The 67,929-nt window shown below is 44.6% G+C and overlaps 2 protein-coding genes across 3 annotated transcripts; one reads left to right on the forward strand and one right to left on the reverse strand.

Annotated features, from left to right (window-relative positions):
- Positions 1-471: 471 nt before the first annotated feature.
- LOC147105505 (electron transfer flavoprotein regulatory factor 1-like) lies at positions 472-5,392 on the forward strand. Its single transcript, XM_086009923.1, has 2 exons — positions 472-561; positions 3,858-5,392. Exons 1-2 carry the CDS (start codon positions 517-519, stop codon positions 4,071-4,073), a joined length of 261 nt encoding a protein of 86 aa, XP_085866049.1. The 5' UTR covers positions 472-516; the 3' UTR covers positions 4,074-5,392.
- Positions 5,393-10,409: 5,017 nt separating this feature from the next.
- On the reverse strand, positions 10,410-58,608 carry LOC147105506 (uncharacterized). Of its 2 annotated transcripts, XM_086009924.1 has the most exons (11): positions 58,511-58,591; positions 55,225-55,505; positions 55,016-55,109; positions 33,546-34,185; positions 28,449-28,573; positions 24,476-24,535; positions 21,782-21,974; positions 17,489-17,580; positions 17,165-17,286; positions 14,763-14,862; positions 10,410-12,266 (listed from the first exon to the last, which is right to left on the reverse strand). In XM_086009924.1, exons 2-11 carry the CDS (start codon positions 55,377-55,379, stop codon positions 12,213-12,215), a joined length of 1,635 nt encoding a protein of 544 aa, XP_085866050.1. In that variant the 5' UTR covers positions 55,380-55,505; positions 58,511-58,591; the 3' UTR covers positions 10,410-12,212. The 2 variants fall into 2 exon arrangements, with proteins under 2 accessions (XP_085866050.1, XP_085866051.1); XM_086009925.1 differs by lacking the exons at positions 55,016-55,109; positions 55,225-55,505 and having other exon boundaries at positions 58,511-58,608.
- Between the last annotated feature and the right edge of the window lie 9,321 nt (positions 58,609-67,929).

A 67,929-nucleotide genomic window follows, 5' to 3' on the forward strand; every position in this document is an offset into this window, starting at 1 on the left:
CCAAGACTCCCCAACCAGCGGAAATAGTTTCTATCCTGTCTGTTCCCTTTAATATCTTGCAAACTTCGATTAAATCACCGCTTAACCGTCTAAATTCCAGGGGATACAACCTAGTTTGTGTAATTTCTCCTTGTAATTTAACCCTTGGAGCTGAGTTGAATGGCCTTCTGTTGATGGTGATGTTGGTTGAGGGATAAATGTTGGCCAGAACTCCCCTGATCTTGAAATAGTCCCATGGGATCTTTGCCATCCGCCTGAGCAGGCAGATGGGGCCTAACATCTCATCCGAATGATGGCATCTCCGACAGTGTCGCACTCCCTCACTACTTGCACTGAAGTGTCAGGCCAGATTCTATGCTCAAGTTCTGGAGTGGGGCTCGAACCCACGATCTTCTGACTCGGGAGGTAAGAGTGCTACCACTGAGCCAAGGCTGCCTTTTAGTGTACCTGAATCTGAGCCCTTTTGTTTTGTTACAGTAACAGTGAAAGACTGGATGGAAAAGCTTTTGTTGGAACATGGCAAATCCTTTAAGAAGCGAAGTAATAAAACTGTATAAAAATGTAAGTTTCTGGCCATCGGCTGTAACATTGTTTAGCGACAAATTTACGGTCATGATTCAGCGGGTGGATAAATTGCTTGGTGTGGGACTGAGTCATGTAGGTCAGGAAGTTTCCAGGTCAGCCCCTTGTATGTGTTAACCACTATCAACCAGGGCTGCAATGGGTACACAGCAATCAACCTCTACTTCCTTAGGTTAGGGTGGGGAGGAATAAAGAATCAACGGAATTTCCCATTCCGGATTGGTATCTGATGATCACTGCTGGATACTGCTCCTGGGGACAACTGTTGAGAGCGTAATTAGACCCTACTATGCTTTCCCCAACTCTCTCCCAAGCTCGAACTACTTGCTGCCGTTAGGCCTGCACGCAAAGGATGCGCACAAGTAGCAGATCGCTGCCGCTAACTGTGAACTGACCCATCGAGCAATGTGAAGAAAATTGTGGGGGAGGGGGGCGGGAGTTTGTGACACAAAATTAGACTGAATATGACCTTTATGTGACTGCTGTGATCTAATTTTAATGATTCTGATTTTTTTTTAATGTAATGCTGTGCTACAGTCAGTGCATGAGAGGGAGAACATGCCTGCTTTGAGCCTCGGTCCCAATTGGGCAGTTATTAATCTCAAGTCTTCCAACCATTATTATAAGAGATTTTGAGGGTAAAACGCACGTCTTTTGCTACAAATTGTTCAGTCAGGGCTGGACATCAAATTACTAATGTTGGCAATTTTTATTGTAGCATGTAAAATTCTTTTAAAGTGTTGTTATGGACTGTTAACATAGAAACATAGAAGATAGGAGCAGGAGTAGGCCATTCGGCCCCTCGAGCCTGCTCCACCATTCAATGAGATCATGGCTGATCATCCAAACTCAGTGCCCTGTCCCTGCTTTCTCCCCATATCCCTTGATCCCTTTAGCCTTAAGAAATATATCTAACTCCTTCTTGAATATATTTAATGAATTGGCCTCAACTGCCTTCTGTGGTAGAGAATTCCACAGGTTCACCACTCACTGGGTGAAGAAATTCCTCCTCATCTCTGTCCTAAATGGCTTACCCCTTATCCTTAGACTGTGACCCCTGGTTGTGGACTCCCCCACCATCGGGAACAGCCTTCCTGCATCTAGTCTGTCTAGTTCTGTTAGAATTTTATAAGTTTCAATGAGATCCCCTCTCATTCTTCTAAACTCCAGCGAGTATAAGCCCAATCGACCCAATCTCTCCTCATACGTCATTCCTGCCATCGCATGTGTCAGTCTGGTGAATCTTCGCTGCACTCCCTCCATGGCAAGAACATCCTTCCTCAGATAAGGCGACCAAAACTGCACACAATACTCAAGGTGTGGTCTCACCAAGGCCCTGTACAACTGCAGCAAGACATCCTTGTTCCTGTACTCGAATCCTCTCGCTACGAAGGCCAACATACCATTTGCCTTCTTAACCGCCTGGTGCACCTGCATGCTTACCTTCAGCGACTGGTGCACAAGGACACCCAGGTCTCTGCACTTCCCCTTCTCCCAATCTATTGCCGTTCAGATAATAATCTGCCTTCCTGTTTTTGCTTCCAAAGTGGATAACCTCACATTTATCCATGTTATACTGCATCTGCCATGTTTCTGCCCAATCACCCAACCTGTCTAAATCATACTGGATTGTTGTAGGGGGATAAGAAACCTCATGACAAAGCCACTCTTAGTCATATTGTATTACCTTCCGCCCCCACCCCCCAATTAGACTACTTGGTAACTACTTATTTAGGCAGCTTGAGTTACCATTACCTAAAATTTATAGAAAGAATAGGGTCCTCAAATAGCTCAAAATTATATTGAGCACAGAATATTCTGAAGAAAAATACCTTTGTATAGCACTTTTAACATGATAAAAGCACCCCATTCACCTATGAGAGAATGGACCGAGCAGTAGTCGGAGAATTGGGAGAGCTGGCTGAAAGCATAGCCAAAAAATAGTTATTCAGGAGGCTGGGTAGGGAAGTAGAAGGAGGAAGTTCTAGAGGGTGGGACCAAGGCAACTGAAAGCTCTGCTATCAATTGAGGAATGCTTGGCGTATGTACAGGAGGCCAGAGTTGACGGCAATAGTGTGGAAGCTGGGATGTAGGGCTGGATGGGGTTGCAATGGGTGGGAGGGTGGGGCAGTGTCTTGGAGGCTCTTGCAAACGATGACAAGCGTTTTGAATTTGGTGTGTTGGAGAGAGGGAGCCGGTGGAGGATGGTGAGGACAGGTACAGTGGGCGAGCAGGACTTAGTACGAGTGACGATGCAAGCAGCAGAATGTTGGACAAGTTAGTACTTGTGCAGGGGGAGTGTTTGGGAGGCCAGAGGAAGGTGTGCGAGAAGACAAGTCTGGAGGAAACAGAGGTGTGGATAAAGGTTCAGCGGCAGTAAGGACGAAGGCAGGTAATGTTGCAAAGCTGGGAGTATGTAGTATTAGTGGTGGAAAGGATATGGGTTTTAAAGCCCTACTCCAGATCTAACAACACTAAGCCTGCGTGCCATCTGGTTCAAGCTGAGTGAGCAGTCGGGGAGGGGATGGAGTTATACACGAACATACCAACAATGACAGACAGGAAAAGACCTTCTGGTCCATCCAGCCTATCCCACACAACTGCGATACCTTATGTATAATATATACACTCTCCACCCCACCTGATCTGGGAGAGGTGAAAAACCAGGTTAAAATTCCAGGCCAATTGGGGGGGGTGGTGAGGAATCTGGGAAATTCCTCTTCAACTTCTTAGGCTATCGAAACTACTCCAGGAGATCACTCTGGCCCTGAATTTTATGCTGTGCCTATCTTTGGAAGATATGATCTCCGCCTCCGTCAGAAACAGGTCCAGCTCTCGCTTGAAGGAATTCTGTGTCCATCGCAAGAGCCGGCAGCCTGTTTTACAGGTCCACTATTCTCTGGAAAAGAGCCAGCTCCTGACATCTAACCTAGATCTGGCCTTATAAAACTTGAGATTGTGACCCCCTGGTCCTCACTAACCTCCTTAATTGGAACAAGCTGTCAACTCGAACACAATCTATTCCCTTCATCATCTTATAAATCTCAATCAGATCACCTCTAAGTCTTGGAAGCAAAAGTCTTTGGAAGTTGAATTAGCTGGTTTCAGTTCTCCCAGTATTCAACTGGAGTAAGAAGCTGAAAAACATCTGATTTAACTGGAGGGAAGAGCATGTAATCAAGATTGCTTAATATTAGGTTTATTTTTTTAAATACATTAAAAATGGGAAAAAATGCATTACCCTTGGCTTAAAAGATCAATGTTTTGTCTTAAAGTTGCTGTTCCTTGGCAAAGAATACCCAAAGGGAGCAGACTACTTCAGAGATCGTCTTAAGAGGGCTTTCTTGAAAAACAAAGATGTTACGGACCCTAAGCAAATCAAGGAACTAATAGCTCGGGGACAGTTTGTGATGAAGGAACTGGAGGCTTTGTATTATCTTAGGAAATACAGAGCTATGAAACAACGTTATTATGAGGAGAAAAATGAATGAATGACCTTGGTGGGAACGACTTTAAAACACCTCTTAATTTTAGACATGTAGAATCTTTGCACACCTATGTGATTCTATGGTCCACAGGCTGTATTGCCTGCACCTACCTGTGCTTCTCAAATATATAATCTTATTTAAATCTGCTAATTAAGAATGGTACTTTTAAGAGCCCAATGGTGCAATGCTTCAAAATTCAAATACAGGAAACTTTGTGCTATCCGGCACCCATGGGACCGAGCTACTGCCGTTTTTTTAAAAGCTCCGGATAGACCAGCGTCAATGTTATCAGATAGGAGCTTTTCATCGCAGTATCTGACCACAAACACTGTTGCTCAGCAACAGCTTGTAAACACTCGGCCCGTGGCTTGGAAGCGTCTCTCAAGTTGTTGCTAAGATACAAAGATGCTTTCTAGAGCCTGCCGTGTCTGACCACAAACACTGTTGCTCAGCAACAGCTTGTAAACACTCGGCCCAGTAGCTTGGAAGCGTCTCTGAAGCTGTTGCTAAGTGACAAAGACGCTTTCCAGAGCCTGCCTGTGAAAAGAATGCTAGGAGAAAAAAAAAACCTAACCAAAATGGCTGCTGATTTCTGCCGTTAGATCAAAGTTGCCGGACATTCAACTTCCGGATAGCTCAAAGTTTCCTGTAACATCCTTGGAATACAAGAATTAATGCCTGCTCGGTAGCCAACCAGATCTTGCCATGTCAACAAGCTTTCACCTGTAGTGAATGGGCCGATCTGCATGGAACTTGCTGAATCATTCATTGTAGCCAATCGATGCACCTTTCAAAATCCAAACCATGTTCTAAGAATGTTGGGCTTTGATTCAGATTATTGCTGACTGATTATGCGGCCTGATCTTAATCAATCTATTGATCTCATTTTATAGAGGTAAACCAGTTTAAAAGTGCCTGTCCGTTTATTAACACACAATGTTGCTGTACTGCTGCTGAAACAAGTGCAACTTAGAGAGAGCTGCTGCAGTTTTAAGACCGTCGGAATACATACAGTGCTTGTCAATAGAACACTGGCGCAAAGAAGTTTGCAGGCGTAATCCAGGATGGATGTTTACTGCCTTGATACCTGGACTAGTGTTAGCATAACAAACTTGATACCGTCACATGTCAAATTGCTGCACCAAATTGGTGAAATTTCTAATTTAATTGAACATTTTAATAATCTTAGAAAGAATTTCAAAACTTTTATTCAAACTTTAGAGTAAATTATAATTTGGTTCAGAACATGCAGCCAGTATCAATTTTATGTTAAAAACCGTTTCCTTTGATTAAACATTACTGTTTAGTAATTTTTCCTTTTATGTATTTGCATATCTTTTACTGTGAAAGAAGATGCCTCCACTTTGTAAGTGCTAAGGAGCACATGTACAAATTGTCAAGACTGGCTTGGAAGGCCAGTCACCCTCCCACCAGATGGCAATGCTCCATGCCTGCAGGATATGGCAGCTGGGCTAAAGTATCTGCAGTGTCTCGGAACAGATGTGGGAGGAGACTGTATACCTTAGAGAACCTGGCAAGACAGTGCAACAGTACCATTTAGATGGCCCAATATTGCATACCACAAATATTTTGTCAAGCTGTCGCTCAATGACAAACCCTCGCACTCCACTGCATCTCATGGATTCTAAGAGTTTGCCCACAACTGACACATTTGCTGGCCTATAATTACCTGGTTTATCCTCCTCCTGAATACAGGTGTTGCATTGCTTACTCTCCAATCCCACAAGCACAATTTGCATTTTTGAGGATTGAAGAATTGTGGACAGAGCCTCTGCTACGTCCTCCGCACCTTCTTTCAGCAGCTAAGTGTACCGCCATCAGGGCCAGGTGACTTATCCAAACCAAGTTCTGTTATTTTCTTTCATGAAGCATTTCCTTTTCTAGTTATCTCTTACCGATCATTCCACATCCTTTAGTACACCTCACCACATTTAATATTGCCACCATACCTTCATCCTCCACAACTGGATTCCCCCTTCATCCAAGTGGCCTGACTCTATAATTATTCTTTTACTCTTTTGTTTATACTTCCTACTGCTAGCCATTTTTCATATCCTATATTAGCCTTTCTGATCTTTTTCACCTCTCCCTAGATTCCTCATGGTTTTCTTTAGCATTGTTTTGCCATATGCCTCCCTTTTAAGCTTCAATTTTGCCTTAATCTTATTTAACCACAGAGATCTATTATTGTCGCCCTGTAGGGATCTACCCATCTTGCACACTGCCCATCCCCTAGTTTGAGATTTCCCATTGCTGATCCATTGTCCCGTTTGCTAACTTTTCTGCTGAGTTGATTGTATCAGATCCCATCTTACTTCATTTAGTTTTGCATTCAACAACTTGCATTTATAGGGTGCCTTTAATATAGAAAAACATCAAAGTGCTTCACAGGCGTAATAAAAAACTCCACAGACCCCGAGCCATGGAGGGAGAGATTGGAGGGATGATCAAATACTTGGGCAAAGCGGTGGGTTTAAGGAGGGTCTTAAAGGCAGAGGTGGAGAGGCACAAAGGGAAGGAATTCCAGAGCATGGGACCTTGGGGGCTGAAGGCCTGGCTGCCAGTGGTGGGCAAAGGGAAGGTGGGGTTGCACAGGTAGCCAGAGTCCAAGGAACTTGGATGTGGTGAAGGAGTTTGCATTCATCCATGATCTGCTACGCTATACCAGTAGTAACCGTTGCTACCACTAAGGCCACACATATTAGGAAGGTTCAATAGATAGAGGCCAGACAAAAAGCAGTCACACTTGATCATTTAATTCAAATATAATCTGACCATCCAGTGTAGGGGCTGGTCTAATTTAGAGCTAAGTGGATTGGAAAACCACAGACCCCAAATGCAGCAGTGTCCGTGCAATATAAAGTGGAGATGACTTAGAAATTCTCAAGCTCCTGGAATGCATTCGAAAGTTCGCCAATCATAACTTAGCTTGGTATAGGAGCACACTGATAAGGAAATATGAGTCAATGCAAACTACTTCCATTCCCACACAGCTTTTTTTAAATCTTGGTGGAGGTAAAGCCCAATGGTGACACTGGGAGTTGTAGATACGGAATTGCAACAGCACCATTTTGGGGCTGTGGTCCCTTAGTGATGCTGTAGCATCCTGAATGACTGATTAGGGTTTGGACTGGTCATCCATTTGGGATGGGGACATAAATAGCATCCTAAGCATCGGAACACTGGGATTAGTAAACCAATAAACCTCGTCAGGTATATCAAAGGGTACCAGGCAAATCATTCTGTTCATCTTAACTCCTTGTCAAAGAACTGTCTGGAAGTTCACCATCTCCCATCTAAGGAAGTACTGGATGCTCAAATTTGGTTGGTGGAACCATCTTGTACCATGTCCAGATTATATTAACATTTACACTACTAACCACCAATTAGAATACATAGAAACCACTGAGTGAATGAGTTAGTCTCTTCTCGCTACAGTCAGGCCATGAAATAATCTTGGTCAACACACTTCGGATACCAAAGCAAAATACTGCAGATGCTGAAAATCTGAAATAAAAACAGAATATGCTGGAAATACTCAGGTCAGGCAGCATCTGTGGAGAAAGTCAACATTTCAGGTCAATAATCATTCATCAGAACTGGAAAATGTTAGAGATGCAATAGGTTTTAAGCATGGCCACCGGGGGCGATGGGGAGGAAAGAACAAAAGGGAAGACAGGAGAGATTAACATAGGAGTAGGCCATTCGGCCCCTCGAGCCTGCTCCGCCATTCAATGAGATCATGGCTGATCATCCAAATTCAGTACCCTGTCCCTGCCTTCTCCCCATATCCCTTGATCCCTTTAGCCTTAAGAAATATATCCAACTCCTTCTTGAATATATTTAATGAATTGGCCTCCACCGCCCTCTGTGGCAGAGAATTCCACAGGTTCACCACTCTCTGGGTGAAGAAATTCCTCATCTGTCCTAAATGGCTTACTAAATGACAAAAAGGGATGATGGTGCAAGGCAAAAGGAAATGGTAATGGGACACAAAACAAAAGATGGGTCTAGGAGGTGTAAAGGGCAATTACAGAATCACTACCAACAGCTGCAGGCTGAAAAAAAATGGGAGTGGTGGTCATAATCTGAAATTGTTGAATTCAATGCAGAGTCTGGAAGGCTGTAAAATGCCTCATCAAGCTTCAGTTGAGCGTCATAGAACAGTGTAGGAGGCCAAGGACAGAGAAGGCATCAAGAGTCAAGTGGAGAATTAAAATGACAGATGACCAGAAGCTCAAGGTTATGTTTGCAGACTGAATGGAGCAATGCGATCAATGAGTTTAGTCTCCCCACTGTAGAGGGGACCGCAGTGTGAGCAGCAAATACAGTATACTAAATTGAAAGTACAAGTCAATTGCTGTTTCACCTGGAAGGAGGCGCACCCTGGACAGTGGAAAAAGGTGAAAGGTCAGGTGTTGCATCTCCTGCACTTCCATGGGAAGGGGAGGTGTGGGAGAGCGATTGAAGAGTGGACCAGGATGTCAGAGGGAACTGTCCCTTTGGAATGCTGAGGGGGGGAGAAACTGTGTGTTTGGTGGTACAATCACGGTGGAGGTGGTGGAAGATAATCTGTTGTACGTGGAGTGGAAGATGAGGAAAGGAGAAAAGAGACTGTTCAATATTAGGATGCTATTGCATGAGTACATAGAATCAAAGAATAGTACAGCACAGAACTAGGCCATTTGACCCAGAGAGTTGTGCCAGCGAGATGTCTGAAAGAGACCTCAATGTCACAATTCCACTAACTTGCAGAAAGAACAGATGCTGTCCTGTTACAGGGACTCTGGTGATGGGCAGAGCTGGATCAAGTACCTGAGGCAACAAAGTGCACTGCTCACAATTTTCTGTGGGATGGACCCTTCAGTCACAGAATATTGAAGATTAACTGTTCAAGTTGGTTAAGTTCATTGTTCTTAGAAGATATTTTGTATAATGCTCAGATGCCATCAGTTCTGTACCTTGGCCTGCATCTGGGTAACATCTTACTGCCTACTACAGCCAATCCTTGTTCAGTGCTGCTGCTCAATTGTTAAGAGTTCATTACTGTTACAACGTAATACCTCCAAGTGATCCAGGTTATTGCTCGAAGATTTTTTTTAATTTTTTTTAACCTGAGTGCTAACCATAGATTTCAGATTAGTGCACACCAAGGCACTGAAACACAGCGTTAAAATATGAAAGCAAAGCTCGAGGTTTAAAAAGGTGTCTTTTTTGGTCCCTGGATAGAAAGCGATCGCTGCGGCTCATTTTCTATAATAACGGCACTCAATTCTGTCAGTTAATATCGACTCATTACAAAGGCAACTCAAGTGCATAACTAACTTCAATGTAATTGATAGTTAACCAATAGGAGAGTCTATGGCAGGGACAGAACAAGAAATCAGGAGGAAAGGTTAGCAAAATGCTAAAGGAATTGAACAGGAAAAGTAGTGAAAACTGTAAATAAGAGACACCCAAGGGACTTTCAGGTTTTTTTTTGGCTAAGTGTCCTTATTTTCAAAATGATCAGTTTGTACAATAAACAGGATGAGCCAATTATCCCAGGATTGGCTGTATTGCCTGCAGAGTTCGCATGCTCGCTCACCTGGGATTGTGCCCAATTCTGGAGCCCTGCCAGCAGGATGGGGATTTCAGTTCATTGGGCTTCCCAGTTCACTGCCGTCCCAGGTCCTTTTCCATTGAGCGAGGGATGCCGTGATCCGCTACATTGGCAAACTGGACAAGGCGAGGTGGTTACTGTAGGGACGGAGCGCCTGGGAGATCCCAGCCAAATTGGGGGGTGGGGGGTTTGAATTAAATGTCATGTAGACCTCTATCTGGGACCCAATTCCCTCCCGGGGGGGGGGGGGGGGGGGGGAGAAAAGAAGGGAGGAGGGGGGGGGAAAAAGAGAGGGGCAGAGAAGAGGAAAGAAAAAAGGAGATGGCAGGGGGCTGTTAGCAGCTAATCAGTCCCCGACTTACTGGTGGAGAGATGGGATGTTGCCCAGCTTTTGTTGAATGTGGATCTCTTTACCCAGCATCCATAGCTGTAGAGATCCCTGGGATAAAGCAGGCATTCAATCCTAGAGCTATAGTTTCTCTTCTGCCATGGATGCTGGATAAAGAACTCCCCATTACACAAAGCATTCCTTTCACCCGCAGCCACCTCGTGTCCCATGTTGTAAACTCTTGTGGTGCATTGAAGGCGGCGAGTACCTGCTTGTACAGGTTTCACTGTATAGTACAATATTAGGACTAAAAATATACTTGTGTGAATTTCAGCAGGTTTTCAACCAAGTGTCTCTACCCATTAGCATTAAAATAAGGCAGAAAAAGTTAGATATATTGACACTTTAATAGTAAATTAACACACCATGTTCAGTACATTATATTCAAAACAAAGTTGACATGTACACATTACAGATTCAAAAACAATGATATTACCAAGCACGTACATCTCAACAAGCAATTCAATAATGCTCAGCAAGAATGACCGATCCCTGGTACATTAAAAAGTGACAAAAAAAGTACAAGAAAAAAGTGTAGTCGAGCCATTGCCAACTCCCCCCCCTCAGTCCAAAGCAAGTTATTTGCACACCCAAGCCATTTCAAGCCTGCATCTGGGACAGCCACAATTATCCATTCAAGGACAGCATGCTGAGTTTACAAAGCACTAGACCCCCTCCTCTGACCCAGTTCAATACTGCATTGAACACAGATGTTGGTTTTAACTGGCTCATGATATTGCTGTTTATACTAGGATAGATTAAGCTGGTAAAAAAATAGCAAAACACTATCCTATGAATTGTGTCCTCAACTTTGACAATAGGAACTTGCTGAAAAATTGCAACTGAAGGTAGTGTACACCCCTTTTTCATATTTTGGTTTAAATGTCAAGGTCTCCATGCAGTGGTAAACTGTGGGAATTGGCAGCAATTACATCCATTTGTCTTATGAAAAGGAATGGCTTCACAAACTGCAAAGAACACAAATCCAACATCTATAGAATACCAAAGCAGCCATCCAATCTGCTCTGATCGATTGAAGGTGAATAAGTTACATGCACAACAGACTTAGAGGATTTTGCAAACTTTGGTAGAGTCCTTAACTGGTAATCAGGAGTAAAACTCTTATTTCCTTTTCAAATTGCAAGGAGATATTCAAATAAGTAAAAAGAATAAAGCACTTTTGGTTTTCTGAGGAAGTGACCACTAAAAAAAAAGTGGTATTTTTTTTCTTCACTGGAGTTTCCCAGATCAGGTAATGCACTCCTGTGCATTCACCAATGTCACTCAAACTAGTCACCAACAGGTGTACAAAAGCAGCCCAGGGCAACTTAGACACTCACTATTTCCACCCCCCCCCCCCTCCGAGGGTGTGCTTGGTTTTGATTGGATACATTTACACCCATCAGTGAGTAACCTCTAGAAAACTTTCTACCCTTGCCTGCCTTGGGAGCTGAAACACATTGTATGACAGTCAAGATTTACATTACTTTTCAGAAAAACTATGGTACAGAAATTTTCACTGCAACTTTTAGGATCTTTTTGTTAACAGGAGACAATGATAGATTGAGGCTTTGTCAAACAGTCCTGCAACCCTAATCTTCCACTGTTGAAGAAATCAGCCAGTTCACAAGTGCAGCATATATTGACCTTTCTGGACAATCACTTTGCTTCTGTTGGATTGATGCATCTAACTCAACTCACCTATAACAAGCTATATTAAAAACAATCTCATGAGGCAGATACAATAATTCTGAAAAATGAGTTGTAAAACCCATCCAGGACAAGTGAAAATTTGTAATTTAATGAACAGTATAAAATATAATGACAAGTATCAACTTTTACATAGCAAGTAAAAATATTGAATGTTTAAAAAAATTCCAAGATAATGATAAAGTTTTATTTTGGCCTTTGCTTTTGAAGTGTTCAAACATTAGTTTCTAAAAGACATTAAACTGAGAATTGTCACTTATTATACAACACAGAAATAAAATAAAAGTCATGTAAACATTGTGTGTATTTCCATCCATGGTGAAGTTGCTGAACTCCTCTTAGAAATAGTATTTGATTCAAGATCAACACTAAAATAATTTATTGCACTAACTCGTGGCTCTTTTGGTAGGTCTTGTGGCGGTCAAGCAGATTCCAAATTTACATCAACCCTGCAGATTGGGCAACTTGAATTTCTCTGCAGGATAGAAGTTGTAATTAACCATCTCATCACTGAATTTCCTCATCTATACAATTCACTGTTCCACCAAATATTGGTGCCAATAAGCTGCAGAAAACACACACTTTAAGGCACTTTTAATGCTGATGTTTCTTGCACGGTTTTCTGAACTCATACCCGAAATTATTCATCCAACACAGGAATAGATCTGTACTAATGTCACCGATGCAATGCACATTCATCCCTGGAACCCATTTTCAACAGGAATGGAAACAATGGCTGTGGGTGCTGCTGCTATAGAGCAGGGACAGTAGTGCACTGAGTTACGGATCAGGACCCACGTGCACGCACACATCGTGTTTTAAGTACAGGAAACTTTGGTTTATCCGGAGGTTGTATGTCTGGAAACTTCGATCCAACGGCAGAAATCAGCAGCTGTTTTGGTTAGGTTTTTTTTCCTTCACCTAGTTTTTTTTTAATTGAACAGCCAGGCTCTGGAAAGCATCTCTGTAGCTTAGCAACAGCTTCAGAGACGCTTCCAAGGTACAGGCAGAGTGTTTACAAGCTGTTGCTAAGCAACAGTGTTTGTTGTCAGATACAGAGATGAAAACCGCCGTATCCTTCAACATTAGCGCCGGTCTATCCGGAAGTTTTGATAGAACGGCAGCAGCTTGGTCCCGTCGGTGCCGGATATCGCGAAGTTTCCTGTAAGTTCAAAATAAACTCCCGATTTTCTCAAATTACCCAGGCGGTGTTCAATTTTACCCCACCGATGTTTTTTTAAAGACTATAAATGAAACCTGAAATCCAAGGTTTTTAAATCGGCAGTAACTGACCAGTAATCCTGATCTGCAACTACCAATGTAATACTAATCAAAATGCTCTTTGTAGATACGGTATCCTATAGACTTAACACATTTATGTTATAGTACAAATGTTTATTCTTCTAGTCACTATTTTGCACTAGATAGCCCAGTCTCTACCCAGCCATCAGCACCATCCTGTAGTGACATAGGAGCAGGAGGAGACCATTCAGCCCTGAGCCTGCTCAGTCATTCAATGAGATCATGGCTGATCTGCAGCCTAACCCCATATACCCACCTTTGGCCCATATTACTGAATACTTTGGTTAACAAAAAGCAATCAATCTCCAATTTAAAATTAACAAATTGATCTGGCATCAATTGCCAGTTGTGGCAGAGAGTTCCAAACTTCTACCACCGTGTGTGTAGAAGCGTTTCCTAATTTCACTCGAGGGATCTGGCTCTAAATTTTAGACTCTGCCCCCTAGTCCTAGAATCCCCAACCAGTAGAAATAGTTTCTCTATCTACCCTACCTATTCCCCTTAATATTTTGAAAACTTCAACCAGATCACCCTTTAACCTTCTAAATTCTAGGGAACACAACCCTAGTTTGTGTAATCTCTCCTCGTAACTTAACCTTTGAATTCCAGGCATCATTCTGGTAAATCTGCGCTGCACTCTCTCCAAGGCCAATATACCCTCCCAAGGTGTGGTGCCCAGAACTGCACTCAGTGCTCCAGGTGCAGTCTAACCAGGGTTTTGTACAGCTGCAGCATAACTTCTACCCCCTTGTACTCTAGTCCTCTAGATATAAAGGCCAGCATCCCACTAGCCTTTGATTATTTTCTGTACTGGTTCGTGACATTTTAATGATCTATGTATCTGGACAACCCCAATCCCCCAAAGTCTCTTTGGACTTCCACTGCTTTTAGCCTTTCACCATTTTAGAAAATACCCTGTTCTATCCTTTAGGTCCAAAGTGGATGACCTCATTTGCCTACATTGAAATCCATTTGCCACAGTTTTGACCACTCACTTAATCTGCTGATATCCCTTTGTAATTTTACACTTACATCTACACTGCCTACAATGCCACCTGTGTGTCAATTGCAAATTTGTATATATGCGTTTCTATGCCATCATCGAAGTCGTTAATACTGTGAATAGTTGAGGCCCCAACACAGATCCCCGTGGAACACCACTGGTCACATCCTGCCAATTACACATACCTGCCCATTATCCCTACTGCGCGTCTCCTGCTGCTCAGCAAATTTCCTAACCAGGTCAATAACTTTCCCTCAATCTGTGGGCTTCTACCTTAGTTAACAGTCGCTTATGTGGGATGTCATCAAATGCTTTCTGGAAGTCCATATAAACAACATCCATAGAGAGACATTCCCCTATCCACTACTTTAGTCACCTCTTCAAAAAAAAATTCAATTGGTTTGTCAGGTATGACCAACCTTTCACAAATCCCTGCTGGCTCTTGCTGATCAACTAAAAATTTGCAAGGTGTTCAGTCACCCTATCCTTAATTATAGACTCTAGCAAGTTCCTGACAACAGATGTTAGGCTAACTGGTCTATAATTCCCTGGTTTCCCCTCTCCATTTTTAAATAGTGCAATTTTCTAATCTAAAGTAACAGTTCCTAATCAAAAATAAATACTTTAGCAAAACATGTAAAACACATTTCCTTTGCCAATGAATACCTTTAACCAGCAGTCAATACACTGACTGTGATAGTCATGAAGACATGGCAAGATTCTCAACTTTTCTCCTGGCAAGTAATCGGTGACGCAGATATGACACCTGATGAGATTAGAATAGAGCAGTTTGAGTGCAAGACAACATGCATTAGTAAAACAATTGTTAATTTAAGAAAAATTGCACTTACAGGAAACTGTGTGCTATCCGGCACCGAGCTGTTGCCGTTCCCTCAGAACTGCCGGACAAACCAGCGCTAATGTTCAAACATATGGAGATTTTGAGCTCCGTATCTAGCAACAAACCCTGTTGCTTAGCAACAGCTTCTAAACAGTCAGCTGTACCTTGCAAGTGGCTCTGTAGCTTAACAACAGAGAGACCTTGCAGAGCTTGACTGTTGAGAAAAAAACAAAAAGGAAAAAAACCTAACGAAACAGCTCCTGATTTTTGCCGGTGGCTCGAGCATTCCGGACAGTTAATCTCCGGATAATCCAAAGTTTCCTGTATATCCTTTCACATCAGAACACATACAACTAATTACTCTGAAGTATAATTATTTATGCAGGGCAGCCATCTACCCAACAGAATATCCCACAAACAAATTAGGTGAACAACCAATGAAATTGTTGGATGTTGGAGGAACAATTGACACCACAAAAAGGAAACCCCTTAAAATAACGCTATGTAAATTTAAGTTTATTTGATGACTTAGGATTTGGAAGTGTTCACTGATTTAATGCAGGGAAATGCAGCTGCCAATTTGCACAGAGCAAGATCCCACAAAGAGATAAATGATCTGAGTGTTTAAACAATGTTGATTGAAGGATAAATGTTGGCCAGAACACAGAACTCCCCTGCGTCTCTTCAAATAGTGCCATGGGATCTTTTACATACACTTGAAAGGGCAGATGGGGTCTGTTTGAAAATTGCATCCAAAAGATGGCATCTGACAGTACAGAACTCAGTACCAAGTGTCAGCCTAGATTATGTGCTCAAGTCTCTAGAGTGGGGCTTGAAACCATGACCTTCTGTGACTAGTACTATCAACTGCACCATTGGGATCTTTAACATCCACCCGAGACACTGGAACAGGCAAATAAGCCCCAAGTTTAACATCTCGTTTGAAGGACAGCATCTTCCTCAGAAGGCATGTGCCCAGGCTGGGAAAAGTGACAGATCAAAGTGACAGCAGTGGGAGATACTTGGATGAGTATGGTACAGGTTAAATACATTCCACTAAGAATAAGAGGGGCATGATTTTTTTATTTATTTTTTATTTAAATAAATGAGGGAGGATATAGGCAGGGAAGAAAAAGTACAAAAAGACCAAATATGAAAGACAATTGGTGGTCAAATGAAAACTGGAAAGATTAAGCACAAAACAGGTGTGGAACCATTTAGAGACTAAGGAAGCCATCTTGCATGAAAGTTAAGGAATGGCAAATGTGTTCAGTAAAAATTTCTACCTCAGTTTTTAGAGAAAGATGAAAGTGGGATTGTAAGAGAACCTGAAGAGGGAGTCATTATGGGAGATACAGTCAAGATTTTTTTTTTTTTTTTTTTTTTTTTTAATAAATAGTGTAAATGGGACAAAGTAGAGACATCCCAAATATGATGCATCCTACATTAATTAATTGTGGTCAGGAAGAAAACAGTGGAAACACCAACTATATTTTTCCAAAAAATCATCAGAAACAGGAAGTGCCCCAAAACAACAGTGGCTACAAATTTAAGCAAGGGAAAGTATAAATCACAAGATCAGTCAGTTAGTTTTACCTCTGTTATAGGTAAACTTCTAGAATCCATAAAACAAATGAAATGATCAAACACTCAAGGCATAGGCTAATCTGGGACAGTGTGGATTTGTAAAGGGCCAGCTATGCTTGACTAATTTTATTGAATTCTTGGCAAATTAAATGCAACTGTTTATATATCTAGGCACATTAAGTACAGATTGGTGAATAAATTATATATAATTTGTTCCTGGATGTGCACCGTCACCTTAGTGGTTTTTCTTAAGACTCCCTTAGAGGGCATCAAGAGTCAGCCATTTAATGTGGAACCGGAGTCATGTGCTTAGCTTATATTGGTGCTTCTTTCATGGCTGATGCACCTCTGCAAAGTGTGTGCCTTGTCCAAGCTTAATTGAGAGGTGGGTAAATGACTATTTAGTCCCAGTAACATGGGTATCAACACCATTCATTTCATTCAGCAGGTCAAAAGCCTGGCAGGGTAAACCAGATGCATGCCACCTGCTGCCATCCACACTTCTCTTCCACCTAGTTTGTTTCCCTTCCAAATTGCAAGGTTTGACAACTAATTCACCAAAAACAATTTTTTTCTTCCAATTCTATGTCCCAGTATAACCCAGAAGTTAGAGTAAGAAAAATCCACAGGTTTTACTTACTGTGTCTTTCCTGCAGCATGTTTCAGATCAAATAACTTGGTGGGTAAACAGTTAATGTCAGCACTGCTGAGTTTATTCTGTGCTACAGCTGAACCCCGGCTTTCTTCAAAAGCCAAGAGATCCTGGGTAAGAGAAAAGGCAGTTTTTCCCTAAAGGCAGCTATTCAAATTGGGGGAAAAAAACTTACAGGTTCAAGAAAAGTATTTTATTCAACCATGCTGGAAGCCCCGTTCTTAGTGTTTTTGATATAGAAATTAGCAACACCAGCATCAATAATTCAGTATTTCACACCAACAGTGCAATAGAGAAAATGAATCTACTCACCTCATAGTCATTACCATCATTTACACCTTCGTCTAAATATATGGAGGTAGCCCAGTGCCGGCTGGGTCTTCTGGTTCTCCTACGTCTTCTGCCTAAACATAAGACAATTAAATAGCATTTAATTGACTGGATTGAAAAGGGACAATTTCATCATGGTAATTTAGAAAAAAAACTAGATACCTAAAAAAAGTTTTTGCTTCTGCATAATTTTGGCCATGTTAAGCCAACAGGTTTTGTTCAGGTTCAGGGATGTACAATGCCCTGGACAGACCACACCTTGACTATTATGTCTGGCCCAGGTCACCAGGACAGCAAGTGACCGAGGCAGTCCAGAGAAAAGAGCTGCCAGGCTGATCCCTAGTGTCAGTTATGAGGGAGACTTTGGGCGGTTCAGCCTTAAAATGCAATTTATTAGAGGGGCAAGATTGTTAAGGGTATAGAACACAAGGCATGGAAATTGCAGTTGGAGACATGCAGCCAGTGTATGTCTCTGAACCGAAATTACAAACTTACCTGGTGTCTCTGGAGCTTCGGGATCATGTGGGCCCCGGCCAATCAAAAGATGCTTATGGAGATTCCATTTATGTACAGAATCCCTATAAGCATAATAGAAATCACCTAAAAATTTCACACCACTTAAATAAAAATAAATGATCACATGTTCAAAATTAAAGACCGTTTAAACATTTAAAATAAAAATTGAATTTGAAAATTAATTTAAATAGGACAAAATTTACCTAAACTAATTTTAAATGTGCATGTTTAAAAATCAAAATTTTTTTTTTTTTTTAAATACCCATACGCCAGCTTTCACCAGGTGCAAGGGTTGTGGGCAGCAGTTGGGTAAATAGCCCAACTCTGTGCCAGCAAAGTGAATTTGTAGTAGATGTGGTGGATCTGGCCAAGCGAAACTTGATGGAACCCAAGTTCCAGGTTTTTGTGCATGAATGATGCATGCGGAGACCCTGAACTTGCAGGGCCATTCTGAAGGCTTCAGACAGCGTATGCCGTCGGAAGCACAGTAAAATCCGGGCCATAGAATATCACAAATTCAAAACAGGAAGTAGAACAAGGGGAGAGGAATTTTAATGTTTTTTTAAATTACACTTTAAAACACTGCCCGATGGCAGATGGTGTATTCAGCAATATGCAAATGAGCAAGTGGAAACAAGGGGGGGGAAAAAACACCTCAAAATGGGCACCAGTTTCGCCCAAAGCAGATCCTTTAGGGTGCAAACCCAACCCAATTTCAAGGCAATCAATAAATGAATGTTGGAACAGGTTATTCACTGGGTGGTTTTGGGGAAGAATATGCTGCCCCAACAGCATTGACCACAAACTGGATTGGTGTTTGCTAGTGAAGAACGTTGCCTCAACAGGCAGCTGCCCACATTTGAATCAGACTTTCACACAGTGCAGATGGGAGCCATTCAACCCATCACACTTGTGGCAACTCGGCTATTCACTTAGTCCCAATCCCATCCCCCCCATACTCGTGTTTATCCACTTAAAAACTAATTATGGATCCGGCTCCCACCACTGTTTCTGGTAAGGGCATTCCATATTTCAACAACCTTGTGCATCAAAAATAACTTTAGGATTAATTCTTTAAAATTAACCAATTTATTGGGATCATGCAGTGGCCACTTGTATTACATTCAATTGGGCCCAGTCCCCTGGGTGACTTACAGATCTCAAACTTGTTGAAAATCTGGTGCAAATATTGCCACATTACAGGGGATCTTCTCCCCTCCCCCATGTCAGAGCATGTACCCAAAGGAAAATAGTAGGGAATTAAAAAAAAAAACACATCTCCAATAGAAATAACAGTAAGCCAACCACCAAAGGAACAGCAATCCGAATTTGTGGACACCAGTTTGAAAACCTCTGCTCCAGACAGGAGACTGCAAGAATAAATTCTGACAAAAAAGTAAAACCCAATCTTTTACCACCAAGTGCAGTGCTGGAGAATGGATCCACCATCTACTTCAAGTGATTATAGCGATAAAATGCCAGATATAAGCCTATATTCATTTACTAATTCGAGTAGAAGCTTGCATGAAAATGTGCAAGATTTTTAACACTTTATTCCTGCCTATTTTCAGAAATGCCCAAGATTCTAGCAGAAGCTAGGAACACCAAAGTAGGTTAAAAGCGCATTATGTGCTGTACTACAGGAAACAGATATCCGGCACCGACGTGTTGCCGATCTATCAAAACTGCCGGACATACAAAGTGAATGTTGAAGCATACGGAGGTTTTCATCTCCGTATCCGACAACAAACACTGTTGCTTAGCAACAGCTTCGAAAGAGGCAGCTGCAAGCATCTCTAGCTGAAGCTGTTGCTATAGTTACAGACCTTGCAGTGCCTGACTGGGGAAAAAAAAACAAAACGGTCCTGATTTTTGCCGTTAGATCGAATATTCCGGACATACAACCTCCGGATAAACCAAAGTTTCTTGTATACTCAATAGTTTTACTTCCATAGAAACAGGAATAGGCATTCAGCCCCTTGAGCTGGTCTGCCATTCATTTTGATCATGGCTGATCTGTACTACAACTCCAGTTACCTGCCTTTGATCCGAATCCCTTGATGCCCTCACCCAACAAGTATCATTCTCGGTCTTGAAATTTTCAAATGACCCAGCAACCACAGCTAATTTTAAGATTGTGCCCCCAGTTCTGTATTCCCCACTGAAGGAAATAGGGTACATAAAGCAAAGACAAAACTATCAAATCAGTTTATTATTTAAGCGCCGATTAGATCGCCCTCAACTTTCTAAACAAGGTAATACAAGCCACGATAATGCAACCAGTCTTCATAAATGTAACCCTTTAAGATCTGATGAATCCAGATTCCACACTACCACCCCAGCTAGTATATCCTTCCCGAGTTGCCGTGCCCAAAACTGAACGCAGTACTGCAGATGGGGCCCTCTGAGATAAAGGCCAATATTCCATTTTCCTTTTTGTACTGGTGCACTAGCTTTTATTGATTGGTGTACAGGAAACACTCAATTTACCAGCACCTAAATAACTGGAAATCTGTTAACCAGCAAAATTCAGGAGTAGGTTCAGGTAAGTTTTACTTCATATTAGAGGCCGTTCCTGGATCTGTGGCCATGTAACCGGGGTTCCTGCACCTGTTGCTAAGCAACAGGGAAGCCTGTATATGTTGCTGTGTACAGGACTCTCGTACCTTTTACTATACCTCTGTAATCCGGACTTTGATAAACCGGCATCACGCCGGTCCCGGATAAAAAAGTTTCCTGTACAGGGACACCCAAATCCCTTTGCTCCTCCTCCAGTTTCTAATCTCACTTAATATTCAGATGTGTCTTTCTTGAATCCAAAAAAATACGACTTGCACTTCTCCACATTGAACTGCATCTCCAGTTTCGCCCACTCACTTAATCCATTTATGTTCTTGCAATCCCCTGCCTCTACACAACTTGATGTGTCTCCTGACACTAATCTGCAAACTTTGATACAAAACTCCCTATTCCTTCATCCAAGTCATTAATATGGTGAAAAGCTGAAGTCAGTGCAGATCCCTGGAGAACAGTGCAGAGTACATGCTCTCTATCCACACTCTGGCTCCTACCTCCCAACCAATCACCAACCTGTCAAGAGGTTATTCTGTGCTTTTATTTTTTGCTAATCTTATGCCTTCTGGAAGTCCATATAGACACTCCCTTATCCACCATGTTAGTAATCTCAGAACAATTCAACTAGATTAGTCAGACATCATAAAGCCATGCCGACTCTGATCAGCTCATACTTGTCCAAGTGCCCAACCAATGTCTGAGATTCCAGTAACTTCCGGTGGTAAACCACTGTTTGTATTCCTGTTTGTATTCCACTGTGTACATGCCTGGACATGCCTCGGCTGACTCCTCCCACAGGTCCTAGTATAAAGGTGACTGCTCCCCAGCCCTTTGTATCCTGGACCGGTCGACCACGCGAGGCAGACCTCCATTCTGTTGTTAATAAAAGCCTTTAGTTACTCTTCTAACTCTCAGTCTTTTATGAGTAATTGATAGCGCATCACTTCCCTCCCTTCTTAAATAGCGACTTGATATTTTCCAATACAACAGGCACAATTCTTGAATCTAGGGGGCTGTGGAGAATTATGACCAATGCAATTGCCTCACCTATTTCTTTTAATACCCTGGGATGGAAACCATCAGGTCATGGCGATTTGGTCAAGTCCCATTATTTTCTATTAGATTTAATGTTTTTAAAAAAAAGATATGTACAACAATAACCATCAGTACACAAACAATTCTTACCATCTGTTACATCAAAAAATCTTTGTAGATCATGAACAGGATCGAATTCTTCTGGACTCAACATGCCATTTCTGCGCTGATACTCATGACATCCAGGCTTCCCACAGTACCCAATGTCTGAAGCAGCTAATAAAGCCTCATACTCTCCACAACCAGGCAATCCACAAAATTCAGGGAAAGAGTTTTCCCTCGTCTGTAGAGAATACAAAGAAGCACTTTTAGTTACCGCATTTATAGTTTCACTGATGAGAAAAGGCTATCCTTGCCTTCCCCTGTGGAAAATTCAGTTAAAGATTCCGCTTGCTCAATGTTGGGTAATGGCCAACATCACATGTACACAGCAGTCAGGTCACGTGCAGGCCGCTCAGCCGCTTGTACATTGCAGATACTGCACATGCGCAAACATTTGAATGGGCTGCGCATTGGGGAGGCAGTGCAGATTACAGGGGTCATTGATGGCCTTCATTTAGCACCCCAAATAACAGAGTGGGCAATCGAGGGGGTATGTGTTTTTTGGGACTAGTTAAGCTGCAGAGTTTGTTCCTATTCAACTCAAGAGCAACTCCTTTTCCATCCTCACCCTCCAAGTTAGTCCAGTACTCCACACTAAGTTGACCACCTAAAAAGGACTGGTCCCAAGTGGTTGACTTAGTAGGTATAGCCCATTCGTGCACACTAGAATCAGCTGTAGTTTGAACATGGTGTGCAAATAAAGACACTGTACTCAAGTCCATAATCTCAGTATCTGGGCAAGTAAATAAGATCTAAATTTCTACACAATTGCCCTCAACTTTCACCCATTACATCAGAGAGCCACACTACAAGAGTTGCTGTGCTCTATGATCAGAAGATAAGGAAAGTGTCTGATATTGGAAAGATTTCTGCCGAGATTCAATTCTAAATACGGTTTTGACCTGCAGTAGAAATCGTTCCAAGGCCATAAAAAGTTATGGGTTAGGATCAGTAGTGGCACGCCAGGAAGATTGGCTGGCTCCCCAGTTCAAAAAGGCAAAGCTTGGACAATTAAGTTTGAATTAGACTTTGCTCTACTGCACACTGAATCAGACAGTATAAATAAGCTGAACAAAAAAGTGTGTGCACAGTCCACCTTTGAAAAGGGTGTGGAGAAGAAGTACATAGAAGAGCAACAAGAGGGATTCTGGAACTTGGGGCTCAATAACTACACACTATTCTAAAGAGACAAATATGGAGATATCATTCAAAAAGCTACATTTAAACAGTTTACATTGCATGGTTTCAAATATGGAAAATATGAACACTCGCTTAATGAAGGGGCTCCCCCAAGGGTCAGTAGTAAGTGCTTAATGTGGTACTTGGCCAAAGTAGTTGTGGGTAAAATTCCTGCTTTGTAGATTAGCATAGCCTACATGCTAATTCAAAGCAGTTTTGCACACAAAAGAAATCTAGATTATAGTCATTTGAATTATGCAATATAAACACAGCAAAGCAAGAATTTAAAATAAAAATCTGAATGATCGATAAAACTACCAGGGAAGGACAGGCTTGATGGACCAGCTGGTGTTCAGTCACATTGCTTGTCCGACATTCAGTACTGGATGAGCAGAAATTTCCTCCAACTAAATATTGGGAAGATCCAAGCCGTTGTCCTCAGTCCCCACCACAAATACCATTCCCAAGCCACCGACTGCATACTTCACCGACAACGGTGAGGCTAAACCAGACTGTTGGCAACCTTGTTGTATTTGACCAAGAGATGAGCTTCCTGCCACATGTCTGCTTATCACCAAGAGTGCCTACTTCCACCTCCAAAATCACCCGACTCCACCCCAGCTCCACTCATCTGCTGCTGAAATGTTCATCCAGGCCTTTGTTACCTCGAGACTTGACTATTCCAACGCTCTCCTGGCCGGCCTTCCATCTTCCACCCTCCATAAACTTCAGCTCATCCAAAACTCTGCTGCATGTATCCTAACTCGCACCAAGTCTCGTTCACCCATCACCCCCGTGCTCACTTACCTACACTAGCGCCCGGTTAAGCGACTTTAAAATTCGCAATTTAAAAATTCTCCTGGTTTTCAAATCCCTCCATGGCCTCACCCCTCCCCATCGCTAATCTCCGCCAGCCCTACAACCCTCAGATCTCTGCACTCCTCCAATTCTGGCCTCTTGAGCATCAGATGTTAATCACTCCACCATTGGCAGCCATGCCTTCAGCTGCCTAGGCCCCAAGCTCTGGAATTCCCTCCCTAAACCCCTCTGCCTCCCTTTCTTCAAGATGCTCCTTAAAACCTTCCCAATATCACTGTGGCTCAGTCAAATTTTGTTTGATTACACTCCTGTGAAGCACCTTTGGACATTTTACTATTTTAAAGACACTATATAAATGCAAGTAGTCATTTTTTTCCCTCCCCTCCATATGATTGTAACTTGAGAGTAGACTGTAACTAGTTAGGATTGGCAGCATTAAAAGGAGTTGCAACAGGTCGCACCATCCCTCACCTGTGGACCAGTTGGGGTATTGGGACGGGGAGGGGGGGGGGGGGGGGGGAAGAAGAAATGATGTGTAGATACTGCTCGTCAGCATCTACGGATATTTGGTACCAAATAGTTATGGAATCATAATCCAACACTAACTACCTGCAGGATGGGTGGGGTCATTTATTAAAAACTCAACCTAGATTAAAGACACGAAGGCGGCGGCATTCTACTTACTGCATGGGATTGTCTTGTAGTCTCAGGAGATTGTTGCTGAACTTCCTTGTCAAACTGTGCCTGCAAAAATACAGCATTTAGTTGTTTAACTGTAGACATTAAAAGCAAAGAGCAATAGAACAAAGCAATGAGGATAGCAGCAAACTTCAGGAGGACAGGCAGACTACTGGAAACCATTAAGGAAGTGGACAGGGCACTTCGAGAATCAGAATATGATTAGGCAGAATCAACAGTTTTATTAAAGGGAAATAGTGTTTGACAAATCAGTTTTGAGGATGTAAGTAGCAGGGTAGATAAAGGGGAACCAGTGGAAGTAGTGTATTTGGATTTTCATAAAAAAAGGTTGTTACACAAGATGAGGGCTCATGGGGTTGAGGGTAATATCAGCATGGACGGAGGATTGGTTAAAGGACAGAAAACAGTAGGGATAAATGGGTCATTTTCCAGTTGGCAGGCTATTAATGGGGTGCCACAAGGATCAGTGCTTGGGCCTCAGCTATTTACAATCTATATTAATGATTCAGATGAAGGGACCGAATGTAATGTGTCCAAGTTTGCCGACGATACAAAGCAAGGTGGGAAAGTAAGCTGTGAGGAGGACCAAGGCTGCAAAAGGGATATAGACAGGTTAAATGAGTGGGCAAGAAGGTGGTAGATTAAGTATAATGTGGGGAAATGCAAGGTTATTCACTATGGTAGAAATAGAAAAGCAGAATATTTTTTTAAATTGAGAAACTATTAAAATGTTGGTATTGAAAGATTTAGGTGTCCTTGTACAGAAAACAAAGTTAACATGCAGGTACAGCAAGCAATTCGGATAGCAAATGGTATGTTGGCCTTTATTGTAAGGGGGTTGGAGTATAAGAACGTAAGAAATAGGAGCAGGAGTAGGCCAATCGGCCCCTCGAGCCTGCTCCACCATTCAATAAGATCATGGCTGATCTGATCCTAACCTCAAATCTACTATCACTCTACATCCCTCCCGAACCCATGTGATCTCCTGGGAGAGGCAAAAAACCAGATAAAAAACCCAATGGCCAATTTGGGAGAAGAAAAAAAAATCTGGGAAATTCCTCTCCGACCCATCTAGGCGATCGAAACTCGTCCAGGAGCTCACTGTCCCTATATTTTCTACAGTACTTACCTTCTGTAAAAGGTGATCTCCACCCCAGCCAGGAACAGAACCATCTCCTGAAATCTAACATAATTAGAACACAAGTAGTAGGAGCAGAACCAGGCTACACACCCACAGGGCCATGACCGTTCCGAACATAGACTCATGTCCAATTTCCTGCCCGCTCCCCGTAACCCCCAATTCCCTTTACTTCTAAGAAACTGTCTATTTGTTTTAAATTTATTTAGTGATGTAGCTTCCACAGCTTTGAGTAAGGAAGTCTTGCTGCAATTAGATAGGGTTTTGGTGAGACCACACCTGGAGTACTGTGTAGTTTTGGTCTCTGTACCAAAGGAAGTATGTACTTAGTTTAGAGGGAATGCAACGAAGATTCACTAGATCGATTCCTGGGATGAGAGGATTGTCCTATGATGAGAGATTGAGTAGAATGGGCCTATACCCGCTGGAGTTTAGATGAATGAATGAATGAGAGGTGATCTCATTGCAACATACAAGATTCTGAGGGGGATTGACAGGGTGGATGCAGAGAGGTTGTTTCCCCTGGCTGGAGGGTCTAGAACTAGGGGGCATAGTCTCAGGATAAGGGGTCGGCCATTTAAGACTGAGATGGAGGAGGAATTTCTTCACTAAGGGTTGTGAATCCTTGGAATTCTCTGCCCCAGAGGGCTGTGGATGCTCATTTGAGTATATTCAAGGCTGAGATATAGATTTTTGGACTCCAAGGGTTATGGGGAAATCAGGCGGTAAAGTTGAGCAGAGGTCGAAGATCAGCATTGATTGTATTGAATGGCAGAGCAGGCTTGAAGGGCCTACTCCCATTATGTTTATTGCAACTGAATAAATTAATGCTATTAAATGGATTTCTAAGATTTTACTGGAGATTATATTTTGCAATTTTCATTTTCTGACAAAACCATCAGTGGGCTGATACTGTAGGAGTAAGACATATTAATCTTTTAGTTATGAAAGTGAAAAGAAAAAGGCTGGTCCTTAGTTCTAATTAGTGGAGGTGGTGTGGAGATGCCGGTGTTGGACTGGGGAGGACAAATGTAAGAAGTCACACGACACCAGGTTATAGTCCAACAGCTTTATTTGAAATCACAAGCTTTCGGAGCGCTGCTCCTTCTTCAGGTGAAGTGGAGAAATGCATAAAGACACAGCTTATATAGTCAGAGAATCATGTCAGATGTTTACAGGTAACCTTTCCAACTGCCATTTATCACACCTCGGCAGAGAGATAATCACAGCAGTCAAAGGTGTGAATGGTGTCCAAACAGGTCAGTCAGGGAAACATTACATCAAAGAACAATGAGGTGGGGTCACAAGGGGTCAAATATTGCAGATGCTGGGGTCTGTATGAAAAACAAAAAAAAAAGACAAAAAACATTTTTTTTGGCTGGAAATCACAGCAGGTCCGGCTGCATCTGTGTAGAGAGAACAAGCCAATGTCGACTCGAGTCTGGATGACCCTGCATCAGGTGGGGTTACATGTAGCGTGACATGAACCCAAGATCTCGGTTAAGGCCGTCCTCATGGGTGCGGAACTTGGCTATCAGTTTCTGCTCGACGATTTTGCGTTGTCGTGTGTCTCGAAGGCCACCTTGGAGAATGCTTACCTGAAGATCGGAGGCTGAATGTCCTTGACTGCTGAAGTGTTCCCCGACTGGGAGGGAACACTCCTGCCTGGTGATTGTTGCGCGGTGTCCATTCATCCGTTGTCGCAGTGTCTGCATGGTCTCGCCGATGTACCATGCTCCGGGGCATCCTTTCCTGCAATGTATGAGGTAGACAACGTTGGCCGGAGCATGGTACATCGGCGAGACCATGCAGACACTGCGACAACGGATGAATGGACACCGCGCAACAATCACCAGGCAGGAGTGTTCCCTCCCAGTCGGGGAACACTTCAGCAGTCAAGGACATTCAGCCTCCGATCTTCGGGTAAGCATTCTCCAAGGTGGCCTTCGAGACACACGACAATGCAAAATCGTCGAGCAGAAACTGATAGCCAAGTTCCGCACCCATGAGGACGGCCTTAACCGAGATCTTGGGTTCATGTCACGCTACTTGTAACCCCACCTGATGCAGGGTCATCCAGACTCGAGTCGACATTGGCTTGTTCTCTCTACACAGATGCAGCCGGACCTGCTGTGATTTCCAGCCAAAAAAAATGTTTTTTGTCTTTTTTTTTTGTTTTTCATACAGACCCCAGCATCTGCAATATTTGACCCCTTGTGACCCCACCTCATTGTTCTTTGATGTAATGTTTCCCTGACTGACCTGTTTGGACACCATTCACACCTTTGACTGCTGTGATTATCTCTCTGCCGAGGTGTGATAAATGGCAGTTGGAAAGGTTACCTGTAAACATCTGACATGATTCTCTGACTATATAAGCTGTGTCTTTATGCATTTCTCCACTTCACCTGAAGAAGGAGCAGCGCTCCGAAAGCTTGTGATTTCAAATAAAGCTGTTGGACTATAACCTGGTGTCGTGTCACTAATTAGTGGAGGTCATCCAAGGATGTATGGCCTGAAAGGACCAGGGAGGTTGAAGACAACCAGGCAGCCTCAAGACAAGAACAACCGACATGTACAAAGTGAGACAATGATGTAATTATTCTGTTTACCATCATGAAGTAAAACTCATGACAAAAACTGATCTGTACATAAAACAATCCCAGCCATGCACAATGCAACACTGAAGTCTACTAAACTCTACCTTACAAGAGTCATGATAGCAAGTATACAACAGATTACGCTTTTCAGAGAGAGACCTACAAACACAATTTCAGAAGTAGCTGTGTTCCAGCAAGTAGCTATTACATATTGATGTACCTGAAGGTGTCTGGCCAAGGCCTCATCCTCTTCAAATTGTGCGAAACGAACATATGCATCAGATGAGTCATCATCATCCTCCACAATTATTGGTGACTCCCAGTTCCATTGCTCTCTGGAGGGTGCTTTAAATAAAAATCAATCAGCACAGGTGGAAATACAAATATCATGGGCATCAATAGCTGCAGTTTCATATCAAATCCCATCCTACAAGATAGGAGGCATTAGAAATAGACAGAATTACAACAGTCAGCCAAGTTAAATCTAATTATTAATGTTTTGTGGGTGCAGTGCTGTAGTCCTTTTAATCAATCTGATCAGTCAGTCATTTGATTTTGTGGTTCAATTAAATTCTCCCAAAACTTATGACATACTCAACCTCACTACATACCCTTAAAAAGATAAAGCATCTCTGGGTAGTGCAGTGGTTATGGTATTGGAGAAACAACCCAGAAGTTCAGAGTTCAAATTCTACCTCCAGGGAAGGGAATCTGCCATTGCTACCCTGTCCCACCGACAACTCCTGTCCCATGAAGTAGCCCAGCAAGACAGTCGTCACACTGCCTTCTTGGAGCAACTTGGGGATGACAGTAATTGGGTCTCGTCAGCAGCCCCCATATTCCAAGAACAAATCTAAAAGCCCTCGAGTTGGTAATATTTCTATCAAGTCCCCAATCCATTTAAATGTTGTAATTCCAGGATGCCCATTGTTCTTTGGGACTGGGCATAGTGCTGTGAATAAATGGCACACTTTTTCTGGACCCAAGTGTGAGCATGGCCTTGTTCAGCAATGTAGACAAATTACCAGCTTACCCTTAACATGGCTCCAGTAACTGCCATGGGCACGAAACTGGCCAGACCTCTGAACTTAGGATCAACCCCTATCCCATCAACACTTCACAATCCCTACCTGGTGAATTACTCCACCCACTTACATGTAAATGAATAAAATGCACGTGCATAGGAGGCCATCTATAGTTCTAAGGAGCCACTACAGCCAAGCACCTTTCATGTAACCATAAAGCATGCACGAGTCACTTGAAATGAATGAAGTTTCTATTTGATTTACTGCAGCAGTGCGGTGATCATGGAGGGGCAAGGAAGAGATGGACCCAGAGGAACTTTTTTTTTGGGGGGGGGAGAGGGGCCAAGATTAACTATCACAGGGTCTGGGTCGACTGAAATTTAAGACTGAGATATAGTTTTTTTTTTGTTAAGCAAGGGTATCAAATAGATATGGATCAAAGGCAGGTAAGAGTTGAGGTACAGATCAGCTGTGATATAGCTGAATGGTGGAACAGGTTTGAAGGGCTGAATGGCCGACTCCTGTTACTACAAGATTTGTAGACTCATGACAAAGGTCAGAACATGTGGAGACAGGGAGCAAGTAGCAGAATGGATAGCAAGCTGGCTACAAAAATCAGGAGAGAGCAGGGGTTAAAGGTAGTTAGTCAGATTTACAAATAGTGGGAAGTAGTGCTCCGGAAGGATCGGTGCTGGGACCACTGTTCACCATTTACATAAACGATTTGGACTCTGGAATCAGGAAGTCCAATTTCAAAATTTACACCAAATTGGGGGGTGCAGTTAATACAGGACTGACAAAATACAGGAAAACATTAATAAGCTTGCAGAATGGGCGTGCAATTGGCAAATTAACTTTAATATAGCCAAGTATAAGGTAAAACATTTTGGTAGGAAGAATAAGGAGGCCACATACACCTTGGAAAATAAGTATCTAAAGGAGGTCGAGGAACAGAGGGATCGGAGTGTACAGATACACAGATCACAAAGTAGCGATGCAGGTTAATAAGGCCAAAAAAAAAGCAAACAAAGCGCTGGGGTTAATTTCTAGAGGGATAGAATTGAAAAGCAGAGAAGTTGTATTAAACTTGTATAGAACCTTGGTTAGACTACACTTGGAATACTGTGAATATTATAAAAAGCAAAGAGGCGCTGGAGAAGGTGCAAAAAGTATTTACTAGAATGATACTACAGGAAACTTTGTTATATCCGGCACCGACGGGACGGAGCTGTTGCCGATCTATCAAAACTGCCAGACATACCAGCGTTAACGTTGAAGCATATGGAGGTTTTCATCTCCGTATCGGACAACAAACACTGTTGCTTAGCAACAGCTTCTAAACAGTCGGCCCGTACCTTGGAAGCGTCTCTGTAGCTTAGCAACAGCTTCAGAGACACTTTCCAGAACCTGACTGTTGGAAAAAAAGTCACGAGAAGAAAAAAAAACCCCAACAAAACGGCTCCCGATTTCTGTCGGTAGATCGAGGTTTCCGGACATACAACCTCCGGATAAACCAAAGTTTCCTGTAGAACTGAGTTATACCCATCAGGAAAGAAAGATTGAACAGGCTGGGGCTCTTTTCTCTCGATAAGAAAACTGAGGGGTGACCCAAGGTCTTCATGATTATGAAAGGGTTCGATAGGGTAGATGTAGAAAAGATGTTTCCACTTGCAGGCGAGACCAGAACTAGGGGCCATATAGTCAAGAGAGTCACCAATAAATCCAATAAGGAATTCGGGAGAAACTTTATGAGGAGCCATTAGAATGTGGAACTCGCTACCACAGGGGAGTAGGAATAGCATAGCTGCATTCAAGGGGAAGTGAGATAAGCATGAGGGAGAAAGCAATAAGGACATGTTGATGGGGTTAAATGAAAAAAGGTGGGAGGAGGCTAGTGTGAAGCATAAACACCGGCATTGGGCCAAATGGCCTGTGTTTGTGCTGTAGATACTTTGTAAGACAGCTCTAGCTGGACAACTTGGAATGGTCAGTTACTGTTGGGACCCATGGAATATGCTCCAACTCAACATGAATATGCCATAGGAGAGCCACTAATTGTTTTAGCAAGTAGATACTGCAGTTATTGAAAGGACCTACTGAATATTCAGAAAAAATTAATGCATCAAGATTTACATAGTCAGCCTGTGTCAATGCTTCACCCAATCAGCTGAAGACAGAAAATACTCTGCAATATTTATTGCAAGAAAAATGTCCTGGTAATCTTTTGGGAACTTCACTCCCATTAATTCAAAGCCCTTTTTCAGATCATCCAGGAATTGGAACTAAGCAATTGAAATTAAAGTACAGGAGCTTTAAATTAAGCTAGTACAGTAATTCAAATTATGAGTTTAAAGAGTAGACTGCAATTAAATGCACATTTTAGTGGGTCCACACAAGGTAATGGTTTCTTAAATCTTACATTATGTAGTTCATTAATTGACCACAGTCACGCATTCTAGAGTGCCAATATTCTATGATGCTACCATAGGTAAAGAATTTGTTATGGAGTGTGTTAATTTGGCTTTTTTGTCAGTAGAGTGGAAGTGAAGTGGCCGGAGTGCTCAAGAGAGAGATTGTTTTCACTGGTCAGCAGTCACAAGGTTATATCAAAAAAAAGTTAAGGGAAAAAAATAATTGGTGGTTAGAATGTGGAATTCTACTGCAATCTTAAAATAGAGTCCACAAACCCTAAAAGGAATTATAGTTGATTAAACATTGTTAAAAAAGGATATGGAGAGTGACACAGACTTGATGGGCTGAATTCTGTACTGGAACATTGTAATTCTACACTAAATTCATGCCAAAGATAAATTTAGCTAGGACTGACTTAGTATTTGATCAGAGTTCAAAATTACATTAGAAGTTAGGAGCAGGAGTAGGCCATTCGGCCCCTCGAGCCTGCTCCGCCATTCAATGTGATCATGGCTGATCATCTAAACTCAGTACCCTGTCCCTGCTTTCTCCCCATATCCCTTGATCCCTTTAGCCTTAAGAAATATATCCAACTCCTTCTTGAATATATTTAATGAATTGGCCTCAACTGCCTTCTGTGGTAGAGAATTCCACAGGTTCACCACTCTCTGGGTGAAGAAATTTCTCCTGATCTCTGTCCTAAATGGCTTACCCCTTATCCTTAGACTGTGACCCCTGGTTCTGGATTCCCCTGCCATCAGGAACATCCTTCCTGCATCTAGTCTGTCTAGTCCTGTTAGAATTTTATAAGTTTCAATGAGATCTCCCCTCATTCTTCTAAACTTCAGCGAATATAAGCCCAATCGACCCAATCTCTCCTCATACGTCATTCCTGCCATCCCAGATATCAGTCTGGTGAATCTTCGCTGCACTCCCTCCATGGCAAGAACATCCTTCCTCAGATAAGGAGACCAAAACTGCACACAATACTCAAGGTGTGGTCTCACCAAGGCCCTGTACAACTGCAGCAAGACATCCTTGCTCCTGTACTCGAACCCTCTCGCTACGAAGGCCAACATACCATTTGCCTTCTTAACCGCCTGCTGCACTTGCATGCTTACCTTCAGCGACTGGTGCACAAGGACACCCAGGTCTCGTTGCACTTCTTTTCCCAATCTATTGCCAGATAATAATCTGCCTTCCTGTTTTTGCCACCAAAGTCGATAACCTCACATTTATCCACATTGGGCAGATGCATTATAATCACCCAACCTGTCCAAATCATACTGGAGTTTCTCTGCATCCTCCTCACAGCCCACCCAGCTTTATGTCATCTGCAAACTTGGATATTACATTTAGTTCCCTTGTCTAGATCATTAATATATATTGTGAATAGCTGGGGTCCTAGGACCGATCCCTGCGGTACCCCACGAGTCACTGCCTGCCACTCAAAATGACCCGTTTATTCCAACTCTTTGCTTCCTGTCTGCCAACCAGTTCTCTATCCAAGTCAGTACCTTACCCCCAATCCCATATGCCTTACCTTTGCACGCTAATCTCTTATCCGGGACCTTATCGAAAGCTTTCTGAAAGTCCAAATATACCACATCCACTGGTTCTCCCTTATCTATTCTACTAGTTACATCCTCAAAAAATTCCAGTAGATTAGTCAAGCATGATCTACCTTTTGTAAATCCATGTCGACTTTGTCCGATCCTGTCACTGTTTTCCCAAGTGCTCTGCCATTACATCTTTTATAATGGACTCTAGCAATTTCCCCACTACCGATGTCAGGCATTAACTAGTAAACTGCTACAGCATTTGGCAAACCTCCTTGCACAATTTAACATGCAAAAATATGACAAGATACAGGAACCTACCCGCTGTTTCATCATCATCATCCTCCAGGAGATTAATCCAGTCGCTTGCACCATTTGCTAAGATGGCCAGTGCAGAGTTTGGAGAAGAGTCTACAGACGTCAGAGCAGAGGAGCTTGCAAAAGCACCCGTGCACAATCCAAAGCCAGAGGGCGGCGTCACTGAATCTGTACGCTCATTTTTCTTCAGATGTGCATTGTTGGCTTTAGATACTGAAGGACGACTTGAATTTGAACTACTGGCAATTTGCAAGCTTTCAGAGCTTGACGATTTTGCTCTCTTCATTGCTGGAGAATGACGAGAGCGAGAAGAGCCTGGGACAGTTGAAGGGCAATGACGATGTTTGGCAGCACGGCAGTTTGTTTTAGCAGGAGGCGCACTGGAATCACTTGACTTAGACAATCTTTTTGACTCTTCAGCAGGATATTTTTTTGACGGCAACTGCAAATATCTTCTGGTAGCAGCAGCTGCTGTTTTTGTAGAGTTCAGGGACTTCTCTTTACTGTGTACTCTTTTCAAAGCTGGACTTGGGCAAGGAGAGTAGGCTTTACCTTCTACAAATAGCTTTTCAGCACACTTTTTAGGTGTCCGAGTTGCAGTACTATTTGTCATCACCAGGCACCTCTTACTGGTCTGTGCAACCTAAAATACAGTGCCAAAGTTAAAGTAAAAAAACCCAGCAATTAAAGCATTAATAAATACCATTGGATGTTTCCACATGAAGGAGTAGCAAAGAAACTTTATGGTTTACTTTGTTCAGCTTAGTTACAATGGTGGAACCTTCATGCAGATTCTATTCTGGCCCTTATAAACCCCGCAAGATGGGATCGTTTCACTCACTTCCCGCACAGCTAGACTCATTTGATGGCTAGAGTTGTGCTCTTGCACGGTGAAGTCTCAAAGCTGAAAGAGCCAATTCTTCCACAAACCCCAATTTAGAAAAAACAAAAATTACAGAACCTTCCTTTGGCAGCCTGCAGAGGGCAGAGCAACTTGCACCATCACCTCCCCTCCCCTGTATGGTGCAGGGGATCACAGCTCGCCACCTGGCCTCCTTTTCTCTCCATGGCAGAGGAGCTCCATCTCGTGTTCAAGTTAACAAGCCCACAACTGGAACTGCATTCAATAATGATGGGAAATTTTAACAAGCTAAATAGCCCTAGTAAAACTGAAGTCAATGGGAATCGGGGGGGGAAACGCTCCACTGGCTGGAGTCATACTAGCACAAAGGAAGATGGTTGTGGTGATTGAAGATTAATCATTGCAGCCCCAGGAGTTCCTCAGGGCAGTGTCCTAGGCCCAACCATCTTCAGCTGCTTCATCAATGACCTTCCTCCATCAGAAGGTCAGAAATAGAGATGTTTGCTGATGACTGCAGATCTCAGCGCCATTCACAATTCCTCAGATAATGAAACAGTCCATGCCCACATGCAACAAGACCTGGACAACATTCAGGCTTGGGCTGATAAGTGGCAAGTGGCAGGTAACATTCGCACCCAGTAGTGTCAGGCAATGACCATCTCCAAGCGAGAATCTAACCACCTCCCCTTGACATTCAACGGCATTACCATCACTGAATCCCCCACCAACATCCTGGGGGGGGGCGGGGGGGGGGGGGGGGGGGGGGGGTCACCATTGACCAGAAACTTATGTACGAAAGGCTGATATTTAAATATATTTAGTAGACAAGAATCATATGTATAAATTCAAGTGTAGCCATTGACTAAATAATATTACCCATAATTACTCCTGGGTAACTAGAAAACTTGTTCAAAATGTAGCTGCACAGTCAAAAGCAGTTTTGACTAAGTTTTGATAACAGCCACAGACTGCGAGTGAAGGTTAAATCATTAAATTGCTAAGAAAAACATATTATAATGCTGTTGCAATTAGTTCTGTTAATCAAATTCTAACAATATTTAAAGAATAATTAGTATAAATTCCAATAAATGAGAGATCATGGAAGTTAAGGTATTTATCTGGTAGATTAAAGTGAGATAGTCTGGATACATCAAGACTAGTGAAACAGTGCTGAAATGATCTGGGCCCTTGGTGTAGAGAAAGGCCTTGTACTGCTTGAGGCATGAAATGAAAGATATGGTAAATTCCAATGGGGTGAAAAGCCATAAACAAGACAACACGACAGTAGAACAAGGTTAATGGAAATGTACTGGAAAAGGAGTTACTAGCCTTAACCAGAGTGACAATTGTATTTTGACCATTAGAACCAATTAAAAAAGGTGATTTTGTTAAAGTCCATATATGGACACTGGCCAACCAAACTGTTCATAAGGAATGGGTTAAAACCTCGATATTCAAACAGTTTCACAGACGTAAAGCGAGGACAAAGGAACAGACTTAAGACGACATCATCTGTGTCCGAGGGGTTCCAGAGACCCAGGGCTCCGAGCTACTCGTTAAAACTATCGCCTAATATTAAGTATATTACGCTGTATGCTTAATAAATCTTGATCTATTGCTCAAACATACTGGCTGCTGGCTATTGGTGTCTTGTCCAAGAACTCAGAGATCGTAAAGATCTTACACTTAACTGGACCAGCCACAAATACTGTGGCAACAAGAGCAGGTCAGAGGCTAGGTATTCTGCGGCGAGTGTCTCTCCTCCTCACTCCCCAAAGCCTTTCCACCATCTACAAGGCACAAGCAAGGTGAGGTGGAATATTCTCCACTTGCCTGGATGAGTGCAGCTGCAACACCACAAGAAACTCGACACCATCCAGGACAAAGCAGCCCGCTTGATTGGCACCCCATCCACCACCTTAAACATTCACTCCCTCCACCACTGGCGTACCATGGCTGCAGTGTGTACCATCTATAAGATGCACTGCAGCAACTCGCCAAGGCTTCTTCGGCAGCACCTCCCAAACCCGCGACCTCTTCCATCTAGAAGGACAAGGGCAGCAGGCGCATGGGAACACCATCACCTCCAAGTCACACCATCCTGACTTAGAAATAGATCACCAATCCTTCATCGTCACTGGGTCAAAATCCTGGAACTCCCTACCTAACAGCACTGTGGGAGTACCTTCACCACACGGACTGCAGCGGTTCAAGGCGGCAGCTCACCACCACCTTCAAGGGCAATACGCTGGCTTTGGCAGTGACACCCAGATCCCATAAGTGAATTTAAAAAAAGACCATTCCACTTGGCTCATTCATCCTGGGGGGTTGGGGGGGGGGGGGGGGGGGGGAAAATGAAATTAAAAAAAAAACCTCCCCCTCCAGGTTATCCAACTACAGGAAACTTTCGATTTACCGGCACCCAAACAACCAGAAATCTCGGTTAACTGGCAAAATTCAGGAGTAGGTTCAGTTAAGTTTTTCTTCACATTAGTGGCAGTTTCTTGATTCTTGGCTATGTAATCAGGCTTTCCTGCACTTGTTGCTAAGCAACAGGGACGCTTGGCCTATGGTCAGGCTTCTTGCAGCTGTTGCTAAGCAACAGGGAAGCTTGGATTTGTTACTGTGTACAGAGCTCTCGTACCTTTTAACTATAACTCTAATCCCGACTGATAAACCGGCACCACACTGGTGCCGGATAAAAAAATGTCCTCTTGTATTAGTGGCCGTTCCTGGATCTGTGGCTGTGTAACCGGGGTTCCTGCACCTGTTGCTAAGCAACAGGGAAGCCTGGATTTGTTGCCTTGTACGGGGCTCTCGTGCCTTTTACTATACCTCTGTAATCCAGACTTTGATAAACCGGCACCACGCCAGTGCAAAAAAAAGTTTCCTGTACCTTGAACGAGTCTACAGTTGTTCTTTCAACTACCTACCCAGAAGAACCATAGTAGCCTAGTGGTAATGGTACTGGACAAGCAACCCAGGAGTTCGTAAAAACTTGCATTTATATATAGTACCTTTCATGACCTCACATTGCCCGATTATGATGTACAAAAATACAGCAGGTAATTTGCATAGAGTGACATCCCACACAGCAAGTAGACAAATGACTGGGTAATTTGTTTGAGATGGTAGCGGAGGGATAAATGTTAACCAGGACACTGGGAGAACGCACCTGCTCTTCAAATAGGGTTATGGGATCTTTTACATCCACTAGAGGGCAGACAGCCTCTGTTCAATGTCACATCTGAAAGACTACACCCGACAGTGCTGCACTCCCCCAGAACGGCACTGCAGTGTCAGCTGCAATTATGTGCTCAAGTCTCGATAGACTGAAACTTGAACCCACAATCATCTGACTCAGATGCCAGTGTGCTACCTCGAGTTCAATCCCACTATGGCAATGTGAAAGGACATAGTATTTACAGCTCAGAAACAGGCCGTAAGGCCCAACAGGTCCATGCTTCACAGGAGCCTCCTCACCCTCCAGCTAACCCCACCAACATATCCCTCTAATCCGATCAGAATTTTATCTAGCTTCACCTTAAATGAATCTTATGTTAGTCACCTCAACAACTCCTTGTGGTAGCAAGTTCTACATTCTAACCACTCTCTGGGTGAAATGGTTGCTCCTGAATTCTCCATTGTATTTATTAGTGACTACTTTATATTCTGGCCCCTAGTTCTGGTCTCCACAAGTGGAAACATCTCTACATCTACCCTATCAAAACGTTTCATAATCTTCAAGACCTATTAGGTCACCCACCCCTCAGTCTTACCTTTTCTAGAGAGAAAGAGCCCCAGGCTGTACAATCTTTCCTAAGTATAACCTCTCGGTTCGGGTATATTTTAGTAAATCTTTTTTGCATCTTCGGCAGTGTGTCTATCCTTTTTATAATAGGGAGACAAGAACTGTTCACAGTACTCAAGCGTGGTCTATACAAGTTTATTACTTGTCTGCTTTTCAATTCTATCCCACTAGAAATTACCCCAGTGCTTTGCTTATGGTTTTTTTAAACCAATGGCCTGATTAACCTGCGTCACTACTTTGTGATTTGTGTATCTGTACCCCCAGATGTCTCTGCTCCTCTTCTACCCCATTTTAGATACTTAATCCTGCTGACCCCCACCCAGGAGTATGTGGCCTCATTCTTCCTACCAAAATGTACCACCTCACACTTACCTATATTGTAGTTTGCCAATTACACCTATTTAGCATGTTTAACATCTTCCTGTATTCTGTTGCAGTCCTCCTCTATTAACGACACTCCAATTTGGTGTCGTCGGCAAATTTTGAAATTGTACTTCTGATTCCAGAGTCCAAATAGTTTACGTAAAGTGGTCCCAGCACCGATCCTTGTGGAACACCACTTCCCACCTTTGCCAGTCTGAGTAACTACCTTTAAAAGAATTCAATAAATCTGGGCCAGCATCAAAACATGCATGCAAGCAGCCAGACTGTTGTAAAAACAGTTTCAGTAGTCTTGTAATTCATGGTCCTTTGCAGCACTACCAGGGCTTGAAGATTTCTCTTACATCTAATCAAATTCTGACGAAGGGTCTTCGACCTGAAACGTTAACTCTGTTTCTCGCTCCACAGATGCTGCCTGGCCTGCTGAGTTTTTCCAGCATTTCCTGTTGTAACAACCTACCTGGTTCCCAATCCCTCTTCAGGGAAGGGACCCAGTCACCCCCATCCAGTTTGGCCTGCCTCCCATATTACCAGTAAACAGGCTCAGGGTTCCTAGGCATGGGCAATACTACCTTGCCAGTGCTGCCCACATCCAAAAACATGATCACTTCACAAAGCTCTTTCTGGCAATCACCCTTATAATCTACAACTTCTTGTGGCACAATGCCTTGCCATAAAGCGGCTCTCTATTTGTCTTAGTGTTACCATTCAATACTTTTAAGACTTAGGCTACTTCTGTGACTTCAGTCAGCTCCGTTAACCTCCAGTTTCTGTAGTCTTGTAATTCATGGTCCTTTGCAGCACTACCAGGGCTTGACGATTTCTCTTGCATCTATTCAAGGCGCGGTCCGATCAGGGAACTGTACATTTAACTTATACTTACTAAGTCCACACACTCAGATTGCTGTTTCCTCTGACTTGACATGGTGTATCACACCCAGATCCTCTTCAGCTATTTCTACACCATAGTTATAAGCATGATATTTTCTGTCCCTAGGTGAAGTACCCAGCACTTGCATTACTGCTTTATCTGTCACTATTTTCCCCCCATTTACACCTTTTTCAGATCCATAGCAGTTTCCTCTCACTAATTTCCCCCTCCAGTCTGAAAATTTGCCAGCTTGCATGAGTCTAAATAGTTAATGTAGATTATGAACAGTAGGGGGTCTCATTACCAATCTGAGCATTCCACAGATACTGACTCACACCCCAACATCACTTCAGAGCAAGTACATCCCCACTACTTCATACTCCAGCCAATTTCTTATCTGCATCCAAGTTTTAGTTTCAATTTCATTAACAGGCTTTGGTGAGGAACTTAATTAAAAGCTTGACTACACTTCCTCCCACCCCACTTCCTGTAAGGACTATTCCATTCTCCCAGTCGCATCTGTTTGGACAATGCCACTTTCTACACTAGTGTTTGATAGGTCTGCCTTTACCAAGGATTCCCCTCCACCATGGAGGACAGGGCCCTTGACAGTGTTCCATTTCCCACACTGCTGCTCTCACCCCTTCCCCTCCCAGAATCACGATAGGGCTCCCCTTGTCCTCACCTTCCACCACACCAGCCTCCACATTCAACGCATCATCCTCTGCCATTTTCACCACCTCCAGCTTGATTCCACCAAACACATCTTCCCCTCCCCCTTTCAGGATTCCAAAGGGACCATTCCCTCAGCTACACCCTGGTCCATTCCACAATCACCCCAACACTACTTCACCCCCCTCCCAAACAGAGCCTTGCCACAGCACCTTCCTGTGTAAGCACAGGAGAAGCCTCTGCCCTTTTACCTCTCCTTTCCACCATCTAGGGCCCCAAACACTCCTTCCAGGTGAAACAGCGATTTACTCGTACTTCTTTCAATTTAGTAGACTATTCACTGCTCACAATGCAGTCTCCTACATTGGGGGGGACCAAATGCAGATTGGGTGAACACCTACGTTCAGTCTGCAAGTGTGACCGAGCTTATGGTCGCCTGTCATTTTTATTTGCTGCCACACTCCCGCTCGGACCGGTCCTCTGCCTCCTACACTGTTCCAATGAAGCTCAAGGAACAGCACCTCATCTTTTGATTAGACACTACAGCCTTTCAGACTCGATAGGGAATTCAACAATTTCAGATCAGAACCTCTGCCCCCATTTCCCCAGACAGCAGCTGTTGATGCTGCTATTCCCATTTACACCTCTTCTAGACCAATCTTGTTTCTTCACTTATCCCATTACCACTCCTTTTGCCATTCAATCTCTCCTGCCTTTCATCCTAGCACACATCTTCCCTTTTGTTTTTTCCGCCATCCCCTTTTCCTGCCTCTACTTGCTTAAAACCTGTTACGTCTTAACATTTTCCAGTTCTGATGAAAGGTCATGGACCTGAAACATTAACTCTTCCTCTCTCCACAGATGCTGCCTGACCCACTTCAGTATTTCCAGCATTGTCTTTATTTCAGATTTCCAGCATCTGCTGTATTTTGCTTTTAATCAAAAGCTTTCTGGAATCTTAAGTTGAACATATTGATTTCTACTGTGAAAGCACACTGCCTCAAAGTCAGGGAAGCTGGTCACAAGATTTCCCCTCGCTTCTCTGAAACCACCAACTTATTTGCTACATCAGACAAATAACTCAGTTTGAGTCAGTGAAGCTACTGAAGACCGTTGTGTCTGTAATTGTCTGGATTAGAATTACAGGAAACTTTGTGCTATCCGGCACCCACGGGACCGAGCTACTGCCGTTGCCTCAAAACTTCCAGCTAGACCAGCGTCAATGTTATCAGATAGGAGCTTTTCATCTCCGTATCGGACAACAAAGACTGTTGCTCAGCAACAGCTTGTAAACACTCGGCCCAGTAGCTTGGAAGCGTCTCTGAAGCTGTTGCTAAGCTACAAAGACGCTTTCCAGAGCCTGCCTGTGAAAAGAATGCTAGAAGAAAAAAAACCTAACCAAAACGGCTGCTGATTTCTGTCGTTAGATCGAAGTTGCCGGACATTCAACCTCCAGATAGCACAAAGTTTCCTGTAGTCCTATCGAAGAGAGGTACTAATCTAGCCCATGTCCAATCTAGTGCTAGCTCCCAATATTCAGTGACAGCAGTTCACAAGTTTCATCCAGAGTATCTTGGCATCTATGAATTTCTTTAATCCTGTGTAGAACCTCGAAGACAGTCAGACCTGATGAGATGCATTTAAAATAGGAGAAAGGTAAAGCTGGAACACTTGAAGCTCAACCACAACAGTAGGACAAAAAGCCAGATTCAAAGTAGCAATGCAAATTAAGACCTGATGTCCGAGTTCTTCAGTGATCAACACATGGAACTTTTGGGTAGGTTAGAGGCAAAAAACTTTGATTCAAGTTAAATGCTGACAGGGAAGGAAGAATGCAAGATCTTTCTATATGGAGGAGCTTCAATAACCTCAATGGCTGTGCTTATCCATCTTGCAATCGCTTCGCCCATATCCCCAAAAATCCATTAATCCTAAGCCTATTTCATCAGATACAGCAGCGATTCAGCCAACAATCAGGTACCTCAAACAATGTAAATTTTAACAGCTAGTTTCTTAGCCGCCAACTCCCAAACTACAATGAGACTGTCCTTTCTACTTGACATTTTTGTCCATTTCAGATTACCCAGCAGATCTCCCAAATGGACTGAAACTTGCTTTACAGCAAGCTACCAGACCCAAGCCCAATACTTCCAGCTCTTTGGTTTCAGCCCTTTCCCTCCCTTTATCACCCAGCCATGCCACCTTTCATTTCTTCCCTCAAGCAAGTCATCATATAGAATTCAGCACAAACAGGCCATTCAGCAAAACAGGACTATGCTACACGAGGAGTTTCCCACCCAGTTTCATCTCACCCTAGCAATGTATGTCAAGCTGCAGTAACACAGCTGCATCAGCAGTAGAGAGCTGAAAGATGGTTTAACTCAAGTCAAACTTGGCTCAATTGCCAACCCAAACCCTATCCCAATCCATTACTACGGTCTTCCTACTCTCCTGGGACCACGCTAGGTTTGAATCCCCTTGAATAAGCCCACAGCTTTCTTACATGGCTCCTGAAAGTGCAAATCCAACAGCTGCATCCTAACCACTCACTGACCTTCCCACCCAGCATACATGCTGGCCGCTAATCTCGCCAGCCACCTTCTGGTGCCAGTCACCCCACCCACTTGGACTCTGCCTGCACATCACACATTTATCTCCAGACATCTGTTCACTTGCAAACAAGCCCTTTGGCATCGGTGATCATAATGTGGATGATCATACTTTTGAAATCTCCCTGCTTGGCTACTTTCCACCAACTCCCCACCCAAATCACTGGTGGTAGTGTGGCGATCACCAAGGCACATCTTGGTCTCTGCCACCTTTGAACAAGTCACCTTGTTCCACCCCCATGCCACATTCAAAACCTTGTTGTCCACTACCCTCTTCCCTCCCAGTTTCTTCTGAGATCTTGGTCAGCCTCTGCACCGAGTGACTTCATCCTCAGGTGATTTCAATCTCCATCTCAGCTCCCCTTGTCCACTCATCTGAATTCACTGCCCTGCCTATATTCATGGCTATCCCCCTGACCTCCATCTCCCATGATCTCAAATCTGAACAAAAAACTGTAGGCATGAGGGGCGAGTTGACCAAGGTAGATTGGGAAACATAAGAAATAGGAGTAGGCGGCCATTTGGCCCCTTGAGCCTGGTCCGCCATTCAATAAGATTATGGCTGATCTACCTCATCTCCACTTTCCTGCACTATCCCCATATCCCTGGATTCCCTTAATATCCAAAAATCTATTGATCTCTGTCTTGAATATACCCAACGACTGAGCCTCCACAGCCCTCTGGGGTAAAGAATTCCAAAGATTCACCACCCTGAGTGAAGAAATCTCATTTCAGTCCTAAATGGCCAACCCCTTATTCGGAGACTGTGACCCCTGGTTCTAGACTCCCCAGCCAAGGGAAACATCCTCCCCGAAACCAGATTAAAAGATGACACTAAATGTTTGCTGTTGCTCATCTCAAGAATTAATTTATAATTCACAACAAATATACAATCCCAAGTAATAAAAACCCCCACAGGATTAGTTTGTCCAACCATGGCTAAAAAGGGAAGTTAGATAGTATTAGATTAAAAGGAAGAGCTTTATAATGTTGCCAGAGTAGTAAGCCTGAGGATTGGGAGGATTATAGAATTCAGCAAAGGATGACCAAGAAAGTAAACTAGCAAGAGACAAAGAAACAGCTTCTATAGGCATGTGACAGAAGAAATTAGCAAAAGTAAACATAGGTCCCTTAGAGGCAGACACAGGAGAAATTATAATGGGGAATGAGGAAATGGCAGACATTAAAATACTTTGTATCCATTTTCACAGTAGGAGACATAACGCTCTGGATAGTGGGGAACCAAGGGTCTAGCAAGAATGAAGAACTTAAAGAAATTAGTATTAGCAAAGAGTACTGGAGAAATTAATGGGACTAAGCTGACAAATCCCTGGACCTGATGGCCTACATCCTATGGTTTTAAAATATGAGGTGGCTGCAGAGATAGTGGATGCATTGGTTTTGATCTTCCAAAATTCCCTAGATTTTAGAACGGCCCCTGCGGATTGGAAGGTAGCAAACGTAACCCCACTATTCAAGAAAAGGAGGGGGAAGAGAGAAAACAGAACTACAGACCAGTTAGCCTGACATCAATAGTAGGGAAAATGCTAAAATCTATTATTAGGGACATGGTAACAGGGCACTTAGAAAATCATAATAGTTAGGCAGTGTCACAGATTTATGAACGGGAAATGTGTTTGACAAATCATAGAAATTTACAGCAAGGAAGGAGACCCTTTTGGCCCATTGTGTCCACGCCGACTGACACAGCTCTCCAGCCTAATCCCACTTTCCAGCTCTTGGTCTGTAGCCTTGTAGGTTACGGCACTTCAAGTGCCTATCCAAGCACTTTTTAAATGCGTGGAGGGTTTCTGCCTCTACCACCCTTTCAGGTAGAGAGTTCCAGACCCCCACCACCCTCTGGTGAAGAAATTTCCCCTCAAATCCCCTACCAATTACTTTAAATCTATGCCCCCTGGCTGTTGACCCCTCTGCTAAGGGAAATAGGTCCTTCCTGTCCACTATCTAGGCCCCTCAATCTTATACACTTCAATAAAGGTCTCCCCTCAGCCTCCTCTGTTCAAGAAAACAAACCCAGCCTATCCAGTCTTTCCTCATAGCTAAAATCCTCCAGTCCAGGTAACACTCGTAAATCTCCTCTGTACCCTCTCTAATGCAATCACATCTTTCCTGTAACGTGGTGACCAGAACTGCACGCAGTACTCTAGCTGTGGTCTAACTAGTGTTTTATACAGCTCAAGCATAACCTCCCTGCTCTTGTATTCTAGGACTCAGCTAATAAAGGCAAGTATTCCATATGCCTTCTTAACCACCTTATCTACTTGGCCTGCTACCTTCAGGGATCTGTGGACCTGCACACCAAGGTCCCTTTGTTCCTCTACACTTCAGTGTCCTACCATTTAATGTGTATTCCCTTGCCTTGTTAGCCCTCCCCAAATGCATTACCCCTCACTTCTCCAGATTGAATTCCATTTGCTACTGTTCTGCCCACCTGACTAGTTCATTGCTATCTTCCTGCAGTCTACAGCTTTCTTCATTATCAACCACACAGCCGATTTTAGTATCATCTGCAAACTTCTTAATCATGCCCCTTACATTCAAGCCTAAAATCATTGATATATACCACAAAAAGCATGGGACCTAGTACTGAGCCCTGCAGAACCCCACTGGAAACAGCCTTCCAGTCACAAAAACACCCATCAACCATTACCCTTTGCTTCCTGCCTCCAAGCCAATTTTGGATCCAACTTTGCCCTGGATCCCATGGGCTTTTATTTCATGACCAGTATGCCATGTAGGACCTCATCAAAAGCCTTGCTAAAAATCCATATACACTACATCAAACACACTACCCTCATCGACCTTCCTCGTTACCGCCTCAAAAAATTCAATCAAGTTAGTCAGACAAGACCTTCCCTTAAATCCATGCCGACTGTCCCGGATTAATCCAAGTCTTTCTAAAGTGAAGATTTATCCTGTCCCTCAGAACTTTTTCCAATAATTTTCCCACCACTGAGGTTAGGCTGACCGGCCTAATTATTCGATCCATCCCTTTTTAAATAAAGGTACAACGTTAGCAGTCCTCCAGCACCACACCTGTAGCCAGAGGATTGGAAAATGATGGTCAGAGCCTCTGCTATTTCCTCTTTTGCTTCTCTCAACAGCCTGGGATACATTTCATCCAGGCCTGGGGATTTATCCACTTTCAAAGCTGCTAAGCCCCTTAATACTTCCTCGCTCACTGTTTATTTCATCTAATATTTCACACTCCTCCTCCCCGATTGCAAGGTTTGCTTCGCCCCTCTCCTTTGTGAAAACAGACACAAAGTATTCATTAAGAACCATACCCGCATCTTTCACCTCCACACAGATTACCTTTATGGTCTCTAATAGGCCCTACTCTTAGTTATCCTCTTGCTCTTAAATGTATTTATAAAACATTTGGGTTTTCCTTGCCAAAATTCTCATGCTCTTTGCTTTCCAATTTCCTTTTTAATTGCACCCCTGCACTTTCTATACTCTGCAGTATTGAGCCCTCAATATCGGTCATAAGCCTCCCTTTTTTACCCCTTTATCCTACCCTGTATGTCCCTCGACATCCAGGGAGCTCTAGATTTGTTAGTCCCACCCTTTTTCTTGAAGGGAACATACTTGCTCTGAACCCTCAGGATCTCCTCGTGTGCCTCCCACTGCTGACACTGATTTACCTTCAAGTAGCTGTTTCCAGTCCACTTTGGCTAAATCCCATCTCAGCTTAGCAAATCTGTTCGAGTTTGGAGGTTGTAACTAGCAAGATAAATAAAGGGGAACTAGTGGATGTAGTGTATTTAGATTTTCAAAAAGCATTCAGTAAGGTGCCACACAGAGGTTATTACACAAAATTAGGGCTCATGGCATTGGGGTAATTCGTGGATTGGTTAACAGACAGAAAACAGTATGACTAAACTGGTCATTTTCAGGTTTGCAGACTAACTAGTGGGGCACTGCAAGGATCAGTGCTTGGTCCTCTGCTATTTACAATCTATATCAGTGATTTAGAAGAGGGGGCCAAGTGCAATGTATCCAAGTTTGCTGCCAATACAAAGCTAGGTGGGAAAGTAAGCTGTGAGGAGGACAGAGGCTGCAAAGGGATATAGACAGGTTAAATGAGTGGGCAAGAACATGGCATACTGAATATAATGTGGAGAAGTGTGAAGTTACCCATTTGGTAGGAAAAATAGAAAAGCAGAATTTGTTTTAAATGGCGAGGGACTGGGAAATGTTGGTATGCAGAAGGACCTGGGTGTCCTTGCACATGAATCAGAGGAAGTCAACATGCAGATACAGCAAGCAATTAGGAAATCAATGGTATGTTAGCCTTTATTACAAAGGGATTGGAGTACAAGAGTAAGGAAGTCTTACTACAATTATATTAGGGCCTTGGTGAGACCACACCTGGAGTAGTGTACAGTTTTGGTCTCCTTACCAAAGGAAGATATACTTGCCTTTAGAGTGCAACAACGGTTTTAGACAGATTCCTGGGATGAGGGGATTGCCCTACGAGAAGAAACTGATTAGACCAGGCCTATATTCCCTAGAGTTTAGAAGAATGAGGGGTGATCTCATTAAGAATCATAAAATTCTTAAGAGGGCTTGACAAGGTGGATGCTGGGAGGTTTCTCCTGGCTGGGAATTTATAACTAGGGTGTCCAGAGTCTCAGGATATAGGGTCAGCCATGAGATGAGGAGAAATTTCTTCACTCAAAGGGTTGTGAATCTTTGGAATTCTCGACCCCAGAGGGCTGTGGAGGCTCAGTCGTTGAGTATATTCAAGACAGAGATCGATAGATTTTTGGATACTAAGGGAATCAAGGGATATGGGGATAGTACAGGAAGGTGGAGTTGAGGCAAGAGATCAGCCATGATCTTATCAAATGGCCTACTTCTGCTCCCATTTCTTACGCTCTGGTGTACTTTTGACATCTGATCACTCTTACATTCCTCGCCACTTGTTTTCCCACCGCACTGGTGTTCATTCCCTAAAAAACTCCCAAGTTGCTTATAATTGCACTCAAACACCGTTTGGCCCTCCATTCACTGCGATACCTCTGCAGCCATTGATTTGCTCAACCACTCCTTCACCTCTAGCCTTGCCCACACTCTTCCCTGCAACTCATTGCCCCTAATATTGCCCCCTTTAAGTCTAATGTTCAGCAGTGTGACTGGTGTAATAGCCATCATCCTCGTCTATCTCTGCAGCCCTCGACATGGACCACAGCAACCTCCACTCCAGGTCAGTGGCCCTTGCTTATTTCCACTGTCACCTAGTCAGACCATCTCCAGAAATGGCTTCTCTTCCAGCCCCTAGTCCTCCAACATGTTCGCTGACACCCAGCTCCACCACTTTCCAACCCAAATCCATCGGCCTCTGCCACAAACTTCAGACCCTTCCCAACAACTCCATCCCCCTCCCCAGCTACCATCTCCGGCTGAACCAGTGTTCACTCCAGCATTCTCATTGACCCCGGCTGACCTACCGACCCCATATCGTCATCACAAAGACGCCCTACTTTCACCTCCCTCTACCCAATATGCTGATGAAGTCCTCTTCAATGCCCTTGTTGCCTCCATATTCCACTATTCTAATGCTCTCCTAATCAGACTCCCATCATTCACCCTCCATAAATGGCAGAACAGCCTACTCCTGTTCCCATGCTCCTAAACTTTAGATCATACAGAACACTATGGCTTGTGGGGTAATGTTACCCCATTATTCAAAAAAGGTGGTAGAGAAAAGGCGGGGAACTATAGACCGGTAAGCTTGACATCGGTAGTGGGGAAAATGCTAGAGTCCATTATAAAAGATGTAATAGCAGAGCACTTGGAAAGCAGTGACTGGATCGGACAAAGTCAACATGGATTTACAAAAGGTAAATCATGCTTGACTAATCTACTGGAATTTTTTGAGGATGTAACTGGTAAAATAGATAAGGGAGAACCAGTGGATGTGGTGTATTTGGACTTTCAGAAGGTTTTCAATAAGGTCCCGCATAAGAGATTAGCATGCAAAATTAAGGCACATGGGATTGGGGGCAAGGTATTGACTTGGATAGACAACTGGTTGGCGGACAGAAAGCAAAGAGTTGGAATAAACGGGTCCTTTTCCGAGTGGCAGGCAGTGACTAGTGGGGTACCGCAAGGATCGGTCCTAGGACCCCAGCTGTTCACAATATATATTAATGATCTGGATGAGGGAATTGGATGTAATATCTCCAAATTTGCAGACGACACAAAGCTGGGTGGGAGGGTATGCTGTGAGGAGGATGTCGTGAAACTCCAGCACGATTTGGACAGGTTGGGTGATTGGGCAGAAACATGGCAAATGCACTATAATGTGGATAAATGTGAGGTTATCCACTTTGGTGGCAAAAACAGGAAGGCAGATTATTTGAATGGCAATAGATTGGGAGAAGGGGAAGTGCAGAGAGACCTGGGTGTTCTTGTACACCAGTCGCTGAAGGTAAGCATGCAGGTGCAGCAGGCGGTTAAGGCGGCAAATTGTATGTTGGCCTTCGTAGCAAGAGGGTTCGAGTACAAGAACAAGGATGTCTTGCTGCAGTTGTACAGGGCCTTGGTGAGACCACACCTTGAGTATTGTGTGCAGTTTTGGTCGCCTTACCTGAGGAAGGACATTCTTGCCATGGAAGGAGTGCAGCAAAGATTCACCAGGCTGATACCTGGGATGGCAGGAATGACATATGAGGAGAGATTGTGTCAATTGGGCTTATACTCACTGGAGTTTAGAAGATTGAGAGGGGATCTCATTGAAACCTATAAAATTCTGTCAGGCCTGGACAGACTAGATGCAGGAAGGATGTTTCTGATGGCCGGGGAGTCCAGAATCAGGGGTCAGCCATTTAGGACTGAAATGAGGAGGAATTTCTTCACCCAGAGAGTGGTGAACCTGTGGAATTCTCTGCCACAGAGGGCGGTGGAGGCCAGTTCATTAAGTATATTCAAGAAAGAGTTGGATATATTTCTTAAGGCTAAAGGGATCAAGGGATATGGGGAGAAGGCAGGGACCGGTACTGAATTTGGATGATCAGCCATGATCTCATTGAATGGCGGAGCAGGCTCGAAGGGCCGAATGGCCTACTCCTGCTCCTATCTTCTATGTTTCTATGTATCCTATCCTGCACCAAGTCCCACTCCCCAATTGCCCCGTCCTTGCGGACCCATGTTGGCTCCTGGTCCCCCAATGACGTGTTTAAATTCCTTCTCAACTTCAAAGATGGTTCCTGGGCTGGCAGCTCCTTACTGAGCTGCACTTTTCTACTGTATCCTGGGTCATCCACTGCCCTTTCTTCCATTGCTTAAGACACCCTGGCTCTGATAGTGAAGGCATTTCAGCCCAAGCTACAAGTTTAAACCTACCCCTGCAGAGTCCACTGCCCATCCCCTGACCCTGCACGTCTTTGTTCTCACTGAGCTCTCAACCGCCAGAACTCTGCTGAAACTTGACTGCCATCACCTGGATTCCTCGGCCAACAGGACTACGCTACCCTACTGACTACACTGTTTGACTCAGCTGCTGTGACTCTGCTCTTCAGTCACTGCAAGTCGTAAGCTGCTGAATTTGGATTTCCGATCGCCTGGACTTCTAGACTAAGTTTCTGCTTTGAGCTACACTGGATTACACCACCGTGCGTCTGCACTGGACTACATTGGAAAACTTACTTACCACTAGCTCTGCTGCTAAAAGGTTTTACTTTTAAACTGCAGCCATGTCTCTGCTCAACTGGTTTTTCAGCTTTGTTGGCTTCTAACTAGCAGCTGCTGTTTCACTTGCTGTCCAGTGACTCGTTCTCCTGGTTTTCAGCTTTGCTGGTCGCTGGCTTGTGGTTTTACTTTTTCTCCACCACTTTGATCTCCAACTTGCATCAATTTCGCCATCATCTTTCTGCACCGCTACCGACTCGCATTTCTACAGCAACAACCTCCATCCTCAAACTCTACCCTTCAAATAGCTTCTGGACTTCACTCGCCTGCTTTGAACAGCGGCTAGTCGATGCTCTGTCCTGCTTAAGTCAGCTTTGTCCCTCCATGGAACCTCGGACTCTGGTCTCCCTACTAATCTCGCTATCTCCCATTAATTACTACATACTATGTAACTTGAGCTTTTCCCAGTGTCCATGCGCACTTTGGCTGCCTCTACAGACTCGAGCCATTAATTTCATTTTCCTCCAGACGTCATGCCTCCTTTCATCGCTCCTCTCAGATACTCTGCCCTCCCAAATCCCTACCCCAATCCTTCATTACTCTTCAGCTGCCGTCCCAGGCTCGACTCCCTCTTGGATAAGAGCTTCCCTCTGCCTCCCTTGGCATCCTACGAAGTGCCTAACCGAGGCACTCGTCGCCGCCTCCTTATAGGCAGCAACCCCAACTGTCCCACCCACTGGGGGCAAATCTCGCCAATCTCCTCCCCAGCCACCCACCCAAGTGCTGACCCTGTGGACGCTGGCAGTGGGGCAGCCATCACCAACCCTCTCCGCATCTCCCTCCAGAATGTTCGTTCACTTGCAAGCAAGGCCCTTGCCATCCATGAGCTTATCGTGGATGAGTGCATCGACATCATGGCCCTGACTGAAACTTGGTTGAGGGGTGATGACACCTTACCCTTAAAAGCTTCCCCGCCTGGCTATACCTTCCACCACTTGCCCCGCTCAGACCACCGTGGTGGCTCTCATCACCAAATCACACCTTGGTCTGTCCCCCTACTCTTCCAACACTTTCACCTCAAAAAGGAGCACCTCACCTTACTCCACCCTCATTTAAAAATCTTGTCCTCTACCACCCATCAAGTACCCACCCCCAACCCCTCCCCATGGCTGGATTACATAAAGCATTATCGGGTCCTGCTCTCGTCTGCCAAAATAGCTCACTATTCCAGAATCATTCTGAATGCAAAGATAAACCCCTGCTTCGATTATCCACTGCTAACTGTCTTCTTAAACCCATCTCCCAGTCTCCTCCACCCTCATCACCGACAAGTGCAAGGAGCTCATGGACTTTTTTGTCTCCAAGATTGGGATCATTCATTCAGCTGCCTCTGCCACTTCCCTTAGCCCACCAGGCCAAACTTACTCTAAGGTTCCCCCCTGCCCTAGCCCTGAACTCACATCTTTCTTCACTTTCCCTCCGATCTCTCCTCATGACCGCTCCACGCTCATCTTGTCCAGGAGACCAGCTTCCTGCTCCCTCAACCCTATTTCCACCAAACTGTTGATCACCCAACTTCCTTTTCTGGCTCCTATGCTAGCCGACATTGTTCCAGTTCTCTCTCCTCAGGTACTGTCCCCCTCTGCTGTCATCACCCCCTTCTCAAAAAAAACAACCCCATCTCCAACATCCCTTTCCTCTCCAAAGTCCTTGAACGTGTTGCCACCTCCCCAAATCTGTGCCAGTCTTTCCTGCAACTCCATGTCTAAATCCCTCCAATCAGGATTCTGCCCCACCACAGTACCGAAACAACTCTCACAAATGACATCCTTTGTAACTGTGACAAAGGTCAACTGTCCCTCCTCATCCTTCTTGACATGTCCACAGCCTTTGACATGGTTGACCACTCCATCCTTCAACACCTCGCCGTCATCCAGCTCGGTGGGACTGCACTTGCCTGGTTCTATTCTTATCTAAAATCATAGCCAGAGAATCACCTGCTTCTCTTCCCACTCTATTATTACCTCTGGTGTCCTCCCAATGGTCTATCCTTGGCACTCTCCTATTTCTCATCTACATGCTGTACCTTGGCAACATCTTCCAAAAACACAGTATCAGTTTCCACATCTACGCCGACAACACCCAGCTCTACCTCACCACCATTTCGCTCTACCTGCAAAAGGACATAGACAAGCTAAGTGAGTGGGCAGAAATTTGGCAGATGGAATATAATGTTGGAAAGCGTGAGGTTATGTACTTTGGCAGAAAAAAAATCGAAGAGCAAGTTATTATCTAAATGGAGAGAAACTGCAAAGTGCTACAGTACAAAGGGATCTGGGGGTCCTGGTGCATGAAACACAGAAGGTTAGTATGCAGGTACAGCAGGTGATCAGGAAGGCCAATGGAATCTTGGCTTTTATTGCAAGGGGGATGGAGTATAAAAGCAGCAAAGTCTTGCTTCAGTTACAGGATACTGGTGAGGCCACACCTGTAATACTGCGTACAGTTTTGGTTTCCATATTTAAGAAAAGATATACTTGCTCTAGAGGGAGTTCAGAGACGGTTCACTCGGTTGATTCCGGAGATGAGGGGGTTGACGTATGAGGAAAGGTTGAGTAGGTTGGGCCTCTACTCATTGGAATTCAGAAGAATGGGAGGCGATCTTATCGAAACATAAGATTGTGAGGGGACTTGATCGGGTGGATGCGGGGAGGATGTTTCCACTGATGGGTGAGACTAGAACTAGGGGGCATAATCTTAGAATAAGGGGCTGCCCTTTCAAAACTGAGATGAGGAGAAACTTCTTCACTCAGAGGGTAGTAAATCTAAGGAATTTGCTACCCCAGAGCTGTGGAAGCTGCGACATTAAATAAATTAAAAACGGAGATAGGCAGTTTCCTAGCTGATAAAGGAATTAGGGGTTACGGGGAGAGGGCAGGGAAGTGGACGTGAGTCTAGGTTCGATCAGTCATGATCCTATTGAATGGCGGAGCAGGCCCGAGGGGCCGTATGGCCTACTCCTGCTTCTTATGTTATGTTCTTATTATTACCCCTCCATAGTCTCCAAATTGTCAGAAAGTGTGTTCTGGATGAGCAGAAATTGCCTCCAATTAAATACTGGGAAGACCAAAGCCATCGTTTTCAGTCCCCGCCGCTGACTCTATCCCTCTCCCTAACATCCGAGAGGCTGAACCACACTGTTCACAACCTTGGTGCCATATTTGACCCTGGAATGAGCTTCCAGTCACATATCCGTGGCATAACCAAGACCAGCTATTCCCACCTCCGCCCTTGCCTCAGCTCATCCGCTGCTAAAACCCTCATCCATGCCTTCGTTACCTCTGGACTTGACTATTCTAATGCACGCCTGGCCGACCACCCACGTTCTACCCTCTGTACACTTGGTCATCCAAAACTCAGCTGCCCGTGTCCCAACTTGCAACAAGTCCCGTTCACCCATCACCCCTGTGCTCGCTGACCTACACTGGCTCCTAGTTAAGCAACGCCTGGATTTCAAAATTCTCATCCTGGTTTTCAAATCTCTCCATGGCCTTACCCCCCCTCCCTATCTCTAATCTCGTGGCCCCCCCAATCTCGGACGCCCCCCAGATATCTGCGCTCCTCTAATTCTGCCCTCTTGAGCATCCCCGATTATAATCGCTCAACCATTGGTGGCCGTGCCTTCTGTTGCCTGGGCCCCAAGCATGGAATTCCCTGCCTAAACACCTCTGCCTCTTTCCTCCTTTAAAACATTCCTTAAAATCTACCTCTGACTAAGCTTTTGGTCACTTGCCCCAATTTCTCCTTATGTGGCTCGGTGTCAATTTTTCTCATCTTACAATACTCCTGTGAAGCGCCTTGGGACGTTTTACAGTGTTAAAGGCGCTATATAAATACAAGTTGTTGTTGATAGCCTCACCTCTCCATCTACAACCTACTCCAGGCTTACAACCCACTTCCCCAGAATTGTGTTCCTCTAACTGACCTCCTGTGAATCTCCGGCTCCCTTCAATACACCATTGAAGGCAGCCCGTTCGACCATCTAGGATTCATGCTCTGGAATTCCCTCCCTAAACCCCTCCACCTCTCCTTTAAGATCTTCCTTAAAAGCCTACTTCTTTGACAAGCTTTTGGCCAGAATCAGAGTTTCCTCAGCCTGCCCAAACTCAAAATGCATGTTGCAATAGGAATGTTACTCCGCTGGTCATCAATGAAAGCCACTCGGTTTTGGGCTTTGTAGAATCAAGCTACCAGCAATTAAATTGCCATCACTGGCAATTAACAATATCACCTAATGTACCTTGTGCATGTACCCAAATGGTTTCTTAAACCACATGAATATACAATTTCCTGAATGAGTTTTGTTCAACATTGAAGTTACGGTCTTCCCCATCCTCCCTTTTGAGGTTGATAATAGGCAAGTGACCTGCTCCTGCAGCTCCCTCAATACTCCTCTTAAGCTTGCTGCAAGGAGGTAGACAAGACTTAGCAGCTTTGGCTAATGGCACTGTGAGCACCAGTAGTTTGATTGTTTAAACACATCCTGGTGTTAAAGTCAGAGGGAAGCAGAGTTAGGTTTGATGGTACAAGATGAAAAGGCCAACTCACAGATCTGGGCTTTCTCCCTTCATTAGCAATGCTCCTATCCTGGGACGTAACCTCCGCTTGATATGGTTTACTGTTTTGCTTGGAAAAAACAGGGCTTAAAACAAAAGAGGGAAAGTGTGAGATATACACATGGTAAAGCTATGTAGATAGATGCTGTATTCTGCAAGTAATGGTAAAACAAGTGACATTTTAAAACCCGACTTCTGTACCTGGGTGTTTCAGGAATTTCAATCTCGGGAATTTCAAATTCTGACTTATCAGAATCCATTTCAAATAAATGTCCATTGTTCAGGGGATCAGAGCAGAGAAATTTTGCTTCCTCATAAGATTCATTTTCTTCCAGTCCATCCAAAGTCTGATTCATGATGTCTTGTTGATTAACAAAAAGTGTTAAAAAAACCCTACAAGTGAGCCAATCAATTTGGAACACTAGTCACTATAATATTTTGGCAGCTTACAATAAAACAGATTCCAATGCAATCCTCAGGATCTGCATTAAAACAAGAGATGAAAATGATTACAATATGGCTGTAAACAGGTTTGTATCTTCATATTCACCACTATTTAAAAAGGGGAAGACAAATACAACACAAAAGCGTGTCTCTTCCCCCCTCCCCAAAGGAAATGTCAGTTTTGGTTTTTTAACTGGTGTGGAGACCATGGAGTCAGGTCTCAGTGACTGCTGGTTTATTCCAGGATACAGCATCAAGAGACTTTCCTCTACATTTAAGGGCCTCCAATGGAATCAATGGTGATTCATGACTTCAGACCAGTCCGAGAGCCACTGTGGGATCCTGCCCAAGGGTGCAGGGTACCGAGCCGGGGTGCAGAGTCCCAGCATCTGCTGGCTTTGGATTAGCTCCCAAACTAGAATCAATCCCAGTCCAGTCCATTTCCCCTCCAATGGAGCTGCACAGAAATCCCCATCTTTGGCAATGCTGCAGCACAGAAAATATTAGCTGACTTTTCTATATAAAAAGTTATTTGAATACATAGTCACTGGACTTCCTTCTAATTCAAGTAAACACATCTGGCCTCTTTCAAAGCATATGGTCACACTCATTTACATTGAAACTCTCATGCAACTTATTTGTGGAGGAGACCAAAAGAAAAAAAAAAAGTGCATTAGATGTGATACAATGACAGGATGAATTGTTCACTATCTACCCACAAATCCTTTTTTAAATTTATAAGTTCTAAGCTTTCAAAACACCAAAAAAAAAAATCAGACTTGCCATTTGAGGTTTAATTGATTATCTATCCATTTAGTTTATATGTTGCCTAGAGATTATTCACTTATTTCTCACCTCAATGCAATTACTGTACTAACAGCCATTGGGTTGTTTTGCTTTGATATTAGAAGGATGGTACCAGATCGGAGAGATTACAGCTATTGGGAAAGATTGGACAGGTCGGGGCATTTTAGAAAAAAAGCCTTGAGGTAACCGGATAGAGGTCTTCAAAATTATGAATGGGTTAATCTCAATGTTGCCTGATTTTTTTTTTTTTCCGTGCGCGGTCCTTTTATATTTGCTGTACGGCCATACATGCGTGGTATCTTCCAGCAGCAAGCTCGCCAGCAGCCTGCGCAGGACCTCCCGATTGGTTGGTTGATGCACAGCCACGTGCAACTTAGGGGCAACACTGGTCAGACAGAGTAGGTGGAGAGAATTTTTCCACATGCGGGAAAATCCAAAACTAGGAGCCATAAATACAAGATAGTTACTAATAAAAAGACATTTCTTTACTCAGTGTTTAGAATGTGGAACTCACTACCACAGGAAGTGGTTGAGGCAAATAGTTTACATAGAAACATAGAAGATAGGAGCAGGAGTAGGCCATTCGGCCCTTCGAGCCTGCTCCGCCATTCAAGGAGATCATGGCTGATCATCCAAACCCTAGCACCCGGTCCCTACACCGACAGCCATCCCACCCAAGCCCTATCCCCGTAACCCCACGTATTTAATCCCCCCTAACACTAAGGGCCAATTTATTTATTTATTTATTTTTTAAATCATAGCCAATCAACCTAACCCGCACATCTTTGGACTGTGGGAGGAAACCGGAGCACCCGGAGGAAACCCACGCAAACACGGAGAATGTGCAAACTCCACACAGACAGTCGCCCAAGATGCTTTCAAAAAGGAAACTAGACAGGTACACAAGAAAAAGGACCAGAAAGATATGTTGAAAGGCAGACAGGAGGTTGATAGAATGGGAGGAGACTCAAAACACCAGCACAAGCTAGTTGGGCCAAATGGCCTGTTTCTGCACTGCATATTCCAAGAAATATTTATTTCAGGACAATTCACAAAATGGCACATTGCCACAAGCAATATAAATAAAATTGCACTTTCAGACACAGGCAGTAAATCCATTGTTTAGGTCACAAATTAAGCCATGGCCTAGTCTGCCTGCTCCCTTGAAGAAGAGCAGTGAGCTCTGGTGCCCTGGCCAATATATACTTCCTTCAACCAAGAGCAGATTAATTGGTCATTCATCTCACTGCTGGGTGGGGAATCTTGTGCACAACATGACTATATATTAACCAACATTAACAGCTGTAACTGCACAGTACAAGTGTGAAAGCACTTTGGAGCATTTCTGACACATGACCAATCATTTTTTTTTTTAATTAACAGTTCACAAAATTAATGTATTGCAAATGCTTCCAGATATTTAAATTAAATGGTCAGAAAACATTTAGGAATGGGAAAAATCCCTCCATGGCCCCTCCCTATCTCTGTAACCTCCTCCAGCCCAATAAGTCCCCAAGGACTCCACGTTCCTCCATTTCTGGCCTCTTACACACCAACTTCCATCACTCCACCATTGGTGGCCATGCCTTCAGCCACCTGGGCCATAAGCTCTGAAATCCCCTCCCTCTCTCCTCCTTGAAGTCACTCCTTAAAAACCTACCTCCTGGACCAAGCATTTGGCCACCTGCCCTAACCTGTGGCTCAGGTTTGTCTAATTAGCTCCTGTGAAGCACCTTGGGGCAGCACTGCACCAGCTCATAGTAACCCAGCCACCAGCTCATAGTAACCCAGCAGCCAGCTCACTGCCACTTGGGACACAGCGCTGAGAAGGCAAGTCAAACATAAGAAATAAGAGCAGGAGGCAGCCATTTGGCCCCTCGAGCCTACTCTGCCATTCAATAAGATCATGGCTGATCTGATCTGATCTTGGCCTCAACTCCATTTCCCTGCCCAATCCCCATAACCCTTGACTCCCTTATTGTTCAAAAATCTGTCTATCGCCACCTTGAATGCATTCAAGGACTCGGCCTCCACAGCTCTCTGGGGTAGAAAATGCCACAGATTCACCTCCCTCTGAGAGAAGAAATTCCTCCTCATCTCAGTCTTAAATGGCTGACCCCCCTGGTTCTAGGCTCCCCAGCCAGGGGAAACATCCACCCGGGCAGTCGACGGCAGCTGCATTGAACAAAGGCTCCCTCCCCGGAGTGGTGCCAGGGCTCCTCTGCGCTTCACTTACCGACTGCCCGCTCCAGCAGCACAAAGAGCTTGCGCCTGCGCACAACTGACGCCAAGCCCGCCTTCCGCATTTCATTCCCGCGGCTCGCCTTCGTCATTTCCGGCTCGCCGCCCTCATTCGCTGATTCACGACTTCCGGCTGGCTGATTCGGTTGGATTCTCGTACCGCGATGACGCGTTTCAATTTGAATCGTCGCCTCTCATTGGCTGGAAGGCGGTAAGGGGGGAAATCCAGTTACAGCGCGCGCTGACTCCAACACCCCCCCCTCCCCGATTGGTCACTGATCGCACCTGTCGCTCAGCCCATTGGTCACTGATCCCACTGGTCACTCACCCCATTGGTCATTGATCCCACCGGTCACTCAGCCCATTGGTCACTGATCGCACCTGTCGCTCAGCCCATTGGTCACTGATCCCACTGGTCACTCACCCCATTGGTCACTGATCCCGCCGGTCACTCAGCCCATTGGTCACTGATCGCACCTGTCGCTCAGCCCATTGGTCACTGATCCCACTGGTCACTCACCCCATTGGTCACTGATCCCGCCGGTCACTCAGCCCATTGGTCACTGATCCCGCCGGTCACTCAGCCCATTGGTCACTGATCCCACCGGTCACTCAGCCCATTGGTCACTCATTGTGATGCAATATATGCCTTCATCAGCCCCTGTATTTTACCTGCATTGTATTGTGTGTACCGCCCCCCACTTTTCACCTATTGTGTGTATTGGCTCCGCCCCTGTCTTTTGTCATATAAAGGTCTCAAGAGCTGTATGAGTCATTCTGCCAGACGAATCCGATGTGCAATGTTCTTAGCGATTAAAAGCCTTCAGTTGAATCCTTTAACTTCTTGTCTTTGAGTTATTGATGGCACATCAATTTTAATCGCTAAAACACCAAGATGGATCGACTCCTGAAACCAGAGCGCTTGGATCTGGACCCCCATGCCACAGACGCAGCCACACAGTTCGGACACTGGTTCCAATGCTTCGAATTTTTCATCGAAACCTCAGCCACCGCCATAGCAGCCGCGACCACCACCGGAGACGTGAAACTGGCAATCCCGCGAAACCGGGTGAGTCATCGGGTCTCCCCTCTCATCCGAGATGCCACCAACTACGAGGATGCCTGCACCATTCTGAAGGCCCACTACGTGCGGCCAATAAACGAGGTGTACGCCAGGCATCTTCTGACTACTCGCACGCAGCGGCATGGTGAGTCACTAGAGGACTTCATGCTAAGCCTAAAAGTACTGGGCAGAGACTGTAACTGTAAGGCCGTGTCTGCCACCGTGTACACGGAGGAGCTGATCCGAGACTCCTTTATTGCGGGCCTCAGTTCAAATTACATTCGGCAGAAACTGTTTGAAAAGGAGGGACTGGACTTAAAACAGGCTATGGGCATAGCGCGATCGCTGGATATGGCCCAGAGGAACCCTGAATCCTGTTCCTCAGGCCACGCGGCCCACTCCGCCTCGTGCGCGCCGTGGGGGCCACCATCTTGGAAGCCATCTTCACCTGCATTGTATTGTGTGTACCGCCCCCCCCTTTTCCCCTATTGTGTGTATTGGCTCCGCCCCTGTCTTTTGCCATACAAAGGTCTCAAGAGCTGTATGAGTCATTCTGCCAGACGAATCCGATGTGGAATGACGTGCAATGTTCTTAGCGATTAAAAGCCTTCAGTTGAATCCTTTAACTTGTCTTTGAGTTATTGATGGCACATCACTCATTCCACCGGTCACTCAGTCCATTGGTCACTGATCCCACCAGTCACTCAGCCCATCGGTCGCTGATCCCACCGGTCACTCACACATTGGTCACTGATCTCATCGGTCACTCAGCCCATCGGTCACTGATCCCACCGGTCACTCAGTCCATTGGTCACTGATCTCATCGGTCACTCAGCCCATTGGCCACTGATCTCATCGGTCACTCAGCCCATCGGTCACTGATCCCACCGATCACTCAGCCCATTGGTCACTGATCCCACCGGTCACTCAGCCCATCGGTCACTGATCTCATCGGTCACTCAGCCCATTGGTCACTGATCTCATCGGTCACTCAGCCCATTGGTCACTGATCCCACCGATCACTCAGCCCATTGGTCACTGATCCCACCGGTCACTCAGCCCATCAGTCACTGATCCCACCGGTCACTCAGCCCATTGGTCACTGATCCCACCGGTCACTCAGCCCATTGGTCACTGATCTCATCGGTCACTCAGCCCATTGGTCACTGATCCCACCGGTCACTCACACATTGGTCACTGATCTCATCGGTCACTCAGCCCATTGGTCACTGATCCCACCGGTCACTCAGCCCATTGGTCACTGATCTCATCGGTCACTCAGCCCATTGGTCACTGATCCCACCTGTCACTCAGCCCATCAGTCACTGATCCCACCCGTCACTCAGCCCATTGGTCACTGATCCCACCAGTCACTCAGTCCATTGGTCGCTGATCCCACCGGTCACTCAGTCCATCGGTCACTGATCCCACCCGTCACTCAGCCCATCGGTCACTGATCCCACCGGTCACTCAGCCCATCGGTCACTGATCCCACCGGTCACTCAGCCCATTGGTCACTGATCCCACCTGTCACTCAGCCCATTGGTCACTCATTCCTCCCATCACTCAGCCCATCGGTCACTGATCCCACCGGTCACTCAGCCCATCGGTCACTGATCCCACCGGTCACTCAGCCCATCGGTCACTGATCCCACCCGTCACTCAGCCCATTGGTCACTGATCCCACTGGTCACTCAGCCCATTGGTCACTGATCCCACCTGTCACTCAGCCCATTGGTCACTCATTCCTCCCATCACTCACCCCATTGGTCACTTATCCCACCGGTCACTCAGCCCATTGGTCATTGATTGCACCGGTCACTCAGCCCATTGGCCACTGATCGCACTGGTCACTTAGCCCATTGGTCACTTATCCCACCGGTCACTCACCCCATTGGTTATTGATCCCACTGGCCACTCAGCCCATTGGTAACTTATCCCACCGGTCACTCAGCCCATTGGTCACTGATCGCACTGGTCACTCAGCCCATTGGTCACTGATTGCACTGGTCACTTAGCCCATTGGTCACTTATCCCACCGGTCACTCACCCCATTGGTTATTGATCCCACTGGCCACTCAGCCCATTGGTCACTTATCCCACCGGTCACTCAGCCCATTGGTCACTGATCGCACTGGTCACTCAGCCCATTGGTCACTTATCCCACCGGCCACTCAGCCCATTGGCCACTGATCACACCGGCTACTCAGCCCATTGGTCACGGATCCCACTGGTCACTCAGCCCATTGGTCACTTATCCCACCAGCCATTCACCCTATTGGTCACTGATCGCACAGGTCAACGGCCACTAGGGTTGCCAACTCTGCATGGATATATTCCTGCAGGTTTCCTCACATGAGTACCTGTCTCCAACAGCCTTTTCTCCATACTTGCAATATTTTATATAATTATATAATAAACAAAAGTATTCAAATAATATGAAAAAAACGCACACATTTGGGTCGAGTTTCCGCTTGTTTCCACTAGTAATATTAGCACAACCCGGGCGGAATCGGCCGAACCAGCGTGAAAGATCGGGTAATTTGAAACGTAAGTGAGTTACGCCCAAAACCACTCACGCTCGTGTTTTACGTTGGTTCAAGATTCAATTTGCCCGAATCAGGCCCCGTCCACAAAACTGGCCACGCCCCCAGGTCAAAATTGTGAGATTCGCCGATTGTGCTGGTTCGGGGACGCTCTTCACATTGCGCTCATTCCCTTAGGCGCAAAAGCAGCTTTTAAAAGTTCTTTCATTATCAGAAAATATTTAATTTACTAAGAAACTGACTAGTGTACACCAATGAAACTATTAAATGGTTTAGTATATTTTTTTAAGTCATTTTCAATGATTTTTAAATCAGCTTATTCACCGGTGGAGGACTAGACACTCTTATTAAGCAGACATATTTTTGTGATAAACCCATTTTCAGCTGTATTAATAAAACTGCAGCAGGTTACCGCTCTTAAATACATCAAGGAATATTTATTAACGAAAAGGAAAAAAAACTATTACCTTCTATTACGCTGCTCGATTGCGCTGGTTCGTGGAAGATTTTACGTTAGTGATTATGCAAATTAATTTTACTAGAAACATGAACTGTAATCTAACCAGCGCAACTCCAAGCGCATTTCCCAATTGCACCCAAAGCAGAAACTTTACCCCATTCTATTTAACGGCCCTATGATTATTTCTCCCTGGTTGCTCGCAGCCGTGTCCTGGAGATTAATGTTCAATTCCTGGAGACTCCAGAACAATCCTGGAGGGTTGTCAACCCCAATGGTCACTCATCCCACCAGTCACTCATTGCACAGGCAACTCATCGCACAGGTCAACTGTCATTGATCCCATCGCATGGGTCAGCGGTCAAATCGCACCACTCATTGATCAAACGGGTCAGCGGCCCCTGACCTCACCACTCAGCTAACGTACTGGTCACTGAACCACTGACAGATCCCCCTCCCCATTCACTGGACACACCAGTCAGCCAGCAATTAACCACAGGTCACGCCACCTTTATTCACTGACCCAACAGAGTCATTGGATATTGATCATGAGTAGGAACAGTTGGGGATTTTTCCACTCCCTAATCCTGGACACTGGGACCAATTGTGAAATCCTTACTGCCCAACAAGAACTAGAGACTCAGCAGAAACTAGAGACTGTTCCTGGGACTTTCCTGGTTTATATGACTCAGTTATTCACCACATAAACTCACTAAGTGTTTTGCAGCTGAAGTTCAATGTAATAAATTCAGTTAAATGAAGGCTGAGGGCAGAAGGCACCAAAGATTGAGTGAGAACAGTTGCTGGATGAGAGATCCCCAGGACATCCCAGTACAGAAGGGACAAAAAGCGTTTCAATAAGGAGGAAATCGAGAAAGAACTTGCAGGATGTCCCACAGCACGATACAACCAGGCAGAAATAATATTTATTTCTACATACATTTAAAGGGACAATGACAATTGGTGCCCTGCTATTTATTTTCAGCATGACTATCGACACTGCAGCTGCCCTGCACCGTGCTTTTGACACCGCAATTTGGATTAGGGCTGGGGGTTTTAGGGTGAGGGTTGAGGGGGTAGGTTTAGTGTTTTGGAGATATGGGGATTGTTAGCATTGTGCATTGTGCGAGATCTGAACGGACATTTCTGTTACCTTTGCGTTGCTTGACCTTGTCTCTCTGGTGTAGCGGGGACTGTTGGTAAACCATTTAACTGTAGTGTAATTAGTGGGATTGATTGATTTAATTTAATTTAATTTCAAATAATTAAAGGGTACGTCATGTCAGGACAGCCCGGTGCCGTGGTATGCTCCTCCTGCGCTATGTGGGAACTCAGGGACACGTCCTGTGTCCCTGACAACTACGTGTGCAGGAAGTGTATCCAGCTGCAGCTACTGGCAGACCGCATTGCGGCGCTGGAGCTGTGATTGGATGCATACTGGAGCATTCACGATGCTCGGGACGTCGTGAATAGCACGTTTACGGAGTTGGACACACCGCAGGTAGAGGTTGGACAGGCAGAAAGGGAAGGGGTGACCAACAAGCAGAGTACTAAGCGCAGGCAGGTAGTGCAGGGGTCCCCTGTGGACATCCCCCTCTCAAACAGATACACCACTTTGAGTACTGTTGGGGGGGATGGCTTATCAGAGGAAAGCAGCAGCAGCCAACTTCCTGGCACCATGGGTGGCTCTGCTGCACAGGACGGGAGGAAAAAGAGGGGTAGAGCTATAGTAATAGCGGATTCTATTGTAAGGGGAATAGATAGGCGTTTCTGCAGCCGCAAATGAGACTCCAGGATGGTGTGTTGCCTCCCTGGTGCAAGGGTCAAGGATGTCTCAGAGCGGCTGCAGAACATCTTGGAAGGGGAGGGTGAACAGCCAGTTGTCGTGGTGCATATAGGTACCAACGATAGAGGTAAAAACCGAGATGAGGTCCTAAAAGCTGAATATAGGGAGTTAGGAGGTAAATTAAAAAATAGGACCTCAAAGGTAGTAATCTCAGGATTGCTACCAGTGCCACGTGCTAGTCAGAGTAGAAACAGAAGGATATTTCAGATGAATACATGGCTAGAGGAATGGTGCAACGGGGAGGGATTCAAGTTCCTGGGACATTGGAACCGGTTCTGGGGGAGGTGGGACCAGTTCAAACCGGACAGTTTGCACCTGGGCAGGGCTGGAACCGATGTCCTAGGGGGAGTGTTTGCTAGTGCTCTGGGGGAGGGTTTAAACTAAAATGGCAGGGAGTTGGGAACCTGAGCAGGGAGACAGAGGAAAGGGAAATCAGGATAAAAGCAAAAGATAGGAAGGAGAAAAACAAAAGTGGCAGTCAAAGAAATCAACGGTTTAAATCAAACATGGCCACAGTAAATAATAATTCTAATAGGTCTAAGAGCGTTAAAAAAACAAGCCTGAAGGCTTTGTGTCTTCATTCGAGGAGCATTCGTAATAAGGTGGATGAATTGGCTGCGCAAATAGAAGTAAACGAATATGATTTGGTTGGGATTACGGAAACGTGGCTCAAGGATGGCCAAGGCTGGGAACTCAACATCCAGGGGTATTCGATATTCTGGAAAGATAGGCAAAAAGGAAAGGGAGGTGGGGTAGATGAGTGACCGATGAGATCAGTGACCAATGTGTGAGTGACCGGTGGGATCAGTGACCGATGGGCTGATTGACCGGTGGGATCAGTGACCGATGGGCTGAGTGACCGATGAGATCAGTGACCGATGGGCTGAGTGACCGGTGGGATCAGTGACCAATGGGCTGAGTGACCGGTGGGATCAGTGACCAATGGGCTGAGTGACCGATGAGATCAGTGACCAATGTGTGAGTGACCGGTGGGATCAGCGACCAATGGGCTGAGTGACCGATGAGATCAGTGACCAATGTGTGAGTGACCGGTGGGATCAGTGACCAATGGGCTGAGTGACTGGTGGGATCAGTGACCAATGGACTGAGTGACTGGTGGGATCAGTGACCAATGGACTGAGTGACCGGTGGGATCAGTGACCAATGGGCTGAGTGACCGGTGGGATCAGTGACCAATGGACTGAGTGACCGGTGGAATGAGTGATGTGCCATCAATAACTCAAAGACAAGTTAAAGGATTCAACTGAAGGCTTTTAATCGCTAAGAACATTGCACGTCATTCCACATCGGATTCGTCTGGCAGAATGACTCATACAGCTCTTGAGACCTTTGTATGACAAAAGACAGGGGCGGAGCCAATACACACAATAGGGGAAAAGGGGGGGGCGGTACACACAATACAATGCAGGTGAAGATGGCTTCCAAGATGGTGGCCCCCACGGCGCGCACGAGGCGGAGTGGGCCGCGTGGCCTGAGGAACAGGATTCAGGGTTCCTCTGGGCCATATCCAGTGATCGCGCTATGCCCATAGCCTGTTTTAAGTCCAGTCCCTCCTTTTCAAACAGTTTCTGCCGAATGTAATTTGAACTGAGGCCCGCAATAAAGGAGTCTCGGATCAGCTCCTCCGTGTACACGGTGGCAGACACGGCCTTACAGTTACAGTCTCTGCCCAATCCTATTATTATTTTCTAAGTGCTCTGTTACCATGTCCTTAATAATAGATCCTAGCATTTTCCCTACTACTGATGTCAGGCTAACTGGTCCGTAGTTCCCCGTTTTCTCTCTCCCTCCTTTCTTAAATAGTGGGGTTACATTTGCGACCTTCCAATCCGCGGGAACCATTCTAGAATCTATGGAATTTTGGAAAATGACAACCAATGCATCCACTATCTCTATAGCCACCTCTTTCAAAACCCTAGGATGTAGGTCATCAGGTCCAGGGGATTTATCGGCTTTCAGTCCCATTAATTTCACCAGTGCTCTATCTTTACAAATACTAATTTCTTTCAGTTACCCGTGGTGTTGAGCAATGAGTTCGAGAATACTGTAGGGGTTTATAATTTATTATTATAATGTTATTTTAATAACAACATATTATTAAGGCCATTGATTGATTTACAGTGACATTTTTAACATGGTATTCTGGGATTTTATCGGTGTTTGGGGATCGAATTCTGCAATTGTACATTTTTCTGTGAAAACTGTAAATCAGTCGCCTAATTATTATATTCCTAAATGAGTGGCCTTTTCCTTTACCTATTTTTGAACTCATCACAGGGGTCCTGTAAGCAGAGGTGAGATTGCTGTGTTACAAAGGTAGGCATTGTATGGGGAAATGAGGGAGAGTGTGAAATAGGAGGGACATACCAGGAATGTGGAGCGGGGCCTAAGCATAGAGATTAGACAGAGGGGTGAGGCGCAGACACAGGCTGGGAGTTGGGAGCCGGGCAGCAGGAAGTAGAGAAGGCCCCAGCGTTGGAGCAGGATCTGCTTGGTGTATGAAACATTAGAGACAGAAAGTATAGGTGTGCAAATTATTAGGAGGAAAGGCGACAGAGAGCAGAATCACGCAACAGCAGAATCAACAACAACAACAACTGATATTTATATAGCGCCTTTAATGTAGTAAAATGCCCTAAGGCGCTTCATAGGAGCGTGATCAAGCAAAATTTGACACCGAGCCACATAAAGAGATATTAGGACAGAGGACCAAAAGCTTGGTCAAAGAGGTAGGTTCTAAGGAGTGTCTGAAAGGAGGAGAGAGAGGTAGAGAGGTGGAGAGTTTACGGAGGGAATTCCAGAGCTTAGGGCCTAGGTAGCTGAAGGCACGGCTGCCAATGGTGGAGCGATTAAATAAGAGGCCAGAATTGGAGGTGCGCAGATATCTTGGAGGGTTGTGGGGCTGGAGGAGGTTGCAGAGATAGGGAGGGGCGAGGCCATGGAGGGTGACATAAATCGTGCCATTCATGTAGAAATGAGTTATGAAATATACTGGGCGGCCTGCTGGTGGCACTGTCCAGGGAGAGTATAAATACTCAGGCACGGGCCCAGCTTGCTCAGGACATTTTGTAAACAGGAACTAGTGAAGGATAACTAGACTTCCATGTTGTGAAACAGTTGATTAAAGCCTTGTTTAATACCCTGACCAAGTGCCTAGTAGTTTTCTTACATCAGAGGGATTTGAAAAAAAGGATGAGAATTTTAAAATTGCGTTGTTGTTTAACCGGGAGCCAATGTAGGTCAGCAAGCACAGGGGTGATGGGTGAACTGGACTTGCTGCGAGTTAGGACACGGGCAGCCGAGTTTTGGATGACCTCAAGTTTATGTAGGGTAGAACGTGGGAGGCCGGCCAGGAGAGCGTTGGAATAGTCAAGTCTAGAGGTAACAAAGGCATGGATGAGGGTTTCAGCAGTGGATGAGCTGAGGTAGGGGCGGAGACGGGCGACGTTGCAATGGTGGAAGTGGGCGGTCTTGGTGTTGC

Source organism: Somniosus microcephalus, chromosome 17 (genome assembly GCF_052327205.1).
Source record: "Somniosus microcephalus isolate GS21.2 chromosome 17, FLI_Smic_1.0, whole genome shotgun sequence".
Lineage (NCBI taxonomy): Eukaryota > Metazoa > Chordata > Chondrichthyes > Squaliformes > Somniosidae > Somniosus > Somniosus microcephalus.

Coding starts and splice junctions, on each gene's coding strand:
- LOC147105505 (XM_086009923.1), top strand. CDS start 517: ATGGCAAATCCTTTAAGAAGCGAAGTAATAAAACTGTATAAAAAT. Junction 562..3,857: donor TAATAAAACTGTATAAAAAT/GTAAGTTTCTGG, acceptor TTTGTCTTAAAG/TTGCTGTTCCTTGGCAAAGA.
- LOC147105506 (XM_086009924.1), bottom strand. CDS start 55,379: ATGAATCAGACTTTGGATGGACTGGAAGAAAATGAATCTTATGAGGAA. Junction 34,186..55,015: donor AAGGGAGAAAGCCCAGATCT/GTGAGTTGGCCT, acceptor ACTGTATTTTAG/GTTGCACAGACCAGTAAGAG. Junction 12,267..14,762: donor GTATTGACTGCTGGTTAAAG/GTATTCATTGGC, acceptor TCTATCCTGCAG/AGAAATTCAAGTTGCCCAAT.